Consider the following 72,089-nt stretch of genomic DNA (forward strand, 5'->3'; position numbering starts at 1 on the left):
ATGATGTGATGCGATGTAATACATGAGATATATAAATGTAACGCTTTTTAAGCAAAAAGTTTGTTCATCTCATTATCTTTTTCAAGTACATAGCTTTGAAAACAAAAATCTGCCTGCAGCAGTACAAGGTGATCTAACTACCAGCAAAGAGAAGAAAAAAAAAGAAAAAAGGGGAGCAAAAAAAAAAAGGAGAAAAAAGTACAAAACGAAGAAAAGCAGCAGTCTGGATCGTCATCAGTAGTCTCGGGCCCGGGGATCTGCCCTCGCCCTCTTCCTAGACGAAGGTCCAGGGGCATCGTCATCAGCGTCGTCGTCTGAGCCTGAGTCTGTGTCATCTCCAGCCTCCTCAGATGACCCGGCCTCTGCCTCTGCCTCGGACTCATCATCGTCATCGTCATCATCGTCAGGGGTCGGCGCCCGAGAACTACTCCCGACATGAGTATGCCCTCCCCTGGTACGAGGACGTGCAGTGTCTCCACGCCCTCCTCGAGCAGGAATAGAGGGCCCAGCCGGAGCACCACCCACCGGAGGGATCTGGAAGGGAGGCTGAAAAGCACGAAAGGCAAATACATCAGAATACAGTGAGCAGTGTATCAGTGCAGAATGCAGTGTACAGTGTGAGAATACCGTGAGCAGTGTATCAGTGCAGAATGCAGTGTACAATGTGAGAATGCCGTGAGCAGTTTATCAGTGCAGAATGCAGTATACAGTGTGTGAATGCCGTGGATAGTTTGTCAGTGCAGAACGCAGTGTATAAATGCAGTGTATGCAGTGTATCAGATGCTGTGAGATCAGTGTGTCAGGTGTTGTGTCATGCATCAGATTACGCGAATTAGCTTATGAATGGTTTAAGACCGTCGTCAGAAGGACATACCGGAATACTATAGAGGGCCAGGAGGTCAAAGGTCCGCTGTAGCATCCCCATCATGGAGGCATTCAACTCCACGGACTGCCGGGTGTACTCGGAGGACGCCTGCAAGAGTATAAGATACATCAGTGTTCTGCGAAATATCAAATAAACTGAAGTGAAATGCCAATGCAAGATGCAAAATGAAGTAATACATACCGGAGGCAAGTCGGGGATACCGGCTAACTCATGATCAGCCGGGGAAGGAGCAAAGGGGATCTGATAGGTCGCCCCATCCTGCCCTCTATATGATAGTACAGTGGGCAGGGCAGGCAAGCCAGTCCCCCGTCCCCCCCGAGCTCCGCTCCTGCCATGCACTCGAGCCCTCCTCGATGTGCCTGCTCCAGCCCCAGCTCCAGCTCCAGCTACTGGTGCCGCTGGCCTCTCTCCCTCAACTCGGCGCCCGCCGCTCAAGGGTCGCATAATGTAGGTCCGGACGTACTCTGTGTAGTCGCCCTCGCCTCTGTGATTCTCTGCTCCCCAGCCGACGGTGTAGTCCCTCATCTCCCGGGCGGCGAACCTCTCGGTATCTCTCATGTGGGCAGGAAGCGGACCCGGCACTATCTGCTCCGACAAACCCAGGGTCTGACGCAAGAAACGCTCGCCCAAGTACCAAGCCCGACAGACCGGGCCCTCTAACAGGATCCGAGAACGGGCAGTCTCCCCTGCGCCCTCATAGTGATCCCTCACCACGGCCGGCAACGGAGCCCAAGGCTGCCAGGTGATCTGAAAATAAAATGCAGTTTATTATCTACCGTTATTGAAAACATACGGTGCGAAGCAAAGTCAAAAAAATAAACTCTAAAGTTGAACATACCTCCGCGGCGGGGATGGTGTCGAAGTATCGGCAGAAGAAGATAAGAGACTCCCGTGGTCTCCGCACGCATCGCACATCGAAGCGATGAGAGAAGGGGACGCCGAGTGGGATCTCCTCATCGGGTACTGGGGCAAGCCTAGGAAAGTAGGGATACACCCATAACTGCAGAACAGATATCAGTATGACTATCAGATAAGGCAGAATACAGAATAAAGCAGAAATAGCAGAACCGTGTGTTGTGCAGTGTATTGTGCAGAGTGTGTAGTGTGTGCAGTATACAGTCAGTGTAAAGCAGAGTATATGTGTGCCGGGTGTGCACTGTACAGTCAGTATGGGGCAGTGTACAGTATATGTGCAGTGTGCAGAATACAGAAAGTAAGAAGCAGAAATGTAAAAAGGGAAGAGGACGTACCTCCCAGGCTCGCTAGTAGCCACCAAGAAGTTGTCCGCTGAGGTGGGAAGAAGAGCTCATATAACCATACAAAGTGGCCAGAGCGGCGCCACCCCAGTCATCATGGCGGATCTGCCTGACGTCCACCAGCGCGCTCAACAGGCATAAGGGCACGGTGTTCGCCCGATCGGCAAAGAGAGTCGTCCTGAAGAGGAACATGATGAAGCCCCGCGCATACTGGTCCACCTCCTCCGGGGACATCTGCACCTCCTCCGGGGACATCTGCGCCTCCTCTGCCAAGGCCGGCTGGACCCGAAAGTGGCTCTCAAACCAGGAATACCTGACGAACCCCGCTCGAGCGAGGGGAGGCTGAGTGCCAAGCAGGTACAGCTGGGAAGCGTCCCACTCATCTATATCCATGTCGAAGGGGATCGGATCACCCCCTACCCCAATGCCAGTAAGCATCGAGAAGTCGTAAGGGGTCATTGTCATGTCCCCTGCGACGGAGAAGTGGAAGGACTTGGTTGTATCCCACCACCTCTCCGCTAGAGCAGCAAGCAAGGGCCTGCAGGTAGTCATTCGAGAGAGCCCCCTGCAGAAGATGCCAAAGTTGGCCTCGTCGACGATGTCACGAACCGCATCTGGCAGCTCGAGGTACCAGTCCCGAGCAACGGTGTTCCCATACTCGCGGATGGTATGGAAATTCCCCTGTAATAAAAAAAAAACAATTGCAAGGCAATATTCAAAATGCAATTCTAAGAAGCATACAATGAACTACAACGTGTGATGTGTCAGCGTGTTTGGGTGGTTCAGGGCAGATGTAGCATGCGTGCAAGTTTTAACAGATTCAAACAAATATCGGGTGCCGGTGTGCCCGCCAGTGAACTACAACGTGTGATGTGTCAGCGTGTTTGGGTGGTTCAGTACAGTATAGCATGTGTGCATATTTTCAGACTCAAGCCAATACCGGGTACCAGTATGTATGCAGTGAAATACAGTGCGTGCCATGTGTTCAGGTGATTCGGGGTCAGTGCAGTATGTGTGCATGTATCAATCCTAAACAGATATCAGTTGCACGTATGTTTACGATCAACTACAGTATACAGTATATCAGAATTAAGCAGTTAAAGAGCATAACCAGCTACGACAGTTTTGCATCCTACATTGCAGAAAGTAAAGCAGAGAAGGAAAGTTACCTCGGAAGCGCCGAAGCACAGGTGGGAGGTAGGCTCACGCAGTAGTAGCTCGGGTGGCACGTGCCTATCAAAGCTCCTGAACTGGCGTAGTCCGTCAGGAAGCATCGTGTGAACCGCGGGCCTGTAGGTCTCCGGATCGAACGGCCAGACGCGGAGTGGCAAGGGCTCGGCCTCAAGGTCCATCTCGAGCTTGGGAGGGGTCCCGCCCTGCGGAAGGTCGTCCGCCATCTCGAAGAAAATATGAAAATGGCCGGAAGATGGAAAACTGGGCAAGAATGCGAAAAGTCAACAAAAAGTCAAACCCCGAGAGGGTCGGAAAAGGCCGGAAAAACCGAAGTACGGAAAAGGTACGGGTATCGAGGAAAACTCGAGGGAAACAAGCCCCGAGTGGCGGAAATCAAAAAACAAACACCGAAACGAAGTTTCATTCGGTTGAAAATGTCTGAAACGCGAAGGAGATCGCGAATCGAACAACGAAATGGGAGCTAGAATGCAAGAAAACGAAGAGATCGAAGGACGAGAACACTCTAGAGGGAGAGAGAGGGAATTTTCGAGCAAGAGCATGTGAAAAATATAGGGCTAGAGGCCCTATATTTAAAGACCCACCGAAATGACAGAACTACCCCGATACAGGGAGTTTTTGCCGGTCGGCCACACTCTTTGCCGGTCGGCAATATATTGTGCCGATGGAATTTTATGAAGGCCGATGGACGGCCGGTGATGCATTCTGACGGCCGGTGGGCATCCGGTGGCCCCCTACAGTGATTTTGGAGCCTCCTACACCCTTGTTTGAGTTATGTGTGGGGTCCAAGGCCTTTAGTGCTCAAAACAGTGCAAAACAGTGCATTTCCGATGCGCAACCGGCCTCCGTTTTGACCTCGGGTCGTGTCTTCTGTGCGTGGCACTCGAATTCGTGCAAGGTGTATCCTTTTCGTATCCTTTTTGGCTTTTTAAAAAACTCAAAAGTTGTCCCATGCGTATCGCATATCATCGCACTGTCTTGTGCATTTCAAATCAATCGCACTGTCTTGTGCATTTCAAACTATTGCACTGTCTTGTGCACTCGCGTTGTCTAACGCATCGCGCTATTTTGCCCCTCTTATTGCATTTTGCATGCATTCTATCGCGCTGTCTTGCGCATCGCACTGTCTTGTGCACTCGCGTTGTCTAACGCATCGCGCTATTTTGCGCATCACACCGTCCTGTATCTACGACGGTCTAGGAGACCCTAAATCCTCGGAAGGTGCAAGTCCTTCGATGTTTGTCGTGCTCGACGGTCTAGGAGACCCTAAATCCTCGGAAGGTGCAAGTCCTTCGATGTTTGTCGTGCTCGACGGTCTAGGAGACCCTAAATCCTCGGAAGGTGCAAGTCCTTCGGTGTTTGTCATACGACGGTCTAGGAGAACTTAAATCCTCGAAAGGTGCAGGACCTTTAGTGCATTGATGTGCACAGTCCATTTACATTTTCATGTATCTCAAAAGCCGCGTGTTGTCGCGCATTCCATGCAACATGCATTTTATACATCATTTTCATTTCAAAAAAAAAAACATGCATTGTCATGCATCATCGTAAATAGTTGCATTGTCATGCATCATTAGAACATAGTGCATATTGCATTGTAGCTTGCATGCATTCACTGCATCACCTTCCATCTATGGCTTGCGCCTTTCCATGTTGAGCTTGGTCTGGTATGTGCCCATACTTCTCGTGTCAAAGAATAGTTCAGTGGACCATTCTATGTTAGTCGCGGCTTGTTTGTGTACATGCCTTTCCTAGGCAAGATTTGGTTTGGCCCGCGTGCCGTATCCATTGCATTGTAGCTTGCATGCATTCATTGCATCACCTTCCTTCTATGGCTTGCCCCTTTCCATGATTGAGCTTGGTCTGGTATGTGCCCATACTTCTCACGTCGAAACATAGTTCAGTAGACCGTTCTATGTTAGACACGGCTTGTATGTGTACATGCCTTTCCTAGGCAAGATTTGGTTTGGCACGCAGGCCATATCCATTGTATCTATTTTCATTCCATTGCATATTTGTAGATATTGCATTGTAATTTGCATGCATTCATTGCATCACCTTCCATTTATGGCTCGCGCCTTTCCATGTTGAGCTTGGTCTGGTATGTGCCCATACTTCTCATGTCGAAACATAGTTCAGTAGACCGTTCTATGTTAAACATGGCTTGTATGCGTACATGCCTTTCCTAGGCAAGATTTGGTTTGGCCCGCGTGCCATATCCATTGCCACTTCCCCGGCATTTACATATATATTACATTGTAGTGTAATTTTTGCATCCAGCATTAGGATCGTAGTCCTTTCCTCAGCGGGTCGTTTCCCCACTTGTGTCAATCCCCCCCAATACTTGTTCTTTTGTCCGTCTACATTACTCATAGTTCAGTAGACCGTTCTATGGTAGACGGACTTGTTACCTCCATCCATCTATTTGACATTTGTGTGGTTTCGAACAGCTCATGATTGGATCATGATTCAATTGCTTTGCATATAGTTTGCATTGTTTCAATTACATTGCATCTTCATTTGCATTGTTTATACATTGTTTTGTATATATTGCATATCATTTTGCATTCATGCATGTTGCTAATAACATTGTACCTGTTGAGTTATTTTCTTCGCAGGCACGATATTGTATGTACGGTTCATTTGAGGCTGGTGCAACCAAACGAGCCGCACAGGTATTATATCCTCCGAGTGAGACGTATTGAGAATTGCATAATTCTCTTACATCCTTTCTGCATTGTAGTGTAGTTTGGTGTATGCTAGCTTAAAATTGTCTCATGTATGCTTCATTACAGCTTTCTTTGCATGATCATAAGTTATGTCCGGCTCTGTGCATTGTCTTGCATTTTGCCCCTGCCTTCGGGCGCATATCTTGATTGTCATGCATGTTTGTCTGAGTCTTCGGCCTTGTCAAAAATGGGTCGTCTCTGGGCTTTGACATTCACTCTCGTCATTGTTAAGACTTTCGAGTTATGTCAAAGAGGGACAACTGTAGACACCTCATTTTTGACCGTCCTCAAGACTTGGACGTCACCGTTTGAACACCCGGTGATCATCCATGTTTGTGTTCGTTTGGAGTTCCCGGAGGTCTCGGCTACGCGCCTTGCCTCAGGATCTCCGAACTCGACTGTTTAGTGTCTGGTTTTGCACCGAACACTTGTGTTTTGCCTTGGAAGGGCAGGGAATGCCTTGTGAGGCATCCCCACACATCACCGGCCATGGCCGGAGGCCACCGGCTGGTGTTTTGTTGCCATCGGCAATGTATATTGCCGGTCGGCATTCTTTGTTGCTGGTTAGCAGTACATTTTGTCAAAATGGCAATTTTGAGCAGCCGACTACTGTTCATCTGCTTTTGCAGATATTTTAATACAGCTGTGTATGGAGGGATGGCTTCCTTGTTAGCTTACCTTGTAAGCTTTACAAGATTGGCTCCTCTATAAGAGGAGCCCTCCTCTCTTGGCTTTAGGTTAGACATTTTAGAGAGAAAAGTTGTGTGAGAGCTCTAGTTTTAGGTTTAGGGTTCCATACATATTCTATCTCTATACCTCTCTCTCATTTGGCCTTTGTGTGTGTATAAGTGTGCTTGTGTCTTACTATTGCACACAAACACATAGTGTTACACCTTTTCTTGGTTCTTGAAGGGCCAGAGGTTTGTTCTTGAAGCTTTGGAGCTGTTTTGAGTTCAAAGAAGGGGCTGGTCCACCATTTGTGATGAGGGTCTTCAAGGGTAACAATCTTACTCCTTTATTCCCCATTTTTGCATACTATTTTTGCCTATCTTAGAACTATTTTTGAGCTTAGTGTATAATATAAAAAAGTTCTGTTTTTAGGCCCTCTAAATAGTTTGTTTAGAGTGTTTTGTGGTTTTACGTTGTGTGACCCCTCTTAAGCCTTGTAAGGCTCCATTTTGTGCCATTTTGTGTAAGCTCCGAGACCTTGGTGTTTGGGCCTCCTCACCACTGAAATCTTGAGGGATTTTAGGGGTGAGGATGGTGCCTTGAGGTCCCAAGAAGGAGAGGGTCACCCCCTCTCCTTGTTGTCCTTGAAAAGGACCATTTTTGGCCTCTTGAGGGAGCACCAAGCTAAGCTTCATGTTGACCATGCCTTAGCTGATTTTTGTGCTTATTATGTCATAATATGCCTCTGTTTTTGTTGGTTTCGGTACACCATGCATGCTTAGCATACCTACCTTGTAATGCCGTGTTTAGGCCTTAACATGCCTTAGGTTGTAAACCTTTGTTCAAGCTTGTTTTAGGTCTAGCTTTGTGAAGCTTTTGTGCTTATTTTGCCATGTTTGAGGTCTGTCCATAGTTGTTTGGGTTGGCCATGGCATGCATTGTATAGCCCCTTTGCATTTTTGGCTTGTTGGCCTTAAGTGTGTGAATGTATAGCATGCATCCTTGCCTTAATTTTGTGGGTTGGGACCATTTGCCATGTTATTTCAGTCCCTTTAACATGCTTGTATGCTTGCCTTAGATGCCTCTTTGAAGCTTTGGAAGCTTGTCTTGCATGCTCCATGTTTTGGTCATTGTGCATGCTTTTGAGTTTGAGCCACTTAGATGCCATCTAGGTGTCCCCTAGGTATTGTCTAGGCCTGCCTTAGACCTATTTTAAGTCCTCTTAGCCTTGTAAGGCTTGGTTGACTTAGTCTTGGTTTAAGCCTCTTGGCTTGTCTTGGGTTTTTGGCTTTGTTTGCATGCCTTGTTTATCTTGTTTAATTGGCTTAGCACCTTTTGTAACATGATTTTCAATGCTTACCTTGCATGCCATTAGTCCATGTTATGCCTCTTTCAAGTGTGCTTGAGAGTTACCCTTTTGTGCTTGAGTGTTAACTTTTTAACATGTGCATGTGTGCATGTATGTTTAGTCCTCATTTGATAGCACTTATGGCCACTGTTTTGGGCCTAATTAGAGCTGCCAATCATGATTAAGTCCATCCTTTGCTTGCTTGCATGCTTACCTTGCATGTTTGTTTGCATGCTTGCATGTACATCTTGCATTCCCATGTTGCATCCTTAGCTTGCATGCCTAGGTTGCATTGCATCTAGCATGCATGTCTTGTTCCTTGATCTAGTGATAGCAATTGGGCTTTGGTTTGTTGGTTTGCATTGCATTTGACATCAAAATGTGCACACTTGGTCCCTTGGGCCATCACGCATGGAAATGCGCGATTGATGGTTCGAGAACCAAGGACCATGTCCCTTTGAGTCACTAATATGATAAGGGACATGATTGGTGCATATATGGCTTGAATTGCATTGCCATGCTCTGCCTTGCCCTCTATTGCTGTCAATTGCAGATTCTGTAGGAACTTTCTGCCGACCGGCAGTATCCAGTGCCGACCGGCAATCCTTCCTGGGCCGATAGCTTCACCAACAGCCGGTGATCACATGCCTCTGCCGGTGGCCATTCTACTCAGCTGGTGGTGTCTCCCAATGTCCAGGGAAGCAATTCTGAGACTTTGGCAGTCTTCGAAGAGGCAGAGCAGGGAAAACAGAGGCAGCCTATGCATGGCAGTGCACTTCCGGGCAAGATTCGAGCACGCGCGCATCGGACCCTCTTCCCGAGGCCCCTGTTATCGCTTTTCTTATGCTTAGTTAATTTGATAATTAATTAGGTGATTTGTAATAATTAATTAACTTGTAGGTTAATTATCTGTAATATTTATTTGGTCCCTCCGAGCGAGGGCGAATCTATAATAAGTGTGGGTGAGTGTGTGCATGTCTTCCAATCCCCACTTCTTACTTCCCTTTTACTTACCTGCTTTGATGGTTAGTAATAGGTCATGTTTAATTTAGCATACCTTATGCTATGCATGCGTGCATCCATACATTTGTCTCGCATGCACCGGGCTCGGCACGTCATTCTAACTGCATCTATACTTCAATTCCAAATTGAATACGTGCATCAATTGGTTGCATTTCACATGCCATGTTTAGGTTAGCCGAGCCTACTCTAATTGCATCCTGTATGTGTTGCATTAGTCAATTTAACATGAACTAGGACCGTGCATGTTGGCTAACTAGTTTATTGTTTTGGCATGGAGTACGATGTAAGTATTTTCATGCTTTAGCATATCGCATGCGTGTGAATGTTATCATAACAGCATGCTTACCATGTGGCTAGATGTTTATGTGATAAACTGTCTGAATGCCTGTGGGTGAAGGTTGGATTGTCTGAGTTGGAAAAACTTGTTGAAATCCGTATTTTAGCCTACTTGCGGGTAGCAAATTCCAAAGTGTTTTTCAAAATAAACGGATATGCAATGCTTATTTCCAATTTAGGCGATTTGGTCTATACTTGTTTGCTGTGCGCATAACATAGTAATGCTAGGCTAATAAATGGAATGAGAACACATAACGTTTTCAAAAAACGGATATCACGGTTAGTAGAGGCCGATCTTCGGACCGGGTGAGAGGGGGTGCTCATAGCTGACCTTCCCCATTCGTACCCAAGTTCCCGAGCCGAGGCAACTTTGGTGATGACGGACACGTGGTCTTTGGCACCGAGTCAGGGTTTTCTAAATTCCCCCATTTTAAAATATTTAGGTGGCGACTCTATATCTGGCAAAGCAGTCCATGTTTGGCACTTCTTTTCAAAAAATCTGTTTCTCAAAACGATTTGCCGGATTTGGACTCTTTGGTTCAGATTAAGAACCGTGACACAAATCGAGTCCGAACTGTAGCGTGTAGCGAGGGCCCCTCCACGCGGGCGCGTCTACACTTACCATTTCTTTTTCTTTTTTTTTTTTTGAGGATAACTCAGCAATATAAATATTAACTAATCAGAAAGTCTTACATCAGTAGCAAGTTGGTGAGCAGCGTGAACCACATCACGGTCCACTTTTTGCAAAACAACATAATCAAAAGATTTACACAATTACAAAATATCAGCAAGAATGGATTGGAGACTCCAATCAGATTCTTGAGCCTGATGGTGGAGCAGCAGAAGAAGGACTAAGCAATCTGTTTGAAGAAGAAGTTGATTGATGCCGGACTAGACTGCCCAGCGCATAGCATGGAGAACAGCAGCTGCTTCTACTTGTTGAGGAGATAGCATTGAAGGTCCCAAAATAGCTTCTTCATAGACCTGGTGATCATCAGAATCGAAGCAAACCCACGCCAGACCAGTGCGCTCACCTACAGCAACCCAAGAGCCATCCACAACAATACGCATACGCGGACCAGTAGCAATGCAAGGCTTAGCAGTCTGCAATATAACCTGCTTAACAAAACTGGTTTGAGGAGAAGAACTAAAGTGAGAAATCTCATAGGGAACATTGTGCAAGGGTGAAATAAATAATGTTAGTAACTCGGAAGCAAACATGATCGATCGTTCTATGGACACCTCAACTTTATGAAATTCTACAGAGTTACGTTGCATCCAAATGGCCCATAAGACAACAATGGAGTGTATTACAATCTCTGAGTCATGTATTTGTTGCACCCAGCCTTGAAACCATGAGAAAAAGGATAGAGGTCTTCCCACCCCAAAATCTAAACCCAAAGTCGACCCACGCCAAATCCGTTGTGAAATGGGGCAATCAAAAAATAGATGTTCAAGGGATTCTGCATGCTGGAAACACCTGGAACAAATAATATCAATTGGCATCCCCCTTTTCTTTAATTCAGTTTTAACCGGAAGAATATTATGTAGGCATTTCCACACAAACAAGATCCATTTAGGGGGGATCTTGATCTGCCATAAGCGTTTCCAAACTTGCCAATCCGGATCAGGCCTAGAATGGTCGGGAAACTGTCGTGTCAATGCCTGCTTGTAACCCGATTTGACTGAATACTCACCACTTTTGGTCAGTCCCCACACCATTTTGTCCTCAATATCAACTTGAGAAATGTGCATTGATACTATATAAGGGAGAACATATGCAGGAAAGAACAATTTCAATAATTCAAGACACCAAGACCGTAGCAATGGATCTATGAAATGTGCAACCCTTAACCCAGGACAAATATCAGTCCAACCTCGGCCTCTACAAGGATTTGAAACAATCGGAATCCATTGATCCTCAAATGGATTAATACGTAGTCCATTCCCCACTACCCATTGAAGCCCCGAGGCAAGTAACGAACGGCCCCATAAAATACTTCGCCATCCCCATGAAGAGGACGAAGATTGGCGAATGTCAAGAAAAGAACGCCGTTGACAATATTTACCGAGCAACACTCGTGAAAGTAATAAATTAGGACATGAAAGAATCCGCCATGCTTGTTTAGTGAGCAAAGCTTGGTTAAAACACATAAGCTTTCGAAAACCCAATCCACCCCAGTCTTTTGGGAGACACAGATATGTCCATTTTTTCCAAGATATCCCTTTACCCCGGGAAGAGGCCCAAAGAAACTGACGAATAAGAGATGTAAGCTTATGCTGGAATGATTCAGGCATGCGAAACACAGTCATAAGGTACACCGGAATGGATTGAAGGACATGTTTGACCAAAATACCCCGGCCTGCAAAATTTAAAAAATCACACTTCCATCCTTGTAACTTGTGGCTAACTTTACTCAGAATGGAAGTAAATATGTCCGACTTTGAGTGCCTGGAGAAACCCAAGTTAGCCCCCAAATAGATGCCAGGTTTTGGGACAACTTTAACTCCAAAAAGAGAAACCAGCCAGTCCCCATCCAAATGTGAGAAATTGGGACTAAGATAAAGCTCCGATTTATGAAAATTTATACGCAGCCCGGAATAGTGACAAAAAGCATTTAAAAACCAATGGAAGCACCAAATTTCTTCGGTCTTATAGTTGAGGAATATAAAACAATCATCAGCAAAGAGCAAATGTGAAATGGGGGGCGACTGCCGACTAAGAGCAATACCACGGCAGATGTTAAGAGACGCCAGATGCGCAAATCCTTCCGAAAAGACATGCATTACCAATAAAAACAAATACGGCGACAGGGGGTCGCCTTGCCGCAGACCCGCAGCAGGTTCAAAAAAATCCGACGGGGTGCCATTAACCAAGACAGCAAATTGAACCGTAGATACACATTGAGAAATTAAGTGAATCCACTTAGGTGAGAAGCCCATTTATCATGCATTAGGGTTCGAACAATGGGACACATATTCAAATCCTCTTGCATGATGGAAGATATGCAAATATGGTGTTTACTTACCATTTCTCTAGCATTCGGGCTCGAACAGTCATACCCTTATTCGTACCGTCTTGGATGGTGGCAGATATGTAATTATGCTGTTTAGTTTCCATTTCTCATGTATTAGGATTCGAACACTCGGACACATATTCGGACCCTCTTGCATGATGGCAGATATGCAATTATGGTGTTTACTTACCATTTCTCATGCATTAGGAATTGAACACATGGGCACCTATTCGGACCCTCTTGCATCATGACAGATATGTAATTATGGTGTTTACTTACCATTTCTAATTCATTAGGGTTCGAACAATTGGACACATATTCAAATCCCTTTGCATGTTGGCAGATACGTAAATATGGTGTTTGCTTACCATTTCTCGAGCATTCGGGTTCGAACACTCAGACCCATATTCGGACCGTCTTAGATGATGGCAGATATGTAATTATGCTGTTTAATTTCCAATTCTCATGCATTAGGGGTCGAACCCTCGGACATTTATTCGGACACTCTTGCATGATGGCAGATATGTAATTATGGTGTTTACTTACCATTTCTCATGCATTAGGGTTCGAACACACGGACACTTATTCAGACCCTCTTGCATCACAGGAGACATGTAATTATGGTGTTTTACTTACCAATTCGCATGCATTAGGGTTCGAACACTTGGACACTTATTCGGATCCTCTTGCATGATGGCAGATATGTAATTATGGTGTTTATTTACCATTTCTCAACCATTCGGGTTTGAACACTCAGACCCTTATTCAGACCGTCTTAGATGATGACAGATATGTAATTATGGCATTTAATTTCCATTTCTCATGCATTAGGGTTTGAACCCTCGGACAATTATTCGGACACTCTTGCCTCATGGCAGATAGGTAATTATGGTGTTTACTTACCATTTCTCATGCATTAGGGTTCGAACGCACGGACACTTATTTAGACCCTTTTGCATCGTGGAAGACATGTAATTATGATGTTTACTTACCAATTCTCATGCATTAGGATTCGAACACTCAGACACTTATTCGGACCCTCTTGCATTATGGAAGATACGTAATTGTAGTGTTTACTTACCATTTCTTATGCATTAGGGTTCGAACATACAGACACTTATTCGGACCGTCTTGCATCATGGCCGATATGTAATTATGGTGTTTCTTTCCATTTCTCATGCATTAGGGTTTTAACACTCGAACACTTATTTGGACTCTCTTGCGTGATGGCAGATATGTAATTATGGTGTTTACTTACCATTTTTCATTCATTAGGGTTCGAACACTTAGACCGTTATTCGGACTGTCTTGCATCATGACAGATACGTAATTATGGTGTTCACTTTCCATTTCTCATGCATTAGGGTTTGAACACTCGGACACTAATTCTGATTCTCTGCCATGATGGTAGATATGTAATTGTGATGTTTACTTACCGTTGGTCATGCAGTAGCGTTCGAACACTCGGATACATATTCCGATCCTCTTCTATGATGGCAGATATGTAAATATGTTGTTTTCTTGCCAATTCTCATGCATTAGGGTTCGAACACTCGGACACTTATTCGAACCCTCCTGCATCAAGCAAGATATGTAATTATGGCGTGTACTTTCCATTTCTCATGCATTTGGGTTTGAACAATCCGACACTTATTTGGACTCTGTTGCATGACGGCAGACATGTAATTAGGGTGTTTACTTACCTTTTCCAATGCATTAGGGTTCGAACACACGGACACTTATTCAGACCCTCTTGCATCATGGCAGATATGTAGTTATGGTGTTTACATACCAATTCGCATGCATTAGGGTTCGAACACTCGGACACTTATTCAGACCCTCTTGCATGATGGCAGATATGTAATTATGTTGTTTACTTACCATTTCTCATGCATTAGGGTTCGAACACTCGGACACTTATTCGGACGCTCCTGCGTGATTGCAGATATGTAATGATGGTGTTTACATACCATTTCTCATGCATTTGGGTTCGAACATTCGGACACTTGTTCAAACCCTTTTGCATCTTTATGATATGTAATTATGGTGTTTACTTTCCATTTCTCATGCATTACGGTTCGAACACTTGGACACTTATTCGGCCCCCTTGGATGATGGCAGATATGTAATTATAGTGTTTACTTACCATTTCTCATGCATTACGGTTTGAACACTCAGATACTTATTCGGACCCCCTTGCATGATGGCAGATATGTAATTATGGTGTTTACTTATCATTTCTCATGCATTAGGGTTCGAACAATTGGACACATATTCAAATCCTCTTGCATAATGACAGATATGTAAATATGGTATTTACTTACCATTTCTCAAGCATTCGGGTTCGAACACTCAAACCCTTATTCGGACCGTCTTGGATGATGGCAGATATGTAATTATGGTGCTCACTATCCATTTCTCATGAATTAGGGTTCGAACACTCGGACACTTATTCGAACCCTCTTGCATGATGGCTAATGTGCAATTATGGTGTTTACTTAACATTTCTCATGCATTAGGGTTCGAACTATCGGACACATATTCAAATCCTGTTACATGATGGCAGAGATGTAAATATGGTGTTTACTTACCCTATCTCAAGCATTCGGGTTCGAACACTAAGACCCTTATTCGCACCGTCTTGGATGACGACAGATATGTAATTATGGTGTTTAATTTCCATTTCTCATGCATCAGGGTTTGAACCGTCGAACACTTGTTCGAATCCTCTTGCATGATGGCAGATATGTAATTATGGTGTTTGCTTACCATTTCTCATGCATTAGTGTTTGAACACACGGACACTTATTCAGACCTTATTGCATTATGGCAGATTTGTAATTATGGTTTACTTTCCATTTCTCATGCATTTGGGTTTGAACACTCGGACACTTATTCGGTCTCTCTTGCATGATGGCAGATATGTAATTACGGTGTTTACTTTCCATTTCTCATGCATTATGGTTCAAACAATCGGACACTTATTCGGACCCCCTTGGATGATGGCAGATATGTAATTATGGTGTTTACTTACCATTTCTCATGCATTAGCATTCGATCACTCGGACACTTATTTGGACACTTTTGCATGATGGCAGATATGTAATTACGGTGTTTACTTACCATTTCTCATGCATTAGGGTTCGAACACTCGGACACATATTCGGACCCCCTTGCATCATGATAGATATGTAATTATGTTGTTTACTTTCCATTTCTCACGCATTATGGTGTGAACACTCAGACACTGTTTCAGACTCTCTTGATTTGGGTTCGAACACTCGGACACTTATTCAGACCCTTTTGTATCTTTATGATATGTAATTGTGGTGTTTACTTTTCATTTTTCATGCACTAGGGTTCGAACACTCTGACACTTATTCGGACCGTCTTGCATCATGGTAGATATGTACTTATGGTGTTTATTTACCATTTCTCATGCATTATGATTTGAACACTCGGACACTTATTCGGACCCCATGCATGATGGCAGATATGTAATTATGGTGTTTACTTACCATTTCTCATGCATTAGTGTTCGAACAATCGGACACATATTCAAATCCTCTTGCATGATGGAAGATATGTAAATATGGTGTTTACTTACCATTTCTCAAGCATTCGGGTTCGAACACTCAAAACCGTATTCGAACCGTCTTGGATGATGGCAAATATGTAATTATGGTGTTCACTTTCCATTTCTGATGCATTCGGGTTCGAACACTCGGACCCTTTTGTATCTTTATGATATGTGATTTTGGCGTTTACTTTCCGTTTCTCATGCACTAGGGTTCGAACACTCTGACACTTATTCGGACCGTCTTGCATCATGGCAGATAAGTAATTATGGGGTTTACTTTCCATTTCTCATGCATTAGGATTTGAACACTCGGACACTTATTCGGACTCTCTTGCATGATGGCAGATATGTAATTATGGTGTTTACTTACCATTTTTCATTCATTAGGGTTCGAACACTCTGACACTTATTCGGACCGTCTTACATCATGGTAGATATTTAATTATGGTGTTCACTTTCCATTTCTCGTGCATTAGGGTTTGAACACTCGGTCACTAATTCGGATTCTCCTGCATGATGGTAGATATGTAATTATGGTGTTTACTTACCATTTGTCATGCAGTAAGGTTCGAGCACTCGGACACATATTCAGATCGTCTTGCACGATGGTACATATGTAAATATGTTGTTTTCTTACCATTTCTCATGCATTACGGTTCGAACACTTGGACACTTATTCGAACCCTCTTGCATCAAGGAAGATATGTAATTATGGTGTTTACTTTCCATTTCACATGCATTAGGGTTTGAACACCCGGACACTTATTCCGACCCCCTTTCATCACGGCTAATATGTAGTTATGGTGTTTACTTTCCAGTTCTCATGCATTAAGGTTTGAACACTCTGCCACTTATTCGTACTCTCTTGCATGATGACATATATGTAATTATGGTGTTTTCTTACCATTTCTCATGCATTAGGGTTCGAACACTCGGACACTTATTCGGACGCTCTTGCGTGACGACAGATATGTAATTATGGTGTTTACATACCATTTCTCATGCATTACGGTTCGAACACTAGAACACTTGTTCGGGCCCTCTTGTATGGTGGCAGATACGTAATTATGGTGTTTACTTTCCATTTCTCATGCATTAGGGTTCGAGCACTCGGACACTTATTCGGACCCTCTTGCATGATGGCAAATATGTAATTATGGTGTTTACTTACCATTTCTCATGGATTAGGGTTCGAACAATCGGACACATATTGAAATCCTCTTGCATGATGGCAGATATGTAAATATAGTGTTTACTTACTATTTCTCAAGCATTCGGGTTCGAACACTCAGACCCTTATTCGGACCGTCTTGGATGATGGCAGATATGTAATTATGGTGTTTACTTTCCATTTCTCATGCATTAGGGTTCGAACACTCGGACACTTATTCGGACCCTCTTGCATGATGGCTGATGTGCAATTATGGTGTTTACTTACCATTTCTCATGCATTATATTTCGAACACACGGACACTTATTCAGACCCTCTTGCATTATGGCAGATATGTAATTATGCTGTTTACTTTCCCATTTCTCATGCATTAAATTAGAACACGCGGACACTTATTCGGACTCTCTTGCATGATGGCAGATATGTAATTACGGTGTTTAGTTTCCATTTCTCATGCATTAGGGTTCGAACACTCGGATCCTTTTTTGGACCCACTTGCATCATAGCAGATATGTAATTATGGTGTTTACTTACCAATTCTCATGCATTAGGGTTCGAACAATCGGACACTTATTTGGATCCTCTTGCATGATGGCAGATATGTAATTATGATGTTTACTTACCATTTCTGATGCGTTAGGGCTCGAACGCTCGGACCGTTATTCGGACACTCTTGGATGATGGCAGATATGTAATTATCATGTTTACTTTCCGTTTGTCATGCATTAGAGTTCCAACACTCGGACACTTATTCGGACCCTCTTGTATGATGCCAGATATGTAATTATGGTGTTTACTTACCATTTGTCACGTATTAGGGTTCGAACACTCGGATACATATTCAGATCCTCTTGCATGATGGCACGTACGTAAATATGATGTTTTCTTACCATTTCTCATGCATTAGGCTTCGAACACTCGAACATCTAGTCGGATCCTAATGCATGATGGCCGATACGTAACTATGGTGTTTATTTTGCATTTCTCATGAATTTGGGTTCTAACACTCGGATACTTTTTCGGACCCTCTTGCATCATGGCAAATATGTAATTATGGTATTTACTTTCCATTTCTCATGCATCAGCGTTTGAACGCTCAGACACTTATTCGGACTCTCTTGCATGATGGCAGATATGTAATTATGGTGTTTGCTTTCCATTTCTCATGCATCAGCGTTTGAACGCTCAGACACTTATTCGGACTCTCTTGCATGATGGCAGATATGTAATTATGGTGTTTGCTTTCCATTTCTCATGCATTAGGATTTGAACACTTGCACCCTTATACGGTCCCTCTTGCATCATAGCAATTATGTAATTATGGTGTTTACTTACCAATTCTCATGCATTAGGGTTCGACCACTCGGACACTTATTCAGACCCTCTTTCTTGATGGCAGATATGTAATTATGGTGTTTACATACCATTTCTCATGCATTAGGGTTCAAACAATCGGACACATATTCAAATCCTCTTGTATGGTGGTAGATATGTGATTATGGTTTTTGCTTACCATTTGTCACGTATTTGGGTTCGAAGACTCGGATACATATTCGGATCCTCTTGCATGATCGCAGATATGTTAATATGATGTTTTCTTACCATTTCTCATGCATTAGGGTTCAAACACTCAGACCCTTATTCGGATCCTCATGCATGATGGCAGATATGTAATTATGGTGTTTACTTACCATTTCTCATGCATTAGAGTTCGAACACTCGGACACTTATTCGGACCCTTTTGCATCACGACAGATATGTAATTATGCAATTTGCTTTCCATTTCTCATGCATTACGGTTTGAACACTCGGACACTTATTCGGACTCTCTTGCATGATGGCAAATATGTAATTACAGTTTTTACTTTCCATTTCTCATGCATTAGGGTTCGAACACTCGGACCCATTTTCGTTCCCTCCTGCATCATAGCAGATATGTAATTATGGTGTTCACTTACCAATTCTCATGTATTAGGGTTCGAACACTCGGACACTTATTCGGACCCTCTTTCATGATAGCCGATATGTAATTATCGTGTCTACTTACCATTTCGCATGCATTAGGTTCCGAACAATCGGACACATATTCAAATGCCCTTGCATGATGGTAGATATGTAAATATGGTGTTTACTTACCATTTTTCAAGCACTCGGGTTCGAACACTCAGACCCTTATTTGAACCTTCTTGGATGATGAAAGATATGTAATTATGGTGTTTACTTTGCATTTCTCATGCATTAGTGTTCGAACATTCGGACACTTATTTGGACCCTTTTTCATGATGGCAGATATGTAATTATCGTGTTAACTTACCATTTCTCATGCATTATGGTTCGAACACACGGACACTTATTCGAACCGTCTTGCATCATAGCAGATGTGTAATTATGTTGTTTACTTTCCATTTCTCGTTGTAGACGTCCCCGAACGTCCCCGGGAGGGAAATCCCATTCTGTTCATTTTGGCTCACTACAGCTCGGACTCAAATGTCACGGTCCTGTATCTAATCTCGCAAAGTGCAATGCAAGACTGATGAGTCGTCAAAGAGTCCAAATCCGGCAAATCATTTTGAAAAATAGATTTTTAGAAAGAAATGCCAAACATGGACTGCTTTGCCAGATGCAGAGTCGCCACCTAAATATTTTATTTTGGGAGAATTTAGGAAACCCTGATTCGTTGCCTAAGGCCACGTGTCCGTCATCACCAATGTTGCCTCGGCTCGAGAACTTGGGTACGATTAGGGAAGGTCAGCTATGAGCACCCCCGCTCGCCCGATCAAAGATCGGCCTATACTAACCATGATATCGATTTTTGAAAACATTATGCGCTCTTATTCGGGTTATTAGCCTAGAATTACTATGTGATGTGCACAGCATACAAGTATAGACTGGATCGCCTGAATTGGAACAAAACGTTTCATGTTTGTTTTTTAAAGCGGTTTGCTACTCGCAGGTAGGCTAAAAATGCAGATTTTGCCACCCTCAGGTGGGCTTAGAAGACATGATTTTGCCACTATCTAGTGGGCTTAAACCTCACAGTCAATGCATTATTCCAATTCAGATAATCTGACCTTCACCCACAAGCATTCAGGCAGATATATCACATAAGCACGTAGCCTCATGGTAAGCATACTATCATGGCAACACTCACACACATGCAAGGATTCTAAAGCGTAAATGCTTACCTAGTACTCCAAGCCAAAACAGAAACTAGTTAATAATCAAATGCATGATCCTAGTTCATGTTAAGATGGCTAATGCGACACGTGCAAGATGCAACTAAAATAGGCTCTGCTATTCTAAGATGGCATATGATGATGCTACAGCTAACACGTATTCAACTTCGAATTGAAATACAAATGCAGTTAGTATGATTCGCCGAGCCCGGTGCATGCAATACAGATAAATGATGCAAACATGCGAAGCATAAGTATGCTAAATAGAACATGCCCTAATCTAACCATCATAAGCTAGTAAATAAAAGGGAGAACGACGTGGGGTTGGAAGACATACACACACTCACGCACACTTATTACAGAATTGCCCTCGCCCGGAGGGACCAAAAGAATAATACAAATTAAACAAATAATTAACTACTCTAGCTAATTAAATATTACAAAGCTTCTAATTAATTAACAAATTAAATACAGAAGGAAAGTGGCCGCAGCCCCGCCTCGGAATGATGGGATGATGCCTGCTCGATTCGCCTCGCCTGGAAACCCGGTACCATGCCACTGTTGCCTCTGTTTACACTGCCCTGCTCCTCTGAAATTTATGAAAGTTTCGAGGATCCTTCTGAATCACTCCCTAAGTGTTGTGGAATATCACCAGCTACAATTCAAATCCACCGGCCATGAGAATAGGCTTATCGACCAAATATTGAACCACCGGTTGGACACTGATGGTCGGTTGGCACCAAAAGTGGTCGGCCGGCCATTTCTTCCTGCATAGCCCTGTTTTGACAGCAGCAGAGGACAGACAGTGCATGGTATGGAATTTTCAAAGCAATGTGTGCATGGCCACTCTCCCTATCATGCTATGGGCTCAAGGGAGTTTGGTACTCGACCCTCGGACCACCAATCGCGCATTTCAATGCGTGATGGTCCAAGAAGTCAAGTATGCATTTCAATGTGAATGAATGCAACAAAACACATGAGTGCTACACGCCCTATCATGTTGAGATCAAGGACATCGGTGACTGAGGATTGAGGCGCGTTACGTCACTTTGAGTATGAACGCCCCTCATTCCTCATGCTTGGTTTGACACCCTAAACCAAGCAAAATGTAATGCAAGTATGCAATGTGACTCAAGTATGCAACATGTCTCAAGCATGCAATATGAGGCTAAGGTAACAAACATGCCAAGTGCAATGTGCCAAACATGCAAGATACAATGCAATGCAACCTATCATGCAAGCTAGGATATGGAATGCAACTAGCTAAACAACATGCAAACGTGCAACGATGAGACGATGCAAGCATGAAACCAAAGTAATGCAACATGTCAGAACATGCAATGGTGGACTTTAAACTGCAAAGGGCAGACCTCAGCCTTGCCATAAACAATGGCCAAAGATGATGCAAATGATGGACAAATGCTCATGCAAACATGCACACCAATGGGCCTAAAGCTAAGGCACAAAAGGTAACTTTCAAGAACACTCGAAAGATGATAAACATGGACATTAGACCAAAATGTTAAACTCTAAAAATGCATAGAGGATGATGCCAAATCAACCATGTCATGCAAGTAAGGCATACAATAATGACCAAAAACTTGAAGCCAACAAAGGGGTCCAAACCAAAGCTATGTCAACCAAACCCCAAAGGACCAAAATGGCTTAAAACAGTCCTAAGGCACTCCAAAACAAGACTAAAGCATGCATAGAACATGATCAAAACATGCCAAGAAATGGGCCCAAAACAAAAGGCATTCAAAGCCACGAAAGGGAGCATTGCTCTACACCCACCCCAACCAAACATGGCATGGATTATGTGATGAAAAACAGAGTTATAATATGCCAAAATAACCCCCAAAACCCACTTAGATGACCTCTAAATGATTTGAATAAAGAAGCATACACCAAGGCCCAAACATGGAGCATAAGTCCACAACTCTTCAAGGCATTGAAAGGGTAACAAATGCAAGCATGTAAGCACAAAATATGGACTGAAATGACATGATAAATGATTCCAAACCACTAAAACAACCCAACTAAAGCATGCTAATGACTCACACACTCAAGGCTCACAAGCCAAAATGCATGGTGGCTATACCAAACGTGGCAAATATGACCAAATTAGTACCCAACAGACCTCAAGCAAGATGAAATATGACCAAAGCTTCATGAAGTTAAGCCAAAGCATGCATGCATGGTAGTCCAAAGGTAAGATGCACTTCTAGGAAAAATGGAGGAATGCAAGGCAAGTGTATTATGCATGCAAGGGGTCAACAAACCACCATGGAACAGAGGTAAAACATGTTAAAAAAACAACAAATAACCTCTGAAATAAGACCAAACAAAGCTAGGAATGCATGCTACCCTTATTAGCCAAAAAAACAAACAAATGAGACACAAAGGGAGAGGGGTGTCCCTCCTCTATGCAAGACCTCAGTGGTAAGAAGGCCAACACATGAAAGTTTTAAAGGCTCAACAAAGAAGGCACAAAAAAAGGACAAACAAGGCCAAAGAGGGGGAGGTCGACCCCCAACACCAAAGTGACCTTAATGAAACATCTTAAGCATGAAAAATCAGAGTTTTTATCAGTTATACACAAAGCTTAAAACAGCATGGAAAGTGGGTTAAAAGCTAGTGCAAGAATGGAGAATATAAAGTAGCTATGCTCACCCTTGAAGAACACTTGAAGAACAGCAACCTCAGGCCCCTTCTTCTGATCAAAATCAACTCAAAACTCCAAGAACAAACTCTTAAGACCCCAATAACCCAAGTATGGTGTAATACTAGGTGCCTTAGTGCAAAACTAAGAACAAAACACCCTTTTAGGCCCTCTAACACACACAAGTGAAGAGAGAGAGAGAGAGAGATATAGAGAGAGAGTGGTGTATATATCACATATATATCTGATTTTCCTGAACCTCTTCAAAGGAGAAGGAAGGCTTCCTTTTATAGAGGAAGACAAAGTGCTAAGCTTCTAAGGGAAGCTAATACAAAAGGGTCAAGGGGGTCAAGCTTCTCAAGGAAGCTAACTCAAACGTCCAAGCTTCTTGAGGAAACTAAGACAAAGGTCCAAGCTTCCTCAAGAAGCTTGAGCAAAGGGTGCAAGCTTCTCCAAGAAGCTTAGAACAAAAGGGTGCAAAAGGGGCAAATCCTCCATACACGTGTATGGAGGGCAAGTCTGTGCACTCCAACTGGCACAACTGGCATGCACCATGCCTGAAAAAGGCGAAAAGGAGGTATCGGCCAGAAAAGGAGTCAATCGGCCAAATAAATGGTCGGCCGACCTCACAAAATGCCGACCGGCCATCACCAATGGCCGGTAGCATTAAAATAGGGCCAGTGGCCTCAAGCCAAGGCCGGTGGGTTTTAGGGGCGGCTAAAAAGCCACTTCCTACCCTCAGATGCAAGAAAAAAACAAGTTCTTGGTGCAAAACCAAGCACAGAACAATCGAGTTGAGAGATCCTGAGGCAAGGCGCGCGGCCGAGACCTCCGGGAACTCAAAACGAACACGAACATGGATGATCATCGGGTGTTCAAACGATCACGTCCAAGTCTTGAGGACTGTCAAAAATGGGGTGTCTACACTCATGCATTAGGTTTCAACACTCGGACACTTATTCAGACTCTCTTGCATGATGGCAGATATGTAATTACGGTGTTTACTTTCCATTTCTCATGCATTAGGGTTCGAACATTCGGACCCTTTTTCGGACCCTCTTGCATCATAGCAGATATGTAATTATGGTGTTTACTTACCAATTGTCATGCATTAGGGTTCGAATACTCGGACACTTATTCGGACCCTCTTTCATGATGGTAAATATGTAATTAGGGTGCTTACTTACCATTTCTCATGCATTAGGGTTCGAACAATCGGACAGATATTCAAATCCTCTAGCATGATGGCAGATATGTAAATATGGTGTTTACTTACCATTTCTCAAGCATTCGAGTTCAAACACTCAGACCCTTATTTGGACCGTCTTGGATGATGGCAGATATGTAATTATGGGGTTTACTTTGCATTTCTCATGCATTAGGGTTCGAACACTCGGACACTTATTTGGACCCTCTTTCATGATGGCATATATGTAATTATGGCGTTTACTTACCATTTCTCATGCATTAGGGTTCGAACACACGGACACTTATTCGCACCCTCTTGCATCATGGCAGATATGTAACTATACTATTTACTTCCCATTTCTCAGGCATTAGGTTTGAACACTCGGACACTTATTCGGACTCTCTTGTGTGATGGCAGATATGTAATTAAGGTGTTTACTTTCCATTTCTCATGCATTAGGGTTCGAACACTCGGACCCTTTTTCGGACCCTCTTGCATCATAACAGATATGTAATCATGGTGTTTACTGACCAATTCTCATGCATTAGGGTTCAAACAATCGGACACTTATTCGGACCCTCTTGCAAGATGGCAGATATGTAATTATGATATTTACTTACCATTTCTCATGCATTAGGGCTCGAACACTCGGACCATTATTCGGACCCTCTTGGATGATGGCAGATATGTAATTATGATATTTACTTTCCATTTCTCATGCATTAGAGTTCGAACACTCAGACACTTATTCGGACCCACTTGTATGATGGCATATATGTAATTATGGTGTTTACTTACCATTTGTCACGCATTAGGGTTCGAACACTCGGATACATATTCGGATCCTCTTCCATGATGGCAGATATGTAAATAGGATGTTTTCTTACCATTTCTCATGCATTAGGGTTCGAACACTCGGACACTTATTCGCATCCTCATCCATGATGGAAGATACGTAATTATGGCGTTTACTTACAATTTCTCAAGCATTAGGGTTCGAACACACGGACACCTATTCGGACCCTGTTGCATTATGGCAGATATGTAATTATGCTATTTACTTTCCATTTCTCATGGATTAGGGTTTGAACACTCGGACACTTATTCGGACTCTCTTGCATGATGGCAGATATGTAATTATGGTGTTTACTTTCCATTTCTCACGCATTTGGGTTCGAACACTTGGACCCTATTTCGGACCCTCTTGAATCATAGCAGATATGTAATTATGTTGTTTACTTACCAATTCTCATGCATTAGGATTCGAACACTCGGACACTTATGCGAACCCTCTTTCATGATGGTAGATATGTAATTATGGTGTTTACTTACCATTTCTCATGCATTAGGCTTCGAACAATCGGACACATATTCAAATCCTCTTGCATGAAGGCAGATATATAAATATGGTGTTTACTTACCATTTCTCAAGCATTCGGGTTCGAACACTCAAACCATTATTTGTGCCGTCTTGGATGATGGCAGATATGTAATTATGGTGTTTACTTTGAATTTCCCATGCATTAGGGTCTGAACACTCGGACACTTATTCAGACCCTCTTGGATGATGGCAGATATGTAATTATGATGTTTATTTTCCATTTCTCATGTATCAGAGTTCGAACACTCGGACAATTATTCGGACCCTCTTGCATGATGGCAGATATGTAATTATGGTGTTTACTTACCATTTGTCACGTATTAGGGCTCGAACACTCAGATACATATTCAGATCCTCTTGCATGATGGCAGATATGTAAATATGATGTTTTCTTACCATTTGTCGTACATTAGGGTTCGAACACTCGGACACTTACTCGAATCCTCATGCATGATGTCAGATACATAGTTATGGTATTTACTTACCATTTCTCATGCATTAGGGTTCGAACACTTGGACACTTATTCGGACCCCCTTGCATCATGGCAGATATGTAATTATGTTGTTTACTTTCCATGTCTCATGCATTAGGGTTTGAATACTCGGACACTTATTGGGATTCTCTTGCATGATGGCAGATATATAATTACGGTGTTTACTTTCTACTTCTGATGGATTAGGGTGCGGACACTTGGACCTTTTTTCGGACCCTTTTGCATCATAGCAGATATGTAATTATGGTGTTTATGTACCAATTCTCATGCATTAGGGTTCGAACACTCGGACACTTATTCGGACCCTCTTGCATGATGGTAGATATGTAATTATGGTGTTTACTTACCATTTCTCATGCATTAGGGCTTGAACACTTGGACCATTATTCGGACCCTCTTGGATGATGGCAGATATGTAATTATGATGTTTACTTTCCATTTCTCTTGCATTAGTGTAATAACCTGACCCTCGTATAAGTTTTCTGATATATTCTCAGTTCTTGTTTTAGGCTTTTGAATGCTCATCGCGAAATTCTATGTGAAATTATGGTTAAGAAAGTGAACCCCATGTTTAAGGCATGTTTAAGGGAGTCTATCTGTTTAACAAGACATGTATCTGTTACACGAGTATGTTTAAATTAGAAATTGGAAGCCTTAGGGGCTTAATTATCCGAAATTGATTTCATATATGTAATCAGCATAATTTTTCAGTAATATTAACCACTTCTGTGAAATTTCAATTTGGAGATGCTTAAACGATTAATTTTCGTTCCTATTTTCGTCCTTATGCAAGCTTTATATATATACATGTTTATAAGAGTCTTATTGACCTTAAGACTTAGGAACCATATATCTCCTGAGAGAAGATAAGGAGAGAGAGAAATTAAAGGGTAGAGGGAGGAGATCATCAAAAAGGTTGGGAATTTGAGGAAGTTTAAGCACAAGGTATGTAGAAGGCTATCTCAATCAACTCCTATAACTCTTCTTCTTCTTAAGATGTGTAAAATACCCTCATGATCATGTCACTTAGGGGTTGGAATTATGATTCTATATGTGTGTAAGAAGTTAATGGACAAGATAACCTTACTTAGTTGTTTGATTTAATTGGAATTAACCATGGAGAAGTTATACTTTATCTTCTTATTTTGAACTCAAGTATGTGGGCATGGCTTTATATCAAAGTATACTTATGGGTGTGTAAAGAAAGAACTCTCATGGACTTGTGTATGTTGAACTAAAGTATATTAGTTTGATGTATGTAATTGTCACTGTATTCATACGATTTTGGGCCATGTTTTACCAATTATGAGAGTTATTTTGAGCCTTATTCATGTTCACCAAAAGGTGGGATTTTGTAAGAATTTTCGGACAATTTTGGGCAGAATTGCCGCACGTGCGAGGGTCATGGCCGTACGTGCGGGAGGTGCTGCCGCACGTGCGGGAGTCATGGCCGCACGTGCGGGAAATGGTGAAAAATAGGGCCTTGGCTACTGTCTAAAAGGCACATGCGGGGCATTTTGCCGCACGTGCGGCTCATGCTGAAAGACACTGTCTGCTCTATTTTGCGTGTAGAATCCTCTAATATTGTCAGAATATGTATTCGATGCCTTTTTCATATTTATACACGCCTTCGAAGTGAAGAGAAACAGAAAGTTAATTGATGAGAAAACAATGAACTAATGTGTAAGTTTTGGATGTATGTAGGACACACTCCGAGAGGAAGTAACACGTCATCGCAACACTGTGAGTAGTAGTACCATTGTACGCTTTACATTAGCTAATGATTATCATTAGCATTTTGTTCACGCACGATATGTGACTATGTTAATGTTTTATGATATGTAAAGAAAGAAATGGAAAAGATGAAATACTTTCATTCTGTAAGACACTGGGCCTATAGCCATTCAATATAAGTTGTTATGATATGAAACAAAGTGCTACATGGAACTAAGTGCCACGACATGAGCCACCTCTAGAATCCGTGTGAGACACCTCTTGAGTTCATACAAGTATGTTTCAAGGGCTTAATGCCAAATTATCTAAGGGCGTAATGCCAAGCTTTTTATGGGCTTCATGCCACCATGTTCAGGGGCTTCATGTCATATGTTTAAGGGCTTCTAGCCATCATGTTTCAAGGGCTTCATGCCATTATACTCAAGGGCTTATAGCCATCACGTTTATGTTGCAAGATTGGGCCTAAGGTCGTTAGGTACTTAGCACAGAATCAGACTAACTATGGGAACTCTGCATTTTCATATGCATTGCTTTATGTTTCAAGTTAAGCATCGTTTTAGTTAAGTATTACTATTCACTGAGCCTGGCTCACTCTCTGTTATGTTTGCTTCTGTAGGTAACCAACCAGGTGGTCAGTCCTAACCCATGACGCCCAATTTCTTGTCAACCTTCATGTATCCAGGCCCTATACGAGGCCACTTATTTTGTGAAGTTTATTAAGAAGATTGGCATACTTTTTTATTAGCCTTCTAAGGTTGAATGTATATAACTTCCATTGTTTTGTACATGCTCGATTATAGGGCTGGGTCTGTATATGTGTTTGCATATAAGTATTGCTAATGTATGTTTTTAAACTTTATCTGCCTATTATGGTGTATGTGATGTATGAGATCCTGGCATATTAGAAGTAGATCAATGGAGCTTGTTTGGTTTAGTATTCTTTTATTATTTTGTGCTTCCGATAAGGCCCCATATGTTATATATACCAGATTATGTCTGTTCCTGAATGGGTCATGCCCGAACTTTTAGGGGCAAGTTTGGGGCGTGACAGTGGTATCAGAGCACGAGTTACTATCTCACACACGGATCCATTGAGCTTTAGGGTGTCTAGAAAAGCTTTAGGCATCTTGCATGACATCCTGAAAGTATATGAAAGAGCGATGGCAACATTAAGTAAACTCTGAAAATGCTAACACTTTTGAAATATGTCTATTGTATATAAATGATTATTGTGTAGGCAATGGTGAGAACAAGGACAAAAGATGCAGAAGATACTACTTCTGCACGGCTGGATAGAATGGAGAGAATGATTATGAAAATGGCGGAGACCCTATGGCAACAACAGCAACAGCCACAACAACAACCGCCACCACCGGTACCTCCACCGACAGTACAAAATTTCCATGCTGAAGACCGGACTATCACCCTTACTAAGGAGTTTAAAAAGATGAAACCGCCATCCTTCAAAGGAGGAATAGAACCAATGAAAGCTGAGGCGTGGGTGTTGGGAATAGAGAAGTTATTCGAAGTCTTTTCCTACACAGAAGCTCAAAAGGTGCAACTGGCTGCCTTCACTCTTGAGGATGAGGCACGCAGATGGTGGATGCTTACGAGAACTGTACACCAAGGATTGACATGGGACAGATTCTTGGAATTGTTTTATGATAAGTACTTCCCTCAAAGCATGCGGGATAAGAAGGTAACAGAATTCGTAACTCTCAAACAAGCTGAACAAAACCATCGCCGAATACGAAGCCTAATTTGTAGAATTAGCTCGGTTTGCACCTCATATGGTGGACACGGATTATAAGTAGGCGCGTAAATTTGAAGGGGGATTGCGGAGCGCTATCCTGGATAAGGTCAACATGTTGAAGTTACCCACTTACGTTGATGTGCTGGAGAGGGCTGTTATAGCAGAAGGGAATCTCGCTACTCAGAGTCGAATTTCGGAATGGAAAGGGAAGAGGCAAAATACTCAATGGTTGAAGGGGTCACCTACTACGCCTAACAAGAAGCAGACTTTAGGGAGTTCAAATACTTCTACCCCTAGTCAGGATTCAATGCCGACTTGTCCAGAATATGGGAAGAAGCATCGTGGAACGTGCTACCGAAAGTCTGGAGCCTGTTTTCAGTGTGGTAAGACGGGTCATTTGATCAAGGGTTGCCCTCAAAGAAATCAACAGAGTAATAATAGGACCGCTACAAGTTCAGTGAGGTCTGCACCGACTTCCAACACTAAGACAACTGCTAAACCTACTAACAATAAAGATACTGCGAGACAAGGTAGGGTGTTCGCATTGGTTTCCGGAGATGTGCAAAATGTGGCAACAGTGGTGTCAGGTACATTTATTGTTCACGGTCATTTCGCTCATGTATTGTTTGATTCTGGCTCCACCCACTCTTTTGTGTCAAAACTATTTGCTCCTAAGTTAGATAAAACTGAAGAAAAACTGTCTTATGTGTTATGTGTGTCTTCACCTATGGGAGACCCTATAATTTGTGCTTCTGTATATGTTGCTTGTGAACTCCAACTTGGGGATATCCGGGTATATGCCAATCTGTTACCTCTTGATATGGCCTATTTTGATATTATTCTGGGAATGGACTGGTTGGGTGAATATGGCGCAACTATAGATTGTTTGACTAAACAAATCAGTTTCCACACTCCGGGACAATCAGAGTCTACCTTTCAGGGACATGGAGTGACTTCTCCACCTTACTTGATTTCCATAGCAAAGGCTTGTAAATTAATTCAAAAAGGGTGTCGGGGGTATTTATGTAGTGTGCTAGAGGGGCAAGTGGTGAATGGGAATACCGACATGATCCCAGTTGTCTGTGAATTTCCGGACGTCTTTCCAGAAGAATTACCAGGGCAGTTATTAGACCGTGAAATTGAGTTTACAATTGAAGTAGCACCAGGAACTCAACCCATTTCTAAGACTCCGTATAGAATGTCACCTGTTGAGATGAAAGAATTGAAAATGCAGTTGCAAGATTTACTGGACAAAGGATTCATCCATCCGAGTGTATCTCCGTGGGATACACCAGTTATGTTTGTGAAGAAGAATGATGGAACACTCCGGCTTTGTATCGATTACAGGGAACTGAACAAAGTCACAATCAAGAATAAGTATCCATTACCAAGAATCGATGACCTATTTGATCAGCTTCAAGGGGCACAAGTCTTTTCTAAGATTGATCTACGATCTGGATACCATCAATTAAAGGTCAAGGCTGATGATGTTGAGAAGACAGCTTTTCGAACCCGGTACGGTCATTATGAATTTTTGGTTATGCCCTTCGGAGTTACTAACGCCCCAACAGCCTTTATGGATTTGATGAACCACGTCTTTAAGTCCTATTTGGATGAATTTGTGGTGGTCTTTATTGACGATATTCTCATTTATTCAAAGAATGCGGAAGCTCATGAGACCCATCTTCGCTTAATTCTTCAAACCCTCCGGGAAAAGAAATTGTATGCAAAGCTAAAGAAATGTGAATTCTGGCTACTCGAGGTGGCATTTCTGGGGCATATTATCACAAAGGAAGAAGTTTCTGTTGATCCACACAAAATTGAGGCGATTGTGAATTGGCCGACTCCTACCAATGTGACTGAAGTGCATAGTTTTATGGGGTTAGCTGGCTATTACAGGAGATTTGTTCAAGATTTTTCCAAAATTGTTGTGCCACTTACACAACTGACTCGAAAGGGAGTTGCATTTGAATGGTCAGAGGAGCAGGAATCTGCTTTCCAGGAATTGAAGACGAAGTTAACCACAACGCCAGTTCTAGCATTATCGTCTGGCACCGAAGGGTTTGTAATTTACAGTGATGCGTCCCATAAAGGATTAGGGTGCGTGCTTATGCAAGGTGGAAGGGTTATCACCTATGCCTCACGACAGCTTAAACCCCATGAAAAGAATTATCCCACGCATGATCTTGAACTCGCAGCGGTAGTTTTTGCTTTAAAAATATGGCGGCACTATTTGTATGGCACTACCTGTGAAGTTTACACTGACCACAAAAGTCTCAAGTACCTTTTTACCCAGAAGGAGTTGAATATACGGCAGCGTCGGTGGTTAGAGTTGATTAAAGACTATGATTTACAGATCCATTATCATCCTGGTAAAGCCAACACGGTTGCAGATGCGCTCAGTCGGAAAAATATGGGAGATTTGGCCAACTTGTTTACGGAGCAAAAGGAATTGGTAAGTGAATTGGATAGAATGAATGTGGAGTTTGTGATACGTGGGCAGGAGGCAGTACTAGGGACAGTGATGGCTCAACCGACCTTACTTGAAGAGATCAAGTTACATCAAATGGAGGATGATAAGCTAAGGAAGGTATGTGATGAGTTGGAAACAAAACCAAAATCGGGGTTCAGTTTAGTGGATTCGGTACTCAAATTTCAAAATCAAATATGCATCCCTAATGTGTTACAGCTTAAACGGAAATTGATGGAAGAAGCACATGCCTCAAGATTTTCCATGCATCCGGGAAGTACTAAAATGTATCGGGATTTGAAACAAAACTTTTGGTGGCCAAGCATGAAAAAAGAGATTGCGGAATTCGTCTCTAAGTGTTTGCAATGTCAGCAAGTGAAAGCAGAGCATCACAGACAAGTAGGATTATTACAACCCCTTCCAATCCCAAAATGGAAGTGGGAACATCTGACCATGGATTTTGTTGTGGGGTTACCACAGACACCTCGGGGTATGAATTCTATATGGGACATTGTGGACTGGTTAACTAAGTCCGCCCATTTTCTACCAGTGAAGACTCAGTACAATGCGGATAAACTGGCGATACTCTATGTGAACGAAATTGTGAGGCTTCATGGCGTTCCAGTCTCAATTGTATCAGATAGATATCCAAAGTTTGTTTCCAGATTCTGGCAAGGTTTACAAGAAGCAATAGGTACAGAATTAAAGTTTAGCACAGCTTTCCATCCTCTGACTGACGGTCAATCCGAAAGAACGATACAAATTCTAAAGGATATGCTCCGAATGAGTGTGTTAGATTTTCAAGAAAGTTGGGAAACCCACCTACCATTGGTAGAGTTCGCATACAACAATAGTTACCACTCAAGTATTGAAATGGCACCCTATGAAGCTCTGTACGGAAGACCATGTCGTTCTCCCGTATGTTGGGCTGAAGTTGGAGATAAATCCTTACTCGGACCTGCAATTGTTCAGTTGACCATTGAAAAGGTTAAAATTATTCGGGAGAGATTGAAAACTGCTCAAAGTAGACAGAAAAGCTATGCGGATAACCGACGGAGAGATTTGGAATTTGAAGTGAATGGTCATGTCTTTGCGAAGGTTACTCCGATGAAAGGACACCCAAAATTCGGGAAAAGGGGTAAGTTGGCACCCCGATATGTTTGTCTCTTTCAGATTTTGGAAAGAATGGGTCCAGTAGCTTACCGGGTTGCCCGTCCGCCACATATGAGTCAAGTACATAATGTGTTTCATGTCTCTATGCTTCGCGGATACCTTCCGGATCCATCCCACGTCATTGATTACCACCAAATTGAACTGGATGACAAGCTAACTTATGAGGAAAAACAAATCCGCATATTGGACCGGCAAGTGAAACAATTACGAAATCGAGAAATTCTAATGGTAAAAGTGGAGTGGCAAGAACATTACGGAACTGACGCGACTTGGGAAAGAGAGGAGGAAATGCAACACCAGTATCCACATTTGTTTCTACCCTAAGGTAAAACAAGTTTGGCGGACCAAACTTATTTAAGGGGGGGAGAGTGTAATAACCCGACCCTCGTATAAGTTTTCTGATATATTTTCAGTTCTTGTTTTAGGCTTTTGAATGCTCATCGTGAAATTCTATGAGAAATTATGGTCAAGAAAGTGAACTCCATGTTTAAGGCATGTTTAAGGGAGTCTATCTGTTCAACAAGACAAGTATCTGTTACACGAGTATGTTTAAATTAGAAATTGGAAGCCTTAGAGGCTTAATTATCCGAAATTGATTTCATATATGTCATCAGCATAATTTTTAAGTAATATTAAGCGCTTCCGTGAAATTTCAATTTGGAGAGGCTTAAACGGTTAATTTTCGTCCCTATTTTCATCCCTATTCAAGCTTTATATATATACATGTTTACAAGAGTCTTATTGACCTTAAGACTTAAGAACCATATATCTCCTGAGAGAAGATGAGGAGAGAGAGAAACTGAAGGGTAGAGGGAGGAGATCATCGAAAAGGTTGGGAATTTGAGGAAGTTTAAGCACAAGGTATGTAGAAGGCTATCTCAATTAACCCCTATAACTGTTCTTCTCCTTAAGATGTGTGAAATACCCTCATGGTCATGTCACTTAGGGGTTGGAATTATGATTCTATATGTGTATAAGAAGTTAATGGACAAGATAACCTTACTTAGTTGTTTGATTCAATTGGAATTAACCATGGAGAAGTTATACTTTATCTTCTTATTTTGAACTCAAGTATGTGGGCATGGCTTTATATCAAAGTATACTTATGGGTATGTAAAGAAAGAACTCTCAGGGACTTGTGTATGTTGAACTAAAGTATATTAGTTTGATGTATATAATTGTCATTGTATTTATATGATTTTGGGCCATGTTTTACCAATTATGAAAGTTATTTTGAGCCTTATTCATGTTCACCAAAATGTGGGATTTTGCAAGAATTTTCGGGCAATTTTGGGCAGAATCGCTGCACGTGCGGGAGGTCCTGCCGCACGTGCGGGAAATGGTGAAAAATAGGGGCTTGGCTACTGTCTAAAAGAAACGTGCGGGGCATTTTGCCGCACGTGCGGGAGAGCTTGCCGCACGTGCGGCTCATGTTAAAAAACACTGTCTGCTCCGTTTTGCATGTAGAATCCTCTAATATTGTCGGAATATGTGTTTGATGCCTTTTTAATATTTATACATGCCTTCGAAGTGAAGTGAAACAAAAAGTTAATTGATGAGAAAACAATGAACTAATGTGTAAGTTTTGGATGTGTGCAGGACACACTCCGAGAGAAACTAACACGTCATCGCAACACTGTGAGTAGTAGTAGCATTGTACACTTTACATTAGCTAATGATTATCATTAGCATTTTGTTCACGCACGATATGTGACTATGTTAATGTTTTACGATATGTAAAGAAAGAAATGGAAAAGATGAAATACTTTCATTCTGTAAGACCCTGGGCCTATGGCCATTCAATATAAGTTGTTATGATATGAAACAAAGTGCTACACGGAACTAAGTTCTACGACGTGAGCCACCTCTAGAATCTGTGTGAGACACCTCTTGAGTTCATACAAGTATGTTTCAAGGGCTTAATGCCAAATTATCCAAGGGCGTAATGCCAAGGTATTTAAGGGCTTCATGCCATATGTTTAAGGGCTTCTAGCCATCATGTTTCAAGGGCTTCATGCCATTATACTTAAGGGCTTATAGCCATCATGTTTATGTTGCAAGATTAGGCCTAAGGTCGTTACGTACTTAGCACAGAATCAGACTAACTATTTGAACTCTGTATTTTCATATGCAATGCTCTATTATGTTTCAAGTTAAGCATCGTTTTATTTAAGTATTACTATTCACTGAGCCTGGCCCACTCTCTGTTATGTTTGCTTCTGTAGGTAATTATAGACGCGCCTGCGTGGGGGGCCCTCGCTACACGCTACAGTTCGGACTCGATTTGTGTCACGGTTCTTAATCTGAACCAAAGAGTCCAAATCCGGCAAATCGTTTTAAGAAACAGATTTTTGAAAAGAAGTGCCAAACATGGACTGCTTTGCCAGATACAGAGTCGCCACCTAAATATTTTAAAATGAGGGAATTTAGGAAACCCTGACTCGGTGCCAAAGGCCACGTGTCCGTCATCACCAAAGTTGCCTCAGCTCGGGAACTTGGGTACGATTAGGAAAGGTCAGTTATGAGCACCCCCGCTCGCCCGATCTGAAGATCGGCCTCTACTAACCATGATATCCGTTTTTGAAAACGTTATGTGTTCTTAAACCAATTATTAGCCTAACATTACTATGTTATGCGCACGGCAAACAAGTATAGACTAGATTGCCTAATTTGGAAATAAGCATTGTATATCCATTTGTTTTAAAAAGTACTTTGGAATTTGCTACTCGCAAGTAGGCTAAAATACGGATTTCAACGAGTTTTTCCAACTCAGACAATCCAACCTTCACCCACAGACAGTCAAACAGTTTATCACATAAGCACCTAGCCATATGGTAAGCATGCTGTCATGATAGCATTCACACGCATGCGATATGATAAAGAATGAAAATACTTACATCGTACTCCGTGCCAAAACAATAAACTAGTTAGTAATCACATGCATGATCCTAATTCATGTTAAGACGGCTAATGCAACACATGCAAGATGCAGCTAAGATAGGCTCGGCTAACCTAAACATGGCATGTGAAATGCAATCAATTGATACACGTATTCAATTTGGAATTGAAGTACAAATGCAGTTAGCATGGTGTACCGAGCCCGGTGCATGCAAGACAAATGTATGGATGCACGCATGCATAGCATAAGGTATGCTAAATTAAACATGACCTATTACTAACCATCAAAGCAGGTAAGTAAAAGGGAGAAAGAAGTGGGGGTTGGAAGACATGCACACACTCACCCACACTTATTACAAATTCGCCCTCGCTCTGAAGTCCCTCAAGATTTCAGTGGTGAGGAGGCCCAAACACCAAGGTCCCGGAGCTCACTCAAAATAGCACAAAATGGAACCTCTCAAGGCCTAAGAGGGGTCAAACACCTCCAAACCACAAAACACTCTAAACAAACTATTTAGAGGGCCCAAAAATATAACTTTTTTATATTATACACTAAGCTCAAAAACAGTTCTAAGATAGGAAAAAATAGTATGCAAAAATGGGGAATAAATGAGTAAGATTGTTACCCTTGAAGACCCTCTTCACAAATGAAGCTCCAGCAGCTTCTTTGAGCTCAAAACAGCTCCAAAACTCTGAAAACAATCCCTTAGAACCTCAATAGCCAAGGGAAGGTGTAATGGTAGGTGTTTGTGTGCAATACTATGAACAAATACACCTAGAACACTCAAGAGTGAGAGATATAGAGATAGAATGTGTATAAGTTCTAACCCTAGAACCAAAGCTTCTAACAATGTTTTTTCTCTCTAAAATGTCTAACCTAACGCCAAGAGAGGAGGGCTCCTCTTATAGAGAAGCCAATCTTGTAAAGCTTACTCAAGAAGCTAACAAGGAAGCCATCCCTCCATACACGTGTATGGAGGGGAACAAAATGCAAGCCAGCTGTATTAAAATATCTGCAAAAGCAGATGAACAGTAGTCGGCTGCTCAAAATTGCCATTTTGACAAAATGGACTACCGACCGGCAATATACATTGCCGATGGCAACAAAACACCAGCCGGTGGCCTCTGGCCATGGCTGGTGATGTGTGGGGATGCCTCACAAGGCATTCCCTGCCCCTCCAAGGCAAAACACAAGTGTTTGGTGCAAAACCAGACACTAAACAGTCGGGTTCGGGGATACTGACGCAAAGCGCGTAGCCGAGACCTCCGGGAACTCCAAACGAACACAAACATGGATGATCACCGGGTGTTCAAACGGTGACGTCCAAGTCTTGAGGATGGTCAAAAATGGGGTGTCTACAGTTGCCCCTCTTTGACAGAACTCGAAAGTCATAACAATGACGGGAGTGAATGTCAAAGCCCAGAGACGGCCCATTTTTGACAAGGCCGAAGACTCAGACAAACATACAAGACAATCAAGATATGCGCCCGAAGGCAGGGGCAAAATGCAAGATAATGCACAGAGCCAAACATAACTTATGATCATGCAAAGAAAGCTGTAACGAAGCATAACATGTGATAGTTTTAAGCTAGCATACACCAAACTACACTAAAATGCAGAAAGGATGTAAGAGAATTATGTAATTCTCAATACGTCTCACTTGGAGAATACAATACCTGTGCGGCTCGTCTGGTTGCACCAGCCTCAAATGAACCGTACATACAATATCGTGCCTGAAAAGAAAGCAAACTTAACAGGTACGATGTTATTAGCAACATGCATGACAATGCAAAAATGGATGCAAAATGATATGCAATATATACAAAACAATGTATAAACAATGCAAATGAAAATGCAATGCAATTGAATCATGATCCAATCATGAGCGGTTCGAAACCACACCTATGTCCAATAGATTGATGGAGGTAACAAGTCCGTCTACCATAGAACGGTCTACTGAACTATGAGTAATGTAGACGGACACAAGAACAAGTATTGGGGGGATTGACACAAGTGGGGAAACGACCCGCTGGGGAAAGGACTACGATCCTAATGCTGGATGCAAAAATTACACTACAATGTAATATATAATGAAAATGCTGGGGAAATGGCAATGGATATGGCACGTGGGCCAAACCAAATCTTGCCTAAGAAAGGCATGTACACATACAAGCCACGTCTAACATAGAACGGTCCACTGAACTATGCTTCGACACGAGAAGTATAGGCACATACCAGACCAAGCTCAACATGGAAAGCCGCAAGCCATAAATGGAAGGTGATGCAATGAATGCATGCAAGCTGCAATGCAATATCTACAAATATGCAATGGAATGGAAATGAAATACAATGGATATGGCCTGCGGGCCAAACCAAATCTTGCCTAGGAAAGGTATGTACACGTACAAGCCTCATCTAACATAGAACGGTCCACTAAACTATGTTTCGACGTGAAGAGTATGGGCATATACCAGACCAAGCTCAACATGGAAAGGCGCAAGCCATAGGCGGGAGGTGATGCAATGAATGCATGCAAACTACAATGTAATATCTACAAATATTACAATGATGGAATGGAAATGCAATATAATGGATATGGCCTGCGGGCCAAACCAAATCTTGCCTAGGAAAGGCATGTACACATACAAGCCGTGTCTAACATAGAACGGTCTACTGAACTATGTTTCGACATGAAAAGTATGGGCACATACCAGACCAAGCTCAATCATGGAAAGGCGCAAGCCATAGGCGGAGGTGATGCAGTGAATGCATGCAAGCTACAATACAATAATGCATGACAATGCAACTATTTATGATGATGCATGACAATGCGATTGTTTGTTTTTGTTGTTTTTTTTTGAAATGCAAATGATGCATGTTGCATGGGATGCGCGACAACACGCGGCTTTAAGATAAATGACAATGTAAATGGACTGTGCACATCAATGCACTAATGGTCTTGCACCTTCCGAGGATTTAAGGTCTCCTAGACCGTATATATTGCACAAGAAATGCATAACAATGCAAGAGAACTTGAAATGCGCAACAACGTGCGGCTTAAGATATGCATGACAATGCAAATGAACTGTGCACATCAATGCGCCAAAGGTCTTGCACCTTCCAAGGATTTAAGGTCTCCTAGACCGTCGAGCACGACAAACACCGAAGGACTTGCACCTTCCGAGGATTTAGGGTCTCCTAGACCGTATATATTGCACAAGAAATGCATAACAATGCAAGCGAACTGTGCACACCAATGCGCCAAAGGTCTTGCACCTTCCAAGGATTTAAGGTCTCCTAGACCGTCGAGCACGACAAACACCGAAGGACTTGCACCTTCCAAGGATTTAGGGTCTCCTAGACCGTATATATTGCACAAGAAATGCATAACAATGCAAGCGAACTGTGCACATCAATGCGCCAAAGGTCTTGCACCTTCCAAGGATTTAAGGTCTCCTAGACCGTCGAGCACGACAAACACCGAAGGACTTGCACCTTCCGAGGATTTAGGGTCTCCTAGACCGTATATGTACAGGACGGTGTGATGCGCAAAATAGCGCGATGCGTCAGACAACGCGAGTGCACAAGACAATGCGATGCGCAAGATAGCGCGATGGAATGCATGCAAAATGCAATAAGATACGCAAAACAGCGCGATGCGTTAGACAACGCGAGTGCACAAGACAGTGCGATGTTCAAGATAGCACGATGGAATGCATGCAAAATGCAATAAGATATGCAAAACAGCACGATGCGTTAGACAACGCGAGTGCACAAGACAGTGCGATGTGCAAGATAGCGCGATGGAATGCATGCAAAATGCAATGAGGTGCGCAGGACAGCGCGATGCGTTAGACAACGCGAGTGCACAAGACAGTGCGATGCGCAAGATAGCGCAATGGAATGCATGCAAAATGCAATAAGACGCGCAAAATAGCGCGATTGAGTGCATGCAAAATGCAATAAAATACGCAAAACAGCGCGATGCGTTAGATAACCCGAGTGCACAAGACAGTGCGATGCGCAAGATAGCGCGATGGAATGCATGCAAAATGCAATGAGGTGCGCAAAACAGCGCGATTGAATGCATGCAAAATGCAATAAGATACGCAAAACAGCGCGATGCGTTAGACAACGCGAGTGCACAGAACAATGCAATTGATTTGAAATGCACAAGACAGTGCGATTGATATGTGATACGCATGGGGCAACTTGTGAGCTTTGTAAAAGCCAAAAGGATACGAAAAGGATACACCTTGCACGAATTCGAGTGCTACGCACAGAAGGCACGATCCGAGGTCACAATAGAGGCCGGTTGAGCGTCGGAAATGCACTGTTTTGCACTGTTTTGAGCACTAAAGGCCCTAGACCCCACACATAACTCAAAAAAGGGTGTAGGAGGCTCCAAAATCACTGTAGGAGGCCACCGGATGCCCACTGGCCATCAGAATGCATCACCGGCCGTCCATCGGCCTTCATAAAATTCCATCGGCACAATATATTGCCGACCGGCAAAGAGTGTGGCCGACCGGCAAAAACTCCCTGTATCGGGGCAGTTCTGTCATTTCGCTACGGGTCTTTAAATATAGGGCCTCTAGCCCTATATTTCTCACATCCTCTTGCTCGAAAATTGCCTCTCTCTCTCTCTAGAGTGTTTTCGTCCTTCGATCTCCTCGTTTTCTTGCGTTCCAGCTCCCATTTCGTTGTTCGATTCGCGATCTCCTTTGCGTTTCAGACATTTTCAACCGAACGAAACTTCGTTTCGGTGTTTGTTTTTTGATTTCCGTCACTCGGGGCTTGTTTCCCTCGAGTTCCTCTCGATCTCTATACCTTTTCCACACTCCGGCTTTTCCGGCCCTTTTCGACCCTCTCGGGGTTTGACTTTTTGTTGACTTTTCGCATTCTTGCCCGGTTTTCCGTCTTCCGGCCATTTTCACATTCTCTTTGAGATGGCGGACGACCTTCCACAGGGCGGGATCCCTCCAGAGCTCGAGATGGACGCTGAGGCCGAGCCCTTGCCACTCCGCGTCCGGCCGTTCGATACGAAGACCTACAGGCCCGCGGTTCATGTGATGCTTCCTGACGGACTACGCCAGTTCAGGAGCTTTGATAGGCACGTGCCACCCGAGCTACTACTGCGTGAGCCTACCTCCCACCTGTCCTTCGGCGCTTCCGAGGTAACTTTCCTTCTCTGCTTTACTTTCTGCAATGTAGGATGCAAAACTGTCGTAGCTGGTTATGCTCTTTAACTGCTTAATTCTGATATACTGTATACTGTTGTTGATCGTAAACATACGTGCAACTGATATCTGTTTAGGACTGACACATGCACACATACTGCACTGACCCCGAATCACCCGAACACACGGCGCGCATTGTATTTCACTGCATACACACTGGTACCCGGTATCTGCTTGAGTCTGAAAATATGCACACATGCTATACTGTACTGAACTACCCAAACACGCTGACACATCACACGTTGTAGTTCACTGGTGAGCACACCGGTACCCGGTATCTGTTTGAATCTGAAAACATGCACACATGCTGTATACCTATATGCTTCTTAGAACTGCATTTTGAATATTGCCTTGTAATTGTTGTTTTTGATTACAGGGGGATTCCCATACCATCCGCGGGTGTGGGAATACCGGTGCTCGGGACTGGTACCTAGAGCTGCCAGACGCGGTTCGTGACATCGTCGACGAGGTCGGTTTTGGCATCTTCTGCAGAGGGCTCTCTCGACTGACTACCTACAGGCCCTTGCTTGCTGCTCTAGTGGAGAGGTGGTGGGATACCACCAACTCCTTCCACTTCTCCGTCGCAGGGGACATGACAATGACCCCTTACGACTTCTCGATGCTTACTGGCATTGGGGTAGGGGGTGATCCGATCCCCTTCGACACGGATATGGATGAGTGGGACGCTGCCCAGCTGTACCTGCTCGGCACTCAGCCTCCACTCGCTCGAGCAGGGTTTGTCAGGTATTCCTGGATCGAGAGCCACTTCCGGGTCCAGCCGGCCTTGGCAGAGGAGGCGCAGATGTCCCCAGAGGAGGCGCAGATGTCCCCAGAGGAGGTGGACCAGTATGCGCGGGGCTTCATCATGTTCCTCTTCGGGACGACTCTCTTTACCGATCGGGCGAACACCGTGCCCTTATGCCTGTTGAGCGCGCTGGTGGACGTCAGGAAGATCCGCCATTATGACTGGGGTGGCGCAGGCCTGGCCACATTATACGGTTATATGAGCTCTTCTTCCCGCCTCAGCGGACAGCTCCTTGGTGGCTACTGGCGAGCCTGGGAGGTACGTCCTCTTCACTTTTTACATTTCTGCTTCCTGCTTTCTGTATTCTGCACACTGCACATATACTGTACACTGCCCCATACTGACTGTACATTGCACACCCGGCACACATATACTCTGCTTTACACTGACTGCACACTGCATACACTGCATACTCTGCACAATACACTGCACAACACACGGTTCTGCCATTTCTGCTTTATTCTGTATTTTGCCTTATTTGATAGCCATACTGATATATGTTCTACAGTTGTGGGTGTATGCCTACTTTCCTAGGCTTGCCCCAGTACCCGACGAGGAGATCCCACTCGGCGTCCCCTTCTCTCATCGCTTCGATGTGCGATGCGTGCGGAGACCACGGGAGTCTCTTATTTTCTTCCGCCGATACTTCGACACCATCACCGCCGCGGAGGTATGTTCAACCTTAGAGTTTATTTTTTGGCTTTGCTTCGCACCGTATGTTTTCAATAACGGTAGATAATAAACTGCATTTTATTTTCAGATCACCTGGCAGCCCTGGGCTCCGTTGTCGGCCGTGGTGAGGGATCACTATGAGGGCGCAGAGGAGACTGCCCGTTGTCGAATTTTGTTGGAGGGCCCGGTCTGTTGTAACAAGCCCGCGGGGGACCTCGCCACAGCTCGGACTCTCGATTTCGTTGTCACGGTTCTAAGTCTGAACCAAAGAGTCCAAATCCGGCAAATCGTTTTGAGAAAACAGATTTTCGAAAGAAGTGCCAAACATGGACTGCTTTGCCAGATACAGAGTCGCCACCTAAATATTTTTTAATGGGAAATTTAGGAAACCCTGACTCGGTGCCAAAGGCCACGTGTCCGTCATCACCAAAGTTGCCTCGGCTCGGGAACTTGGGTACGATTGGGGAAGGTCACTTCGTGAGCACCCCCGCTCGCCCGATCAAAGATCGGCCTCTACTAACCATGATATCTATTTTTGAAAACTTTGTGTGTTCTTATTTCGGTTATTAGCCTAGGTTACTATGTGATGCACACAGCATATAAGTATAGACCGGGTCGCCCGAATTGGAACAAAACATTTCATGCTTGTTTATTTGAAAGTTGGTTTGCTACTCGCAAGTAGGCTTAAAATGCAGATTTTGCCACCCGCAGGTGGGCTTAGAAAGGATGGTTTTGCCACTATCTAGTGGGCTTAAAACAAACAGTTGATGATTTATTCCAATCCAAGTATCCCAACCTTCACCCACAGGCATTCAGGCAGATATATCATATAAGCAATTAGCCTCATGGCAAGCATGCTATCATGGCATTCACTCACACGCATGCAAGGATGCTAAAGCATAAAACTCACCGGGTACTCCAAGCCAAAATAGAAACTACATTAGAAATCATGCATGATCCTAAGTATACAGAAATGCCTAATGCAACACATGCAAAAATACAACTATAGCAGGCTCGGCTATTCTATACATGGTATACGGAATGCTACAACTATCATGTATTCAATTTGGAATTGAAAGTACAATGCAGTTAGTATGATGCGCCGAGCCCGGCGCATGCAATACAGATGAATGAATGCAAACATGCTGTCATACTGTATGCTAATTTAAATATGCCCTAATCTAACCATCATAAGCGGATAAATAAAAGGGAGAAAGACGTGCGGTTGGAAGACATACATCACACTCACCCACACTTATTACAGTTGTGCCCTCGCGCAGAGGGTCCGAATAAATAATACAGTCCCAAATGAAAGAATATTACAGTCCAAATGTTACAGTCCAAAAATGTACAAATTCCTAATTAATTAACAATTTAACTAAGAAAAATTAAAAGAAACTGGCGTGCAAGCCAGGGATTGCCTTGCTTCTGATGGATGATTGCGTGTCCGGGTTGTCTTGCGCAGAAATCCACCGGGATGCCCCAATTAGCCTCTGTTTAGCAGTTATCCTCGAAATGCGTGCCAAGTCCCGAAAAGTTGCTGATCCTTTATTTGCTGCAACAGAGAGCAGGAAAGGGGCATAGCAATGTATTTTCACAGATATATGCATGCCTCGATCCTCGTGCCACCAATCACGCATATCGAGGCATGATGGCCGAGGAGTCGAAATGCACAATTCAATATAAGATGAATGCACATGAAAATACATCTAAAACCTAACTCCATCATGGGTAATCCGGAGTGTCGGTGACTGGGGAATTAAGATTCATTCCGTCACTCGGAGTACGAAATGCGCCTCGTTTCCCGTGCCCGGGCTAACTCCTATCCCAAACGTGATGCAATATGCATGATATGCATGAAATGCAACTAAGATACAACCTAGCATGCACAATGCTATGAAAAAGAGATGTCTCGAAATACGTGCACGCGAGCACGCAAACCGAGGAAATGCAAATGAGATCTAAGATACAACATGGTATGCGCAATGCCATGAAAATGAGATGCCTCGAAATGCATGCACACGGGCACGCAAACTGAGGAAATGCATGAATGCGATCTAAGATACAACCTAGTATGCACAATGCCATGAAAATGAGATGCCTTGAAATGCGTGCACGCGGGCACGCAAACCGAGGCGATGGCATACGCAATGCAGTATGGCTTAAATGGCATATGGAATGTAACATGGACTTATACTAACATGAGAGAGCCTCAGCCGCACTCACATAAGATGCCGATGGCAGAAAATGAGGTGTCTCGAAATGCGTGCACACGGGCACGCAAATCGAGGCGATGCAAAAGCGATGCAAATGACATGGAAAATGCAACAAGGACTTATACTAACATGAGAGAGCCTCAGCCACACTCACATAAGATGCCGATGGCAGAAAATGAGGTGCCTCGAAATGCGTGCACACGGGCACGCAAACCGAGGCGATGCAAAAGCGATGCTAATGACATGAAAATGCAAAGCAATCATTCTAATGGAATTTCAGCACTAAAATATGGGGGAAAACAGCCCCGAAATGAGGCGAAAACACACCCGATGCATGAAAAAGTCCCGAAACACGGATTTAGGCACCCGAAATGGCCTATAGCTATGCCAAACATGCACAATATGGACATGTAATGCAAAGACGGAAGCTGGGCAGTCCCAAAAAAGGCACTTTTACAGTTATAAATATGGCCAAACAGCAAGCATAGGTATGGCAAAAATGGCATGCAAGAATAGGGGCCAAGAGAGGGGTAATGAAGCAAGTGATATAAGCAAAATCCAAACTGAAAAATTTCCTTCTACAACATTGAAGAGGGACCAAAAATATGAATGTTTACATTATATGGAAAGCCTCGAATCAATATACAAACATGCTAAAAAAAAGGCACAAGATTGAGGCTCAAAAGGTGCTATAACATGAAGTATACAAAATAATCATCAAACAGAAAAACAATGTTAATGAAACATGAAGTATAGGCCAAAATAAGGCCACTTTCAGTTCGGACCAAGGTCCAAAAGCAGAAGCAAAGGGGGTTGCCAATTTATGCAAAAATGGAGCCAAATAAGGGATATAACTACAAGTGACACATGGAGGCACCAAATGGTGAGGGGCCCTTCAACAATGTTGAAGAGGGGCCCAAAATAAGCACATTCACAGATTACATCATGCTCAAAAACAGATTACTCATGGGCCAAAAATAGCATGCAAGATTATGACATATAAGAGGATCAATGAAGCAAGTGCATCATGGAGGGCTCAAACAGGGTTGAGCCCTTAATGAAAAGTGAAAATGAGCTCAAAAGAGGGCCACTTTCAGTTAGGGCCGGAGCTTGAATTAATAAGCATGTATGGCTTAGAGATGGTGCAAAAATGAGCTAGAAAAGAGGGAAATTGGACTTACCTTTGAAGACCAACACTTTTGTTGCTTCTTGGACCAGATTTGGTGACTCTAAGCTGCTGGAATTCTTCCCCTTGCTGCTGGAATGGAAGGGTGGTGGTAGAGCTTGAAGATGATGAAGAAATGGAACCCAAAACTTGAAGGAAATGGGGTGCTATCTATGTATCTCCTCCAAGCAAGCCTTGTAACCCCTTTTCTTGAGTTGGGAGGCCAGCAAAATTCAAGAGAGAGAGAGAAGAGCCTCCTCCAAAGTGGAGAGAAAAATGAGCCTTTTTCTTCTTTCAAAAGGGGCCCCGGATGTAGATATTTTTTGGGGGAAAACCAAGGCACAGCTGGAATGCACTCAACCTGAAAAAGCAGGCCGGCCAGGTATTTTGCTGCAGGTGGCCGGCCGGCCACTTAACATAGCCGGCCGGCTAGGTCAAAGAAAAAAATGGCCGGCCGGCCAGAAAAAGTGGCCGGCCATCCCCTAGGATGAAGCCCCAGAAGTTAGCTTTCCAATGGCGCAAACCTTGCATTAAAATTCCTCCTGTAGAAAAAGTTATGCCCCTTTCCGTGAAGCCGCGCAGATTCAGTCCAAGCGGACTTCAACCAACCACATCTCTCCCCCCCGGACTTGGACTTGGGAGATTCGTGAGTGAAAAATGAAGCCCCGGAAGTAAGCTTTCCAATGGTGGTGGCCTCATATCTTAATTCCTCTTGTACAAAGAGTTACGCCCGTTTCAGTGAAGCTGCGCAGCTTTTTCTCCTTCCCGGATTCATGCTGAACCACTTTTGACCAAAAAGAAGTTGGCTTTTCGGCAAAATTACTGGCCTCCCACCAACTTTTGGTGTCCTCTCATGTGTGTAGATCACATATATGTGGTTTGGGGTTGGCAACAGTGACTCCAGGGTGTTCAACATTGCATTTGAAGAGGAGGGGCAAAAATGGAAAGTGGAATTACTGGCCGGCCATTTGTTTTTAGGGTCCTCCCAAGTGTGTAGATCACAGATATGTGGTTGAAAGTTGGCAACACTAACCCCAGGGTGTTCAACATTGGCCCGGAAGTCAGAAAAACGGGCGCCGGGAGGCTCCGGAGGAGAGATAACTGGTTGCTGCAACAATTACTAGCCTCCCACCCTTCAGTGACCTTCCTGGTGATAAAACAGAGGTACCTGCCAAAAATGAACAAAAACCGATGCAAAACGAAAGCTCGGGGGCCAAAACACGCAGTTCGGGGTCCCGAAAATTGGCTGTTAAGCACCGAAAGTGGCGTTCGGCCACGAAGTGGGTTTTTCAGACCCCAGTGTCCCTCAAAAGGGAGCAAATAAGAAGCATGCCAAAAATCGGGGCAAACGGAGATGGTTAGACGGTCCCGAACCGAGGCACACGGCCAATAGTCCCGAAAAATCGGAACCGGGCTCCGAAATGGGCAAAATGGCCTACGGCCACAAAATGTAGCCCATGGCCACTGAGAGATGGTCTACGGGACCTCTCCCTCCCCTCAGGAAAAGAAACAGAGAAAAAGGAGTCCGGTTCGCAAACCGAGGCAAGGCACAGAAGAGGGTTCGGAAGTCCGGAGGCAGGGCTCGCGGCCACGACTCTGAGACTTCTGAACAAGCACATATGCAACATCACCAAGCGCTCAATCGGTGACGTCTGAGTCTTAAGGTCGGTCAAAAATGGTGTGTCTACAGTTGCCCCTCTTTGACAGAACTCGGAAGTCACAAGTGACGGGAGTGAATGTCAAAGCCCAGGGACGAGTGGACTTATATGCTAAGGGAAGCCGGTTTGAAGAGTGGACTTATACGCTACGCGAAGCCGGTTTGAAAGTTGGACTCATACGCTACGCGAAGCCGATTTGAAAGTTGGACTCATACGCTACGCGAAGCCGATTTGAAAGAGTGGACTTATACGCTACGCGAAGCCAATTTGAAAGTTGAGGATTCATGCAATGCACTGTAATGTAATAACTGAAATGCAATGTAATAGCTAGGAAATGAAGGTACCTCACAGGGGCAATTGGTAATGACTTACCTCATGCTGCTGGGGATCTCTCGCTTCTTCTTGGTTGAACCGCAGGTACTACTTTTCTCCCTGACTATGGTCGCAGCTTTCCCTATTCTCCAACAGGGTGACAGACTAGGTTGGATCTGTATCCAGAATTGAGGTGCATACAGATGCTATCTCAATCTATGGGGCTGCCAGACAGATTTCAAGCCGAGGATATACCCTTGGGTATTTAAACCAGACTTTAGTCTCGGAAATCCCGAACCTTTGCGTTCTAGGCATAAGCCATTCGAACTCTAGTTTCCACCGTCTCAGTTGGTCTCCTAGGAACTCACCACAAACACAAGCAGGTAGCTATACCAGACCGCCGGAAGTCGTTCGGGCACGACAAACACCAAAGGAATTGCACCTTTAGAGGATTTAAGGTCTCCTAGACCGGGAGTGCACAAGATAGTGCGAAGAAATGCAAGTACGATACGCAAAACAGCGTGAATGATGATGCAGGATTTAAGGTCTCCGTAGACCAAGCGATAAAACAGATATGGTGCAATGGATGTAATAGATGTGATGCAATAGAGAGTACAATAGATGCGAAATGGTGACACACTCCAACCACGTTGGACTCGTAAAGATAAATTCCAGACACACTGAAATCGTGTGAGGAATGGGACAAAGAGAGAAACATAGGGACTTATCCCAGTGTTTCGGAATTGTGTGAGCATTGGAACGTATTCTGAACACTTTTAACCGAAAATGGTGTGAGCATTGGAACGTAATCCGAACACTTTTAACCGGAAATGGTGTGAGCATTGGAACGTAATCCGAACACTTTTAACCGAAAATGGTGTGAGCATTGGAACGTAATCCGAACACTTTTAACCGGAAATGGTGTGAGCATTGGAACGTAATCCGAACACTTTTAACCGGAAATGGTGTGAGCATTGGAACGTAATCCGAACACTTTTAACCGGAAATGGTGTGAGCATTGGAACGTAATCCGAACACTTTTAACCGGAAATGGTGTGAGCATTGGAACGTAATCCGAACTCTTTTAACCGAAAATGGTGTGAGCATTGGAACGTAATCCGAACACTTTTAACCGAAAATGGTGTGAGCATTGGAACGTAATCTGAACACTTTTAACCAAAAATGGTGTGAGTAGTCGCACGCGCGAGGAGAAAGAATGATAATTGCAAGTGAATTGGTGCATAACAATGCAATGAATAGGTGTAACACCTGCTGCTGCTTTAATTGCCATTTTAATCTTGAAGCAGGCTTGATCTTGAGCTTGAGGTAGAGGCACACTCGTACTTCGGAGCATTGGCAAAACCTGAAGAGGTACACACGGAATGCAGTCTCGGAACTTACTGAAGTTGAAACAAACTCAGATGCTCGACATTTCCTCTTTTGCTTTTACTTTGTAGTCTGGAACCCATATAGCTTCAGATAGGTCCTGATTTTTATTGTTCTGACATGACCTGGGTTGAACCCTGCGGATTTATGAAAGAACGAATCTTGTTTTGCACAGATGAATGGCATGGCACTCGGAGCACAAAACAATTTTATTTTGGAATTGGGAGATGAGTTTTCGACCAAGTATTGAGCCTACGACTGAACACAGCAAAACGACTCAACAAGGAAATAAAAGGCACACAACCTAGACACATCGAGTAACACTCGAAACGACTCAAAACAAGCATCAAGATAAAACGAAAAGACACGACACTCAGACGTGCACAGGGAGCCTGTTTCGCCGGGTAGTGTTTCCCACCCTCTTTCATTTGTGGTTCTCACATCACTCAGCCCTCAAGCTCTGTTTTTCTGAAAAAGCCCTCTTCTCACTTTTCCTCTCATCGCACATCTCTCTATTCTTCAATCTCTCATTTTTCATCCCTCCCCCGGGTGGTTGATGGATAAACAGCAAATTGTGGGGTCACACCCAACATAATCAGCTCGCGGCTATTCCCTTTGGTGACATCTGTCGATGCGCCGGATGAGGGGATGGAGCATCTCGACCCATTCCAATTCGTGCTTCGCACTCGGCTTGATACCTCGCTGCTTGGAGGATGTGAGAGCTTTCTGCCCTTTGTTGTGCCCTTTTCTGGCGAATACGGTGCCCTTCTTGGCAAGTATGTTGACAACGGGAAAGACAGGAAGCCTGACTCAACTGTGCCCCTAGTTCATCATTTTGACCATTTTTGTTTTAGTTTTCTCCTAAAAAAAAAAAAAAAAAAAAAAAAAAAAAAAATTCTGACCAAAATGAGAGTTAGATTAGCATGCTTGTTCAATTTTCTGATTTAAAATCATGCAAGTCAGGCCATGAGCACCGAAAATTTTCCTTCTTTTGGGTCCAAGAAATGGTCTAGTTTTGAAAAATGGAGTACTTTTCGAGAAGATTAGTCAACCTCAGTAAAAATTCTCAAAAACTATTTTCGCAAACGACCACTGCTCAACGAGCACGGAACCTACTCTTGAGATGCACAACTTCGGATTCGAAGGAAGATTGCCCTTTGCTTGAGAGGAACTGCATGGCAACGGAAAGTTGCCCCTTGTTTGAACGACACCGCGGCGCATTGAATGGCAACGGAAAGTTGCCCCTTGTTTGGATGGCACCGCGGCGCATTGTAGTCAGTCCTCAGAGCGACAAACACAACCAAATCCTCAGATACAGAGAAGACAAAGATAACTAGAACCATCGCATGGACACAATCGAATTGTTTTACGGCTGGACTTCAGAATGAAGTTGCCTACGTATCCCAAAGATGGGAATCAAGCCTTACGTAGTTCGGGGTTAAGGTACACTCGGGTATTAACCTCTCCTTTTTATGCCCTAACTTTTGCCAAGGCGCCTGTTGCAGGTTTCGACCTTGCGAGCTTCGTTTTTCTTTTCTTTTCGATTCTTTTCATTTCTTTTCTTTTGATTTTCTTTTTTTTGTTATTTTCTTTGCATTTTTCTTCACTTTTCTTTCTTTTTTTTGTTTTCTTTTTTTTCCTTTTGCATTTTTTGCTTCTTTTCTTCTTTTTTTGTATTTTTCTCTTGCTCTAACTTTTGCCTGGGTCGCCCTTCCGGGTTTTCGGCCCAGCAAGCCTCTCACAGGGTAAAAGTGTAACAAGTCCATGCCAAATGGTTTTAGGATCTCGAAGCCATCCGTATCCAAGAGAGTGGCTGCTGTATTGATTTGCAGAAGGATCCATCTTCGGCGCTTCGAGCACATCGGACATTTTCGCCCCTAGTTCGAGGGGTGTTTCTGTTCTAGCTTCGCAAGCTTCTCCTGATAAGGTCTGATCTTCTTGATCTGACTTTCCTGGCCTCTTGTTCGAGGGCTGCTTCAAATCTGGCCACACAGGCCTCACATCGTAGTTGACCGTTGAACCTTCTGAATTCAAGTTCAAGGTTTAGAAGCGAAGGGGTTGAGTCTCGAGGCTGAGAGCGATCCTAGGCTGCACAATCTCAGGAGCGATTCCACACAGGTCTTCGCGGGACCGCGCAAAACATTTTGTTTTTGAAAGTTTTTAAGAAAGCGACAAATCGCTCGCGCTGAAGATAGTGTGAAACCAGTCTGGATCAAGCCAGGGTCCTTCTCAGTACTCACGCTAACAAGCATGATTTCATTCATTAAGGGCTTAGCACGCCTCTCTTTCTCTCAATTGATCAAATTTTGCAAATCCCATGGAAATCCTTCCTCTTCGTTTTCACCGCAGTGTTTAAAAAAAGTTTTGGAAAACTTAGGTCAATGCAATGATTTTGGGGTGCAGAAGAGTAGGCGAAAAGTACTGCCGTTTCATTCAAACTTTCTGGCACAATTGGCACACGGCCGAGGCAAACACAAGAGCGTGAAAAACCACTGCTGTTTCATTCAAATCTGTTGGCACAACTGGCTCCTTGGCAGAAACAGACTCAAAACAAAACGAAAAGATAAACACAAAACAAAATGGTGACTCCCGAGGTAACACCCCCCGGAATCACCCGACTCCTATACAACAGGACTGACTCGATATAACAAGACAGACCCAAAACAAAAAAAGAAAAGAGACCGACTCAAAACAAAACAACAAGACTGACCCAATACCCAAGTCAGAAAGCACAAAAGCTAGCATTCGCAAATGCTCAAAACAGTGCATGCCATCCACCATATTTGGAGTAAACTGAGCGCTGCCCTCAGGTGGTTCATCCCTCGATCACATCACATTATCCCCTACAAGTTCACTGATCAAGTGCCGATAGACTTTGCAGGACCTGGTGCGGGGATAACCCCATTGTCAAATAGATCCTGTACTTCATGGCGAAGACGGAAGCAATCGTCAGTAGTATGGCCAGTTTATTGATGGTACGCGCAGTACTGGGTAGCATCATGTGTAGCCGGAAGAGGGTTCGGGAGAGGCCGAGGCTCAAGGGGTTTGAGATGGCCTTGTCTAACAAGGATTTGGAAAGCTTTGGACAAAGGCATATAGAGGGCATAGAAGACCCTCCGACCTCGGGGTTGGTACTTCTGGGTTTGTGGATTTTTGCTGGACGCACCAAGAAAGGGATTGGCAGGTGCTGGCCTGGTTCGCTGATCTCTTCCGAGTGGAGGACTAGAGCTAACAGGATTGCCTCTGGTATAGCGACCCTTCTCCCGGTTTTCCCTTTGATTCAGACTGCTCCCAACTTGAGTAGCGAAAGTGTCATCCACAGCTTTTGCAACAATTGTGAGGACTTGCTCTTTGTCCAGTCCCTTGGCTTTCAAAGCCTCAACAGCCAACAGAAGATTTTCATTGGGATCCATGTCCGCCCCTATCTTGTTCCTTCCACTCACCTCCACTTTGCCAAGGGATTGGCCTTCCTCAAATGTAGCCCGTCCCAACATCAGGGAGCCTTTTGACATGAAGTTCCCGGTATGTGGTGTGGTTGATGATGGAGCCAATGTCCCGAAGGCCAAATCTGTCACAGTTCTCTGAAGATCTTCAATCATTCTCTTCAGCTCAGAAGTAGTGGGTTCACGGGCTTGAGATGATTGAGGTTCAGGTGCACCCATCATGCATAAGTCCATACTTTCTGGGATAAACACCTCAGGTTTGGGTAGATGGGCCGGGGTGATGTAGATGCTGGGGTCATAGGTGGATGGCAGTATATGGATGAGATTGAGGTAGGCAGGAGATGTTTGGTCATTGGGGTCTGAAGGTGGAGCTATCGTCCGGTTATCGATGAGATTTTGGACCTCATGACGAAGGCGGTAGCAACGGTCGGTGCCATGACCGCGCTGCTGATGGTACATACAGTACTTGGCGGGGTTATGTCTGGCAGGGAGTGGATTTGGCAAAGGTTGAGGACTAAGGGGTTTGAGATGCCGTCTTTCCATCAGAACTTTGAATGCGCTGGTTAGGCTCATATGGAGGGGGGTGAAAAATCTACCCTGAGCTCGGGCTGGACTGGTTATTTGTAGGCTGGCCTTGGCAAAAGGGTCGGCTATGGCGACTGTATTGATTTTAGCAGGTTTGGAAATAGTGCTACCGCCAGCATTGGTACTCTCGACTGGGAGCCTTACGGCAACCTCGGTGGACCAATCCTCGATGTCGTGAATGGAGTTAAGGTCCTGTGCCCTTTTGAATTGCTTCTCAAGGTTCACAATTTTCACTGCAGTCGGATCGAGCTCATTAACATCGGAGAGACGAAGCCTCTCAGTAGGCTGCACCAGGGTTGTGGAAACTCGAACTTGAGTCAACCTTTCTCGGGGATCTGGACCCTGCAAATCTTCAGCTAGTAGAAGTGGGTCGAAATTCGGCTGGGGTCCCAAAGCTGGATACAAAACAGATGCCCCAGATGGGCGTTGCGTTTTAGCACTGGTCTGATCCTGCATTGCAATTCCCTGTTTTAATATTGCTATCATGGCCACAAATTCTTCTGAACCCTGTGCCATCGCGGGTCTGCTGATGATGTGACTGGTGACTGTCGGATCAGATGCACAAAATGAACCCTATCTGGCCCTCCTTTGCCTTACCTCAGCGAAGGAACACTGATTTGCCTTTGAACTGAATTTCTGACCTGACAAAGTCTATCAACACGGATCCAATGTACCCGGGGGATATCGGAGCCTTCTGAAGCTATAGTTCCAGGATTACCCTAGCAAAAGAGAAAACGTGCAGCATCTCAGCCTGATTTCACCTGAACAGATATGAACATAGTTGAATGAGTGTGCTCTCTACTGAATTATGCCCAAAATTCTGCCGGTGAATTGATACCCTCAGTCAAAACTGATTCCCAGATACTAATTGATGCCCGCAGGCCTGATGCCCAAACTCGTACACTGATACATGCATTCCTGTAGAGACGCACTCTAAAGCACGTAACAGATAAGTGAGAGCCAAAACACCCCTATGTTGGGGTAGGGTTTCCCTGTCCTATTTTGTCAGGAGCTAGGGTTTCATTACGCATGCAGCGGTTTCAAACAACCTATAAACGGGTAAGCAACCTGTCCTAGTTTTGAATGGTCACTATGGATCCGAATATGCACTAGGTCGAATGGTCAAAAAGGGTGCCCCGGTAAAACCGGGGTTTGTGTTCCCATACTGGCAGAGCCCACAACCGGTCAGCCTTATGGTCATGCCTTGACAAGACAGGCCTCCAGCAAACCGTTCAGGAATAGCAGATGGCAAACACGGTGTCCTAGGCGCACCAATGCAAATGCAATGCAAAGAAGCACACAAGTGTAGTCAAAAACAGATATCATGAGTTCGAGTCAAGTTCTCTAAATCCCCAGCGGAGTCGCCAGAAACTGTAACAAGCCCGCGGGGGACCTCGCCACAGCTCGGACTCTCGATTTCGTTGTCACGGTTCTAAGTCTGAACCAAAGAGTCCAAATCCGGCAAATCGTTTTTGAGAAAACAGATTTTTTTGAAAGAAGTGCCAAACATGGACTGCTTTGCCAGATACAGAGTTGCCACCTAAATATTTTTTAATGGGAAATTTAGGAAACCCTGACTCGGTGCCAAAGGCCACATGTCCGTCATCACCAAAGTTGCCTCGGCTCGGGAACTTGGGTACGATTGGGGAAGGTCACTTCGTGAGCACCCCCGCTCGCCCGATCAAAGATCGGCCTCTACTAACCATGATATCTATTTTTGAAAACTTTGTGTGTTCTTATTCCGGTTATTAGCCTAGGTTACTATGTTATGCACACAGCATATAAGTATAGACCGGGTCGCCCGAATTGGAACAAAACATTTCATGCTTGTTTATTTGAAAGTTGGTTTGCTACTCGCAAGTAGGCTTAAAATGCAGATTTTGCCACCCGCAGGTGGGCTTAGAAAGGATGGTTTTGCCACTATCTAGTGGGCTTAAAACAAACAGTTGATGATTTATTCCAATCCAAGTATCCCAACCTTCACCCACAGGCATTCAGGCAGATATATCACATAAGCAATTAGCCTCATGGCAAGCATGCTATCATGGCATTCACTCACACGCATGCAAGGATGCTAAAGCATAAAACTCACCAGGTACTCCAAGCCAAAATAGAAACTACATTAGAAATCATGCGTGATCCTAAGTATACAGAAATGCCTAATGCAACACATGCAAAAATGCAACTATAGCAGGCTCGGCTATTCTATACATGGTATATGGAATGCTACAACTATCATGTATTCAATTTGGAATTGAAAGTACAATGCAGTTAGTATAATGCGCCGAGCCCGGTGCATGCAATACAGATGAATGAATGCAAACATGCTGTCATACTGTATGCTAATTTAAATATGCCCTAATCTAACCATCATAAGCGGATAAATAAAAGGGAGAAAGACGTGGGGTTGGAAGACATACATCACACTCACGTACACTTATTACAGTTGTGCCCTCGCGCAGAGGGTCCGAATAAATAATACAGTCCCAAATGAAAGAATATTACAGTCCAAATGTTACTATAGCGATCCCGGGTTTACCCTTGTTGTATAGTGATCCGGACATGTGTCCGTGGATGTTGGTAGTTGTTTATTATCTTGTTTACATCCTTTCTTACTTTGTATTTGAGTTATAGGATGTGTTGGGCGGGTTGGTTTCAGGTTGGTTGAGTTTAGAAACCAAAACTAGTTGCCCAGATTTTTGGCCTGTCCGCTCGAGCGGAGGTGTTGGCGCTCGAGCGGGGAATACATCCATCCAGTATCTTGTTGTGCAGTGTTGTGAGCTCGAGCGTAGGGTTGGGAGCTCGAGCGGAGGCCTGGTTCTGCAAAAGTGCTGGGCGAGTGCATTCTGCGCTCGAGCGGGAGGTTGGCCGCTCGAGCGGAAGTCTGTGAGTGGCCGCTCGAGCGGGGTGTTTTACGCTCGAGCGGAAGACTGGGTTTAAATCCCGAAATTGTGACTTTTCAAATCACTTTTTCACTTTCTCTTCTCTCTCTTACTTTTCCCAAAACACCATTGTTGAGTCTTTCTCTCTAGATACTACCTTCTCTCTAGGTTTTGATCTAGTAGGAGTGATTTGCTCACCTTTGGCCTTTACAAAAAAGTTGTTGATCGTCGAGGGCTTCATTTTAATCTGAAAATCTCGGGTTTTGGAGCACGTTGGGTTTTGTCGTCTTCTCCTTTGGGACTCCGAATTTGAGGTAGGGATATCCTACTCCTCTCTATGGGTTTTGTCTTTAAATTTTGGTATTTTGAGATGTTGGGCTTGGTTTGGTAAATTTGCGAAAGTTTGGGGCTTTTGTGTAATTTTACAAAAGTTGGGGTTTTATTCATAATAAACCTAGATGCATGTTTGGCATAGAAAAATGGAATAATTGTTGAATCATTGATGAAAATGGGACCTAAGGGTTGAAATAGTAATTATGGAAAATGGCCTAATTACATTGTTTAATTAATTGGGATAATTAATTGGTGAGAAATGAGGAAATGAAATGTTGATTGAATATCCATTTGTGCATTTATTTTCTATTTTAGAAATAACTGCTTTGGGCTATCGGTGGAGGATAGTCGAGATTGTTGTAGACAATGCATAATGATTAGGTAAACGGAAACTAATCAATGGAATGTGTCATGGAACTTGACGGTTGATAGAATACATTAATTGTGTGTATTGTGTGATTGTATATAGAACCAATGTGTTTATATACGTTATGTGTAGAGGAGGAGATAGGGGATGTACTCCGCGGTTTAGGGGAAGATAGGGGATGTACCTCTAAACCGGATAGGTATTGGGAGGAGATAGGGGATGAACTCCGTAGACAGAGCTCATATGCTTGTCTAGAGAAGTGAAGATAGAGCTCATATGCTTATCTTTGTGAAGTGTGGATACAGCTTATATGCTTATCTGTGGATATTGTGGTTATACATATCTGTTGTAGAGTGTGGATACAGCTTGTATGCTTATCTGTGGATATTGTTGATATACATATCTGAGAGAATGTGGATATAGCTTTTATGCTTATCTGAATGTGAGATATAGTTTTTATACATATCTGTGGAAATGATGATAGAGCTAGCATGCTTATCTGTTGAAAAAGGGAAAATGAAAAGTAATTGGGACTTGTAAGTCGTTGACATAAATATGTAATTTATGTGATTGTATCAGTGTTGACCAACTATCAATTGCTAATGTTTTAGTCATTGTCCATGGTTGGTTTAGTGTATTTCTACTGGGCTGTGGCTCACCCTATATGGGAATATCATTTTCAGGTACAGGAAGCATGCCACCTCCAAGGGCATAGCTGGGAGGCTAGTGGCGGGCATAGTTTTGTCGTTTTACTTTTGATGTATTACATGTAATTTCAAGCCAAGGGCTTAATGTGTAAACGAGTTAGAACTCTTTGTTGTAACCAAGTGTTAACTTGGAAAGCTGTAAGCCCGTAGGGCATTTTGTTATGAGGTTAACATGTAATACTTATGTCTTGGAATTCTAATGAATGAAAGGAATGCGGTTAGTTTAAATGTAAATGCATGTCTTATCTGATGGGTTTATTGTTATTATTTTGAGGGCGTTACAACTTGGTATCAGAGCGTACCGGGTTTGAATACTTTGGGTACGTGGGAAGTGATTAGTATCACAATGGGTTTGTCTCGCTTGATAGAGACTTAGATGTAGTATCATATGCTATGTGCTTAATTGATAACATGCTTATGTGATTATGTGGGTATGGGATTTAATTTCTGGGATGTTGATTGGATCCTTGAGTTTCTGGGAGTCTTGTTGGAAAAGCACTTGATCAATGCTGTTTCTAACCGGAACTCTAGTAACGCCTCGGGACTATCATTATCCGGAAATGAAATTCGTAAGTGCTTATGTGTTTATGTGCTTATGTGGAGTGAATTACAGTTGTCCAGGCATTAGGACGTGAGTGTTTAGTTTCGGCACATTTATGAATGTGCTAACGTTCTGTGTTGCCTTTATTAGGATGTCAGGACGAGGAAGAGGTGCTAGGCGTGGTAGACCTGCGAGGCAGGAAGTACCGTTACAGGGTGAGATTCCGGCAGTGCAGGAGGGAGTTGGGCAGGCCAATGTGGCCGAACCAGTAGGTCAGCAGGCTATGGGTGCCTTGGCCAGAGAGATAGCGGGAGCTTTGGGTATTCTTAGAGCTGGGAATCAGGCAGCTGAGACAGGGCCTTCCTTCTTGAAGAGGGAGTTCTTTCGGTGTAATCCGGACGAGTTTATCGGGGATCCTAAAGAGCCGCTTAAGGCAGATGAATGGCTCGAACAGACAACGAAGACGTTTGAGATGCTTGGCATCGAGGACGGAGCACTGAAAGTGACCTTGGCATCCTTTCAACTGAAGGGAGATGCGGGTCAATGGTGGAAGTACGAGAAAGCTCGTGTTGGTGGTACTTGGGAGGCGTTTGTGAATGCTTTTCAGGAGAGGTTTTTATCAGCAGCAGCTAGGGAGAAGCTGAGGGATCAGTTTAGCCGGCTTAATCAGCAGGGCTTGTCAGTGGCCGAGTTTGAGGCTACTTTTACCAGTCTGTCTAGGTTTGCACCTGAACTGGTGGCGTCTGAGGAACGCCGTTGCTATGAGTTTGAGCGGAAGTTGAGGCGGGGCCTCAAGTTGAGAATTGGTGGGTCTTATATTCGAGAGTATAGACACCTAGTGGACGCTGCAGTTCATATGGAGCTTATGATGCAGGAGGAGGATGAGGGTCAGAGAGGCTCCAAGAGGAGCCAGGATAGTCAGGGTGATGGCAGGAGACAGAAGGGTTATAACCCTCAGCAGTCTCAGGGTGCAGTCTCTAGATCGACCTTTCCAGTGCCGAGTGTAGGCTCGGGGAGAGGCAGTCAGGGGGAATTCACTTGTTACAAGTGTGGCCAGCTGGGTCACAAGGTTTCTGTTTGCCCGCAGAAGGGTGGGGGTCAGAAAGCTGCTTCTTCTTCAGCTAGACCGCAGAGTCAGAGTTTGGGCAGGGGGCAGCTCTTGACTTGTTATCAGTGTGGACAGCCTGGGCACCTGAAGAGGTTTTGCCCACAGTTGAGTGCCACTTCGGGAGCGTCTGGTTCTAGGCAGACGCAGGGTTTTCAGCCAGCTCAGTCTGTGCAGGCCTCGAGGGCCAATCCGGGAGCTTCGTCATCCCAGTCTGTGCAGCAGTCTTTTGCTCCGAGAGGTGAGCAGGTAGACCAGGGGCCTACGGGGCGCGTGTATGCTGTTACCGCGCAGGATTTAGTACCGGCTCCATCAGTAGTGAGAGGTACTTTTCTGTTTTGCAACTCAGTTGCTAATGTGTTGATAGACACGGGTGCATCTCATTCTTTTGTATCTGCTGCATTTGCATCTGTTTTGGAATTGGAGTTAGCACAGTTAGCATCTCCTATTTGTGTGGTATCGCCTTTGGGTGGTGAGTTGATCCTGAAACAGGGTGTTAGAGGATGTGATATAAAGGTCGCCGATTATAGGCTTCCTTTTCCGTTTGTTGTCATGCCCATGAAGGGTTTTGATGTTATTTTGGGTATGGACTGGTTATCGTCATACCGGGCTGTTATTGATTGCTACCGCCAGAGGGTTACATTGTGTACCTTGAGCGGGGAGTGGTTCCATTTCTTGGGAGACCGGGTTGGTAGTGTTTTGCCACCGGGGTATGATTCGCGAAGGCGAAGTGAGCTTCGTAGTCTACTTGCTAGCTTTGAGAGTGGTGAGCGTGGTGAGACCCAGCATGTATTACCGAGGGTGGTTTGTGAGTATTCGGATGTCTTTCCCGAAGATCTTGTTAGTTTGCCACCTCACCGAGAGATAGAGTTCTCTATTGATTTAGTGCCTGGTACGGCGCCGATTTCTATGGCACCTTACCGTTTTGCTCCAGCAGAGTTGGTTGAGTTGAAAGTTCAGCTCCAGGAATTGCTAGATAAGGGCTTTGTTCGCCCTAGTGTTTCACCGTGGGGAGCACCGGCACTCTTTGTTAAAAAGAAAGATGGTGCCTTGAGATTGTGTATAGACTACCGGAAGTTGAATCGGGCTACGGTTAAGAATAAGTATCCTATGCCCCGTATAGATGATTTGTTTGACCAGTTGAAGGGTTCCCGTTGTTTCTCTAAGATAGACTTGAGATCGGGTTACCATCAGTTGAGGGTCAGGGAGGAAGATATTCCTAAGACGGCATTCCGTACGCGGTATGGCCATTATGAGTTTTTGGTGATGCCATTCGGGCTTACCAATGCACCGGCAGTCTTTATGGACTTGATGAACCGGATTTTCCGGGAGTTCTTAGACCGATTTGTGGTTGTTTTCGTGGACGATATCCTTATCTATTCGTCTTCTGAGGAGGAGCACGAGGCACACTTGAGAGTGGTGCTTGAGTTACTTAGAGCCCATAGGCTGTATGCCAAGTTTGGGAAGTGTGAGTTCTGGCTGAGGGAAGTCAAATTCTTAGGCCACGTGGTATCCGGGGAAGGGGTGTCTGTTGATACATCCAAGGTTGAGGCAGTGCAAGATTGGGCACAGCCTAAGAGTGTGTTTGAGATCCGCAGTTTTCTGGGATTAGCTGGGTATTACCGTCGGTTTGTGAAAGATTTCTCCAGGTTAGCGTCACCGTTGACTAGACTGACTCGGAAGGGAGTCAAGTTTGTGTGGAGTGAGACTTGTGAAAAGTCGTTCCAAGAGCTGAAAGTTAGATTGACCACCGCTCCGGTGTTGATTATTTCGGAGAGAGGGTTGGGTTATGCGATTTATTGTGATGCCTCACGAGAGGGTTTGGGTTGTGTGTTGATGCAAGAGGGGAAAGTGGTAGCTTATGGCTCACGTCAGTTGAAAATACACGAGAAGAATTACCCCACACACGACCTAGAGTTAGCAGCTGTGATCTTTGCCTTGAAAATCTGGAGGCACTACCTTTATGGTGAGAGGTTCGAGGTATTCTCGGATCATAAGAGTTTGAAGTTTCTGTTTACACAGAGAGACTTGAATTTGAGGCAGAGGAGATGGATGGAGTTCATCGAGGATTATGATTTTGAGTTGCATTATCATCCGGGAAAGGCCAATGTTGTGGCCGATGCCCTTAGTAGGAAAACCATTAGTGATGTAGCTTGTATAGCCATCCGGGAATGGAAGATGTTGGGGGCACTTGGCGAGTTTGATTTGCTACTGGGCGAATCTGTCGAGGCTGCGGCCTTGTTTTCTGTTGTTGCGCAGCCTACACTTGTGATTAGAATGTTAGAGGCACAGAGAGGTGACCTTGAGGTAGAATCCCTCCGAGAGAAGATCTCCAGTGGGAAAGTTGAGAAGGGTTTGACGGTGTATCCCGACCTGAGTGTGAGATACCGAAACCGTTTGTTTGTACCGGAGTCTTGCCGAGAGGAAGTACTCCGAGAGTTTCATCATTCGCGCCTTGCGGTGCATCCGGGAGGTACTAAGATGTATCAGGATTTGGGTCGCCAGTTTTGGTGGCGGGGTATGAAGAGAGATGTGGCTGTTTTCGTATCGAAGTGCCTTACTTGCCAGCAAGTGAAGGCCGAGCATCAGAGGCCAGCGGGTTTGTTGCAACCCTTGCCTATTGCCGAGTGGAAGTGGGAGCATGTCACTATGGACTTCGTTGTAGGTCTTCCGAGGACTCAGCGGGGTAGTCATGCTATTTGGGTGGTTGTGGACCGGTTGACTAAGTCGGCGCACTTTATTCCTATGCGCGTGAGAGATTCGGTAGATCATCTTGCCGACCTGTATATTCGGGACGTAGTGAGATTGCACGGGGTCCCAGTGACGATTGTCTCAGATAGAGATCCTCGTTTTACTGCTAGGTTGTGGCAGAGTTTGCAGAGTGCCTTGGGCACTAAGTTGACCTTTAGTACGGCTTATCATCCTCAGACTGACGGGCAGTCCGAGCGTACTATTCAGATCCTCGAGGATATGCTTCGGGGTTGTGTCCTGGATTTCAGTGGGACGTGGGAGAGGCACTTGCCATTGGTAGAGTTTGCCTACAACAACAGTTTTCAGTCTAGCATCGGTATGGCACCGTTTGAGGCCTTGTATGGCCGACCGTGTAGGTCTCCAGTGTGTTGGGCCGAGGTGGGTGATGCACCTTTGTTGGGTCCGGAGTTGGTTAGGGAGACGACGGAGAAAGTTGAGCTTATCCATAAGAGGCTTGTTACAGCCCAGAGTCGACAAAAGAGTTATGCCGACCGTAGGAAGAGGCCTTTGGCGTTTGAGGTAGGTGATCATGTCTTTTTGAAGATATCACCTAGACGAGGCCTGATGAGGTTTGGGAAGAGTGGGAAGTTATCCCCTCGGTTTATTGGTCCTTTTGAGATCCTTGAGAGGATTGGTGAGGTTGCTTATCGATTGGCCTTACCACCGCAGTTGTCCGGAGTGCATGACGTGTTTCATGTGAGTATGCTTCGGAAGTATGAGCCAGATCCATCACATGTGTTGGATTGGACTGATTTAGAGGTAGATGAGGATGCCTCGTATGAGGAGAGACCGGTACGGGTCTTGGATAGGTGGGATCAGGTCCTGCGTGGCAAGACCACTCCTTTGGTGAAAGTCTTGTGGAAACATCACGGAGTGGAGGAAGCCACTTGGGAACGTGAGTTGGGAGTCCGTGAGAAATATCCGGACTTGTTTGTTGATATGTAATCTTGTATTTAAATTTTACATTTTTATTTGAACTTAAGAGCTTTTATATATGTCTTAAGTTGTGAAACATTGAAAATGTTTTGATTATTGGAAGTATGTTTGGAACTTGCCTCATATGGAAGTTGAATGTGACACTATATGTGTTGAATATATTGTTGAAATTGGAAAGATAGTGCATAATGTTAATGCATGTTGAAAATACATATGTTGTTTACATATTGTGATATGTCTCTTGTTAAAGGGATGGGATGACCGGTAATGGGTCGAATTGTTGAATGTTAAATTGTAACATTGTCTAAAATGAAGGAAAACTTGTTTTGAAAACTTGTGCTTAATTTCGGGGACGAAATTCTTTAAGGGGGGGATGTTATAGCGATCCCGGGTTTACCCTTGTTGTATAGTGATCCGGACATGTGTCCGTGGATGTTGGTAGTTGTTTATTATCTTGTTTACATCCTTTCTTACTTTGTATTTGAGTTATAGGATGTGTTGGGCGGGTTGGTTTCAGGTTGGTTGAGTTTAGAAACCAAAACTAGTTGCCCAGATTTTTGGCCTGTCCGCTCGAGCGGAGGTGTTGGCGCTCGAGCGGGGAATACATCCATCCAGTATCTTGTTGTGCAGTGTTGTGAGCTCGAGCGTAGGGTTGGGAGCTCGAGCGGAGGCCTGGTTCTGCAAAAGTGCTGGGCGAGTGCATTCTGCGCTCGAGCGGGAGGTTGGCCGCTCGAGCGGAAGTCTGTGAGTGGCCGCTCGAGCGGGGTGTTTTACGCTCGAGCGGAAGACTGGGTTTAAATCCCGAAATTGTGACTTTTCAAATCACTTTTTCACTTTCTCTTCTCTCTCTTACTTTTCCCAAAACACCATTGTTGAGTCTTTCTCTCTAGATACTACCTTCTCTCTAGGTTTTGATCTAGTAGGAGTGATTTACTCACCTTTGGCCTTTACAAAAAAGTTGTTGATCGTCGAGGGCTTCATTTTAATCTGAAAATCTCGGGTTTTGGAGCACGTTGGGTTTTGTCGTCTTCTCCTTTGGGACTCCGAATTTGAGGTAGGGATATCCTACTCCTCTCTATGGGTTTTGTCTTTAAATTTTGGTATTTTGAGATGTTGGGCTTGGTTTGGTAAATTTGCGAAAGTTTGGGGCTTTTGTGTAATTTTACAAAAGTTGGGGTTTTATTCATAATAAACCTAGATGCATGTTTGGCATAGAAAAATGGAATAATTGTTGAATCATTGATGAAAATGGGACCTAAGGGTTGAAATAGTAATTATGGAAAATGGCCTAATTACATTGTTTAATTAATTGGGATAATTAATTGGTGAGAAATGAGGAAATGAAATGTTGATTGAATATCAATTTGTGCATTTATTTTCTATTTTAGAAATAACTGCTTTGGGCTATCGGTGGAGGATAGTCGAGATTGTTGTAGACAATGCATAATGATTAGGTAAACGGAAACTAATCAATGGAATGTGTCATGGAACTTGACGGTTGATAGAATACATTAATTGTGTGTATTGTGTGATTGTATATAGAACCAATGTGTTTATATACGTTATGTGTAGAGGAGGAGATAGGGGATGTACTCCGCGGTTTAGGGGAAGATAGGGGATGTACCTCTAAACCGGATAGGTATTGGGAGGAGATAGGGGATGAACTCCGTAGACAGAGCTCATATGCTTGTCTAGAGAAGTGAAGATAGAGCTCATATGCTTATCTTTGTGAAGTGTGGATACAGCTTATATGCTTATCTATGGATATTGTGGTTATACATATCTGTTGTAGAGTGTGGATACAGCTTGTATGCTTATCTGTGGATATTGTTGATATACATATCTGAGAGAATGTGGATATAGCTTTTATGCTTATCTGAATGTGAGATATAGTTTTTATACATATCTGTGGAAATGATGATAGAGCTAGCATGCTTATCTGTTGAAAAAGGGAAAATGAAAAGTAATTGGGACTTGTAAGTCGTTGACATAAATATGTAATTTATGTGATTGTATTAGTGTTGACCAACTATCAATTGCTAATGTTTTAGTCATTGTCCATGGTTGGTTTAGTGTATTTCTACTGGGCTGTGGCTCACCCTATATGGGAATATCATTTTCAGGTACAGGAAGCATGCCACCTCCAAGGGCATAGCTGGGAGGCTAGTGGCGGGCATAGTTTTGTCGTTTTACTTTTGATGTATTACATGTAATTTCAAGCCAAGGGCTTAATGTGTAAACGAGTTAGAACTCTTTGTTGTAACCAAGTGTTAACTTGGAAAGCTGTAAGCCCGTAGGGCATTTTGTTATGAGGTTAACATGTAATACTTATGTCTTGGAATTCTAATGAATGAAAGGAATGCGGTTAGTTTAAATGTAAATGCATGTCTTATCTGATGGGTTTATTGTTATTATTTTGAGGGCGTTACAGTTACAGTCCAAAAATGTACAAATTCCTAATTAATTAACAATTTAACTAAGAAAAATTAAAAGAAACTGGCGTGCAAGCCAGGGATTGCCTTGCTTCTGATGGATGATTGCGTGTCCGGGTTGTCTTGCGCGGAAATCCACCGGGATGCCCCAATTAGCCTCTGTTTAGCAGTTATCCTCGAAATGCGTGCCAAGTCCCGAAAAGTTGCTGATCCTTTATTTGCTGCAACAGAGAGCAGGAAAGGGGCATAGCAATGTATTTCCACAGATATATGCATGCCTCGATCCTCGTGCCACCAATCACGCATATCGAGGCATGATGGCCGAGGAGTCGAAATGAACAATTCAATATAAGATGAATACACATGAAAATACATCTAAAACCTAACTCCATCATGGACAATCCGGAGTGTCGGTGACTGGGGAATTGAGATTCATTCCGTCACTCGGAGTACGAAATGTGCCTCGTTTCCCGTGCCCGGGCTAACTCCTATCCCAAACGTGATGCAATATGCATGATATGCATGAAATGCAACTAAGATACAACCTAGCATGCACAATGCTATGAAAAAGAGATGTCTCGAAATACGTGCACGCGAGCACGCAAACCGAGGAAATGCAAATGAGATCTAAGATACAACATGGTATGCGCAATGCCATGAAAATGAGATGCCTCGAAATGCGTGCACACGGGCACGCAAACTGAGGAAATGCATGAATGCGATCTAAGATACAACCTAGTATGCACAATGCCATGAAAATGAGATGCCTTGAAATGCGTGCACGCGGGCACGCAAACCGAGGCGATGGCATACGCAATGCAGTATGGCTAAAATGGCATATGGAATGTAACATGGACTTATACTAACATGAGAGAGCCTCAGCCGCACTCACATAAGATGCCGATGGCAGAAAATGAGGTGTCTCGAAATGCGTGCACACGGGCACGCAAACTGAGGCGATGCAAAAGCGATGCAAATGACATGAAAAATGCAACAAGGACTTATACTAACATGAGAGAGCCTCAGCCACACTCACATAAGATGCCGATGGCAGAAAATGAGGTGCCTCGAAATGCGTGCACACGGGCACGCAAACCGAGGCGATGCAAAAGCGATGCAAATGACATGAAAATGCAAAGCAATCATTCTAATGGAATTTCAGCACTAAAATATGGGGGAAAACAGCCCCGAAATGAGGCGAAAACACACCCGATGCATGAAAAAGTCCCGAAACACGGATTTAGGCACCCGAAATGGCCTATAGCTATGCCAAACATGCACAATATGGACATGTAATGCAAAGACGGAAGCTGGGCAGTCCCAAAAAAGGCACTTTCACAGTTATAAATATGGCCAAACAGCAAGCATAGGTATGGCAAAAATGGCATGCAAGAATAGGGGCCAAGAGAGGGGTAATGAAGCAAGTGATATAAGAAAAATCCAAACTGAAAAATTTCCTTCTACAACATTGAAGAGGGACCAAAAATATGAATGTTTACATTATATGGAAAGCCTCGAATCAATATACAAACATGCTAAAAAAAAGGCACAAGATTGAGGCTCAAAAGGTGCTATAACATGAAGTATACAAAATAATCATCAAACAGAAAAAAAATGTTAATGAAACATGAAGTATAGGCCAAAATAAGTCCACTTTCAGTTCGGACCAAGGTCCAAAAGTAGAAGCAAAGGGGGTTGCCAATATATGCAAAAATGGAGCCAAATAAGGGATATAACTACAAGTGACACATGGAGGCACCAAATGGTGAGGGGCCCTTCAACAATGTTGAAGAGGGGCCCAAAATAAGCACATTCACAGATTACATCATGCTCAAAAACAGATTACTCATGGGCCAAAAATAGCATGCAAGAGTATGACATATAAGAGGATCAATGAAGCAAGTGCATCATGGAGGGCTCAAACAGGGTTGATCCCTTAATGAAAAGTGAAAATGAGCTCAAAAGAGGGCCACTTTCAGTTAGGGCCGGAGCTTGAATTAATAAGCATGTATGGATTAGAGATGGTGCAAAAATGAGCTAGAAAAGAGGGAAATTGGACTTACCTTTGAAGACCAACACTTTTGTTGCTTCTTGGACCAGATTTGGTGACTCTAAGCTGCTGGAATTCTTCCCCTTGCTGCTGGAATGGAAGGGTGGTGGTAGAGCTTGAAGATGATGAAGAAATGGAACCCAAAACTTGAAGGAAATGGGGTGCTATCTATGTATCTCCTCCAAGCAAGCCTTGTAACCCCTTTTCTTGAGTTGGGAGGCCAGCAAAATTCAAGAGAGAGAGAGAAGAGCCTCCTCCAAAGTGGAGAGAAAAATGAGCCTTTTTCTTCTTTCAAAAGGGGCCCCGGATGTAGATATTTTTTGGGGGAAAACCAAGGCACAGCTGGAATGCACTCAACCTGAAAAAGCAGGCCGGCCAGGTATTTTGCTGCAGGTGGCCGGCCGGCCACTTAACATAGCCGGCCGGCTAGGTCAAAGAAAAAAATGGCCGGCCGGCCAGAAAAAGTGGCCGGCCACCCCCTAGGATGAAGCCCCAGAAGTTAGCTTTCCAATGGCGTAAACCTTGCATTAAAATTCCTCCTGTAGAAAACGTTATGCCCCTTTCCGTGAAGCCGCGCAGATTCAGTCCAAGCGGACTTCAACCAACCACATCTCTCCCCCCCGGACTTGGACTTGGGAGATTCGTGAGTGCAAAATGAAGCCCCAGAAGTAAGCTTTCCAATGGTGGTGGCCTCATATCTTAATTCCTCTTGTGCAAAGAGTTACGCCCGTTTCGGTGAAGCCGCGCAGCTTTTTCTCCTTCCCGGATTCATGCTAAACCACTTTTGACCAAAAAGAAGTTGGCTTTTCGGCAAAATTACTGGCCTCCCACCAACTTTCGGTGTCCTCTCATGTGTGTAGATCACATATATGTGGTTTGGGGTTGGCAACAGTGACTCCAGGGTGTTCAACATTGCATTTGAAGAGGAGGGGCAAAAATGGAAAGTGGAATTACTGGCCGGCCATTTGTTTTTAGGGTCCTCCCAGGTGTGCAGATCACAGATATGTGGTTGAAAGTTGGCAACACTAACCCCAGGGTGTTCAACATTGGCCCGGAAGTCAGAAAAACGGGCGCCGGGAGGCTCCGGAGGAGAGATAACTGGTTGCTGCAACAATTACTAGCCTCCCACCCTTCAGTGACCTTTCTGGTGATAAACAGAGGTACCTGCCAAAAATGAACAAAAACCGATGCAAAACGAAAGCTCGGGGGCCAAAACACGCAGTTCGGGGTCCCGAAAATTGGCTGTTAAGCACCGAAAGTGGCGTTCGGCCACGAAGTGGGTTTTTCAGACTCCAGTGTCCCTCAAAAGGGAGCAAATAAGAAGCATGCCAAAAATCGGGGCAAACGGAGATGGTTAGACGGTCCCGAACCGAGGCACACGGCCAACAGTCCCGAAAAACCGGAACAGGGCTCCGAAATGGGCAAAATGGCCTACGGCCACAAAATGTAGCCCATGGCCACTGAGAGATGGTCTACGGGACCTCTCCCTCCCCTCAGGAAAAGAAACAGAGAAAAAGGAGTCCGGTTCGCAAACCGAGGCAAGGCACAGAAGAGGGTTCGGAAGTCCGGAGGCAGGGCTCGCGGCCACGACTCTGAGACTTCTGAACAAGCACATATGCAACATCACCAAGCGCTCAATCGGTGACGTCTGAGTCTTAAGGTCGGTCAAAAATGGGGTGTCTACAGTTGCCCCTCTTTGACAGAACTCGGAAGTCACAAGTGACGGGAGTGAATGTCAAAGCCCAGGGACGACCCATTTTTGACAAGGCCGAAGACTTAGACAAACATACAAGATAAACAGAGATGTGCCCGCAGGCATGCCCGCAGGCAGGGGGCAAGATGCAAAATGATATGCAGGAAGATTTGAAGATTGGACTTATACGGTACGCGAAGCCGGTTTGATAATTGGACTTATACGCTACGCGAAGCCGGTTTGAAAGTTGGACTTATACGCTAAGCGAAGCCGGTTTGAAGAGTGGACTTATACGCTACGCGAAGCCGGTTTGAAAGTTGGACTCATACGCTACGCGAAGCCGATTTGAAAGTTGGACTCATACGCTACGCGAAGCCGATTTGAAAGAGTGGACTTATACGCTACGCGAAGCCAGTTTGAAAGTTGAGGATTCATGCAATGCACTGTAATGTAATAACTGAAATGCAATGTAATAGCTAGGAAATGAAGGTACCTCACAGGGGCAATTGGTAATGACTTACCTCATGCTGCTGGGGATCTCTCGCTTCTTCTTGGTTGAACCGCAGGTACTACTTTTCTCCCTGACTATGGTCGCAGCTTTCCCTATTCTCCAACAGGGTGACAGACTAGGTTTGATCAGTATCCAGAATTGAGGTGCATACAGATGCTATCTCAATCTATGGGGCTGCCATACAGATTTCAAGCCGAGGATATACCCTTGGGTATTTAAACCAGACTTTAGTCTCGGAAATCCCGAATCTTTGCGTTCTAGGCATAAGCCATTCGAACTCTAGTTTCCACCATCTCAGTTGGTCTCCTAGGAACTCACCACAAACAAGCAGGTAGCTATACCAGACCACCGGAAGTCGTTCGGGCACGACAAACACCAAAGGAATTGCACCTTTAGAGGGTTTAAGGTCTCCTAGACCGGGAGTGCACAAGATAGTGCGAAGAAATGCAAGTATGATACGCAAAACAGCGTGAATGATGATGCAGGATTTAAGGTCTCCTTAGACCAGGCGATAAAACAGATATGGTGCAATGGATGTAATAGATGTGATGCAATAGAGAGTACAATAGATGCGAAATGGTAACACACTCCAACCACGTTGGACTCGAAAAGATAAATTCCAGACACGCTGAAATCGTGTGAGGAATGGGACAAAGAGAGAAACATAGGGACTTATCCCAGTGTTTCGGAATGGTGTGAGCATTGGAACGTATTCCGAACACTTTTAACCGAAAATGGTGTGAGCATTGGAACGTAATCCGAACACTTTTAACCGAAAATGGTGTGAGCATTGGAACGTAATCCGAACACTTTTAACCGGAAATGGTGTGAGCATTGGAACGTAATCCGAACACTTTTAACCGGAAATGGTGTGAGCATTGGAACGTAATCCGAACACTTTTAACCGGAAATGGTGTGAGCATTGGAACGTAATCCGAACACTTTTAACCGAAAATGGTGTGAGTATTGGAACGTAATCCGAACACTTTTAACTGAAAATGGTGTGAGCATTGGAACGTAATCCGAACACTTTTAACCGAAAATGGTGTGAGTAGTCGCACGCGCGAGGAGAAAGAATGATAATTGCAAGTGAATTGGTGCATAATAATGCAATGAATAGGTGTAACACCTGCTGCTGCTTTAATTGCCATTTTAATCTTGAAGCAGGCTTGATCTTGAGCTTGAGGTAGAGGCACACTCGTACTTCGGAGCATTGGCAAAACCTGAAGAGGTACACACGGAATGCAGTCTCAGAACTTACTGAAGTTGAAACAAACTCAGATGCTCGACATTTCCTCTTTTGCTTTTACTTTGTAGTCTGGAACCCATATAGCTTCAGATAGGTCCTGATTTTTATTGTTCTGACATGACCTGGGTTGAACCCTGCGGTTTTATGAAAGAACGAATCTTGTTTTGCCCAGATGTGGAGAATGGCATGGCACTCGGAGCACAAAACAATTTTATTTTGGAATTGGGAGATAAGTTTTCGACCAAGTATTGAGCCTACGACTGAACACAGCAAAACGACTCAACAAGGAAATAAAAGGCACACAACCTAGACACATCGAGTAACACTCGAAACGACTCAAAACAAGCATCAAGATAAAACGAAAAGACACGACACTCAGACGTGCACAGGGAGCCTGTTTCGCCGGGTAGTGTTTCCCACCCTCTTTCATTTGTGGTTCTCACATCACTCGGCCCTCAAGCTCTGTTTTTCTGAAAAAGCCCTCTTCTCACTTTTCCTCTCATCGCACATCTCTCTATTCTTCAATCTCTCATTTTTCATCCCTCCCCCGGGTGGTTGATGGATAAACAGCAAATTGTGGGGTCACACCCAACATAATCAGCTCGCGGCTATTCCCTTTGGTGACATCTGTCGATGCGCCGGATGAGGGGATGGAGCATCTCGACCCATTCCAATTCGTGCTTCGCATTCGGCTTGATACCTCGCTGCTTGGAGGATGTGAGAGCTTTCTTCCCTTTGTTGTTCCCTTTGTTGGTTAGACGGTCCCGAACCGAGGCACACGGCCAACAGTCCCGAAAAACCGGAACCGGGCTCCGAAATGGGCAAAATGGCCTACGGCCACAAAATGTAGCCCATGGCCACTGAGAGATGGTCTACGGGACCTCTCCCTCCCCTCAGGAAAAGAAACAGAGAA

General features: G+C 44.0%; 2 protein-coding genes across 2 annotated transcripts; one reads left to right on the plus strand and one right to left on the minus strand.

Annotated features, from left to right (window-relative positions):
• Positions 1–10,329: 10,329 nt before the first annotated feature.
• Positions 10,330–11,193, minus strand: LOC114261437 (uncharacterized). Its single transcript, XM_028201715.2, has one exon. It carries the CDS (start codon positions 11,191–11,193, stop codon positions 10,330–10,332), a length of 864 nt encoding a protein of 287 aa, XP_028057516.2.
• A 17,889-nt stretch (positions 11,194–29,082) lies between these two features.
• LOC145820886 (uncharacterized) lies at positions 29,083–33,562 on the plus strand. The gene is made up of 4 exons (XM_082917569.1): positions 29,083–29,232; positions 29,657–30,955; positions 31,553–32,896; positions 33,038–33,562. Exons 1-4 carry the CDS (start codon positions 29,083–29,085, stop codon positions 33,560–33,562), a joined length of 3,318 nt encoding a protein of 1,105 aa, XP_082773695.1.
• The last annotated feature ends 38,527 nt before the right edge of the window (positions 33,563–72,089 follow it).

This window comes from Camellia sinensis, chromosome 3 (assembly GCF_055761805.1).
Source record: "Camellia sinensis isolate YWXY chromosome 3, ASM5576180v1, whole genome shotgun sequence".
In the NCBI taxonomy this organism is placed as follows: domain Eukaryota; kingdom Viridiplantae; phylum Streptophyta; class Magnoliopsida; order Ericales; family Theaceae; genus Camellia; species Camellia sinensis.

Coding starts and splice junctions, on each gene's coding strand:
- LOC114261437 (XM_028201715.2), bottom strand. CDS start 11,193: ATGCACATTTCTCAAGTTGATATTGAGGACAAAATGGTGTGGGGACTG.
- LOC145820886 (XM_082917569.1), top strand. CDS start 29,083: ATGGTGAGAACAAGGACAAAAGATGCAGAAGATACTACTTCTGCACGG. Junction 30,956..31,552: donor ATTACAGGGAACTGAACAAA/GTCACAATCAAG, acceptor CTGACTCGAAAG/GGAGTTGCATTTGAATGGTC. Junction 32,897..33,037: donor GGGAAACCCACCTACCATTG/GTAGAGTTCGCA, acceptor GCAATTGTTCAG/TTGACCATTGAAAAGGTTAA.